Here is a 60,948-nt window from a genome sequence, read left to right on the forward strand (position 1 = left end):
TGGGGTTCAGCGCAGTCCAGAGCTTTTATCTCCTTCCCGCTAGAGAACGCCGGCCAGGCACTCAGCCGCCCTGTCCTCTCCGGCTCCGTCCTCTCCACACGCGCGCCCGTGTCTCCGTACCTCAGGCTTTTACGGCTCCTCTGATTTTCCTTGTGGTTTTCTCTTTCCTTCTAGTTGTAGGGTTTCCAGTCAGCCAGCTTTCCTGTGGTTCTGGATGATGTCCGTTTTGTCTTTCAGTTGTATTTTTGAAATTGTTGTACGAGGCTGCAGTTTAGGTGTTTAACTATGCACCATCATGGTTTCTCTCAATCCTCAGGTTCTTAACTTTCCTGAATCTCACTCCCTCTCTATAGCTAAGATGCCACTGATAAAGAACGTGGAATTCATTGTCCACTAGACCTCCCATCCAACACTGCCCTGCAGCATGCAATTCACTAATAAATGAGTAGCTGTTATCGGTCCACACTCAAACTGCTACTCCATATTTACTTCTTAAATGTATTCTTGACAGCCCACTTCAGCTTTAGAAACTGCAGATATGAATGGGGATGTGGAGAGGTATCAGGCCTTACTGTCAAAGAATGCAAGAGGTTTCTGCCATCTGCAGTTCTCTTGGTGCAACCTTCCACCCACAATCACCCACCAACCTTCCAAGCCAGCTGGTATATGATAAGAATGGCTACTGGGGTTAGCCAACAGTGGACAGGAGTTGCGTGGCCATTCCATTCAAGTTGGCATCCTGATCACCTCCCACCTAACAGCTCAGGGCCTGGGCCCAGCCCTCCTCTTTTGGTGCCCCTGGCTGCCTGATCCATCTGCCCTCTTGTCACCTTGCTTTACCTTCACTGTCCTAAGACACACTCCTTCTCTCTTACCCTTGCAACCTATGCACTTGCTGGTCCCCTGCCTGGATATTTTTTAAGAGCTATCTGTTAGGTCGCTGAAGGAGGAACGCAGGAGGCCAGAGTAGTGAAGGATTACGAATTTATTTGATCATTTGTACACCAGGTGGCTAAGCCCGGGGGGGGGAGGGGGGGCGCGGCTCCAGCACCCAGTGACGGGAGTCAGCGGCTTTTAAAGGACTTTTGGCGGGCTTTTTTCTGGGCAGAGACTTTTTTACGCATACCCGGAGGGGAGATAAGGGAATGTGGTCACCACAAGTGAAATGTGGTCTTCAGCAAAGGGACTGTCCATAGTGAAATGACCTGAAAAGCCATTTCCTGGGGGAGGGGTATCAATTCAATTGCTCGATCAAACCTAACACTATCTAAAGAAATTATATTTCTTTTAACATACTTTATTGTTTCCACCACTAAGTGTTACTTGAATATCAGTTCTATTATCAACTGAGGTTTACTTTTCTTTATGGTGTTAGTTTTTGTCAGTTTGGTGACTCTTGTCTTTATATTTGCAGAAACTGTCAGCCCGTCTGTGGATCCTGCATTCTACTTATAGCCACATTCTTCTTTTGGAGGTTGGGTTGGGGGATGCTGGGAGTATTCTGGGTAGAATAGTCACAAGTTGCACTTGTGGGCAGCAGGCTCTGGGTTCTTCCTGGTATATCCAGCTACCTCCAATGCCTGCCTAGCCCTCAGTCTGGAACTCTCTGCTCCTACCCAGGCATCACATCCTTCTATTCACTGCATGGCACCGGAAAGGAGGAGATGATGGAGGAGGGGCCAAACATCCCAGCTGCTCTTCCCCTAGACACTCCTTCCTATGACCTGGCAGTTGTTCCAAGACTCCCTTCTGCTCTTCTATCTGCTTCCTCTGAAGCCTCCCACCTCCTCTAATCATCCTTGTCTGAGTGTGTTTTGGGCTGTGATTTCTCAATAATTCTTTACAATTTCTGGTCAATTTGTATCATCTTTTCTTGTTTTCCAGACCATTATGAATTTAAAAAAAAAATTTTTTTTTCATTTCTAGGGCCTTAGGGTGAGAAAAGAAGGCTGAAACATGTGTTTAGTGTGTCATTTTCACCCACTCTCTCTTTTTTTTTTCTCCATTTTACAGATGCAGCAAATGAGGTTTAGAGAGACTAAGTAGCTTTTCAAAGTCACACAGCCAGGAAGTGCAGTGGGACTGGTGGGTATCATGATGATAATAACTGTCTGTTGGGACTGGTGTGATAATGGTAGCACAGAGACAGAGAAGCCCTTGTTTTATGGACTTACTCTAGAGGCCTCCCTAACGTCAAAATATTGGGTCTATTCAGATTTTCAGTCCAAAAATATTACATATGGCTTTAATCCTATATAATAAAGAGGTAATATGCAAATTGACCATCATGCCCTCACAAGATGGCTGCCTACGACCAGGCCAGCAGGAGGGTTAATGAGGGATGACCAAACAACTGAACAAGCAGGCTGAATGGGGCAACCAGGCCTGCAGGGGGGTTAGTGAGGGACGACCAAATGACTGAAGAGCAGGCTGCGTGGGGCGATCAGGCTGGGGGGAGGGGGGGGCAGTTAGAGGTGACCAAGCCGGTGGGGGGGTGCAGTTGGGGGCGACATGCCCGGCAGCATGGGCAGTTAGGGGCAACCAGGCCAGCAGGGGGGGCAATTAAGGGGGACCAGGCAGGCAGGCAGGTGAGTGATTAAGGAGCCACTGGGATCAGGCCAAAACCAGCAGTCAGATATCCCCCAAGGGGTCCCAGATTGGAGAGGGTGCAGGCTGGGCTGAGGGGAATTTCATGCACGGCCTCTAGTAGGTATATAAAAAGATTCACGCCTCCAATATTTTTTTTACAGAATACTTAGCTATTTCACTAAAAATGGTGCCCCTAATGAGAATTAGTTTCTTATTTAAAGATCAGCTTTACACACATTGTGTGCTGTATGACGAGGCAGCACTGTTCATATTGTTAAATTCCAAAGGTAACTTACTGTAACTAAACATACCAATCTCTTCCCACCTCCCTGATCTTGGGTTTTGTAAAATGAGGATTCTAATGGCAGTTTTTTATGGTTATAAGTGGTATATGATAGACTGTCATTAATTAGTAGTTACTGTAAGCATTAAAGAGAGGTCTCTCAATAATATAAACAATACAATACACACTTTTAGTTTGAGCAAGATTTCTGATGATCCTCTATTTTATTTTGGAACTTTGATCTAAAAGACCTTTTTGCTTTCTTCATTTTTCCCACAAAACTTCTACTTCAGTTAGCATTGCCCTTGGATCCACGCTCTGCTACTCATAAAACTTTTTTTTCTTAAAAATATTTTTATTGATTTCAGAGAGGAAGGGAGAAGGAGAGAGATAGAAACATCAATGATGAGAGAGAATCACCGATCGGCTGCCACCTGCATGTCCCCCACTGGGGATCGAGCCCGCAACCCGGGCACGTGTCCTTGACTGGAATCAAACCTGGGACCTCTCAGTCCCCAGGCCGATGCTCTATCCACTGAGCCAAACCAGCTAGGGCTACCCTTAAAACTTGTATCTCTTGCTCCTGGAAAGCTGAGGACCCTATCCATGTAAACGAGATGAGAACAGTTGGTTTCCAAAATCAGTTAATTAGTTTAATTCTTGCTTATTCTAAGGAGACAAGAAAAAAAATATTTCCCCAAACAAAACCCACCATAAACAAGGCTTGCTTACATTCCAAACAGCAATGCATTAGGAGGAATTGAATACATGGGAGGTGCTGAAGAAAAGGAAGCTACGGAAATGTTTTCATGAGAAGAAATGGCAAAACTTATGGGGGATGTTGAGAATGTAAGTCCTTGAACTGAGACTGATTGGGAAAAAAATTTATGAAAAGATTGTCTGCCTGAATAATAGAGTAACTAGCGACCTTGAACACAGAGTAGTGTAGAATAGGAGTGAAACAATGAAATCTTTTTAGAACAGAGAATAATACTCATAAGAGGCAATTCTTAAATGAAAGACAGAATGTTCTATAATAGAAATATTGGGGGCCTGAACCACCTTGCAATTCATAGAGCAGGGAGCACCAGTGGCCTTGCCTACAAGCACATGACTAAGAGAAGGGAGAGCAGCTTGAAATAAGATTATTAATTTCTTTGGAATGAGGCCAGTATAACATCCCCTTGCAAAGCTTAGCCAGATTCTTAAGATCACTGTGAACAATGAAATCTAATGAATATGCAAAAACAAAAGCCAAGACACATCTGGTTACACCAACAAGATGTTGAGTTGTTTGCTCTTTGAAATAAAAACACCTTGTTTTCCTGCCTTCCAGAGACTTTGTAATATTTGCCCTGATTAATAAAGTAGTTTTCATCCAATTTCAGGCAAGAGCAATTGAACAGGAGATATTATAGGGCTTTGATGGTAAAAAAAAAAAAAAAAAAAAAGATAAACATTAAGTGATATCGGAAAAATTTTGTAGGCCTTTATTCAAGTACAGCTTGGAAAACTCTAGTAGACTTTCTTGTTACTGTCTACCCAGGATCCTACCCCTCCTTTGGGGTACTGTATCCTTTTTCTGGGTACCCATTTCTCCTTTTGGGGAACTGTTCCTGCCCCTTTTCACTGGTGCTGGTGGGAATGCCAGGCAAAGATCCCGTGCTGTGGTTCGTTACTCTCCTCACATTTCTGACTTGAAGGTGATGGGAATTTGTCTTTTTCTATTGGTACAGGCTTTAAGAAAGTGACTGCTAGTGGAAATTTTCAGTTTTTGTTGTCATTGTTGTTGAAAAATATTATTGGCAATTTTGCCTAATTAGTTTTCTAAAAAAAAAAAAAGGAGCCTAATAAGTTTTTAAAAAGGAAACAAATGCATGATTGAGTATTCATGTATGAATGACATGAAATTCAGAGGGATGATGAAAACATATAGCAAACAGGATTTTTAAAAGATTTCTTGGAAAACCCAAGAGAAGGAATACTGCTAACAAGATAAAATGAAATAGATTGTTCCTTCAAAAGAAGGGACTGGAGTTGTATTTCAAGAGGGAGATTATAATTCTTAGCTTCCAGTGTATAAAGGGTGACCTTGTGGATTAGGTGCACCCCATGTTCCAGATGACTTTTAGGAGCAAACCTGTTATTGCATAAGTTAGTTCTCAGTAATTGTATCTACAGCCATTATCAGTGGCTGTTCTGGTTTTCAGTTGCTTTATAACAAACTATGCCAAATTCCATAATTTAAAACAACAACCGTTTTATAGTTTCGTGGGTCAGGAATTCAAGCTGGTCTTCGTTGGATCATTCTTATGCTGCACATGATGTTAGCTTAACTCACATGCCTGGTGCCTTAGTTGGTATGACTTGAAGGCTAGGCTCAGCTGGGTGCCTCTCACTCTCCATGTAGCACCAGAAATACTAAAATTTATCGATATGTAAATCATCTGGATTTTAAAGTTTTAGTTTAAACCTAGCTAATAATAAATCTGGTATAAGTCTATAATAGAGATATAACTTTTATTCCCTCTTTAGTTTCTTTTGTTTGTTTTCTGTCAGGATATTTTATGTTTTATTAGGTAAACTTTGGTGATTTACATTTTTCTAAAATAGCATTTATATTATCCAATATGATATTCTATATTTATGAATTATTTGTTTATCTATATATATAAAAGCCTACGCGACCATTCAACCGTTCAACTGGTGGCTATGATGCGCACTGACCACCAGGGGGCAGGCGCTCAATGCACAGGCATGGAAACATGGAATAGACTGATGGATCTCAGAGGGAAGGGGGGAGGGGGGAGGGCAGGAAGAGATTAACCAAAGATCTTATATGCATACTAGAGGCCCAGTGCACAGATTCGTGCACCAGTGGGTTCCCTCAGCCTGGCCTGCAGGGATCAGGCTGAAACCACAAGTTCAGGCTTTGATGCAGTTCCCAAAGTCATTTCCTGGGTCCCCTTCTTGAAAATACCTCTAACTTTTTGCTGGGCATCTAAAACATGCCTGAGTCTTATTAAAGACCCATTGACAATAGATAGTTTACTTAGCAACAGCCTTCAAACAATGCTCCTCTTGCAAGCTTTCTGGAACTCAGGGAAATTCATTGACTACTTTATTTGTGTTGATTTACAGACTTTGTAAGCATGGACTTTTCTGTTACTTTTGTACAATCTGTTTTCTAGTTTTCAGAATTTCTTCATGGTTTTTTAGTCTATATATGGTATCCTGCATCTTCCTGCCACAGCATTTTTTTGTTTGTTTTGTTCTGTTTGTTCTTATACTTTAATATACTTAGGATTTTGATAGGAATGTGAGTTAACTGTAGTGATTCAATTTACCACCTTGAACCAGGAAGTTTGATATGAATATATTTCAAAACTAATCTAATTGGGCCCCAAAAACCAAATGCTCCATTAGGAGCAATTAGTTTAATATATTCAGACCTTTTCAGAAAATGCTTGGCTCTTGGTCCTTTTGAAGTAGGAAAAAGAATGAAATTGGATCTCATCTGATCAAAGTAGTTAACCAATTCTTAGAAAAAATATACTCCAAGAAATTTATCAATATTTCCCATACTTTGAAAATCTTTCAGAGCTCTCCAAAGGAAGGAGAGCTGGTTCAAACCTACATTTTCACCTCCGAAAACTCACCAAAGTAAGCAGTCTCTCACCTTGTATCAAGTTTCATGTTGTCCTTGATTTTCATACCACAAAAGATTAAAGATAATACCACTAATTATGATACTTAAAAAGAGCCCTTCCTGAGAATGATCTGCCACTGGTATTGTACTATATAAAGACTTTGAGAAATAGCTTTGATAATTTATACTCATTAACAGGAGAATGCAGGAGATTAAAGGTAGCAAGGGTGAATAGCCTCTCATTTTTGCAAAACTTGTGAAACCTTTTATTCACCTACTAAAGCCATTATTATGTAATAATAAAATAAGGAGGTGTGCTTCATCTATGAACTCAGAGAGGGAATAAAGACACAAGGAGCTATTTTCTCTCAAGAGAACTGTAGTGTTGTAGATTAAAGGTGGAAAGACAGCCATCATTTAAAGCAGCTCACATCTCCAAAGGATATTTATTCACAAACTGATTAGAGTTGGAAATGAAAATTATTCAGTTGGTGGGAACATTACAACTGCCCTTTAAAGTGTGATGGGAAAGATGAAAAGGAGGCTCACTTACCCTTTCCTTAGCATGCAGACCGAGATCAAAAAGACCTGTGTCCCATTGGTAGCCCTAATGAGCCTGTGCTTCTATTTAGCTCTTCAGCTATTTCCAGTGACTTGGAGGCATGTTGTCTGACAACCCTGACTCCCCCATTGCTGGAGGCAGCATCACATTTTGTGTATCTTTTTTTTTTTTTTTGAGGGGGGGGAGAAGTGGGAAAGAGGGGAGGAGTGTGATTTGAGTTTTCCAAAATGTTAATGAAAATTAATGAAGCCACTCAACAGAACCCTTTATTTCTCCCCCAAAGACTTGCTTCTTTTCTATTGCTACTCATCCCAAAATCTTTAGTTATCTCCTACATCTTACTTCTCTCTCACCTCCCATCAGACCTACTAGTAAATCCTGTTAGCTCTATTCCAAATCTGATCACTTCTCTCCCCTTCCACTTCTTCAACTCAAGTACAACTGATCTATTTCCATTGCTGTTAGACTTGGTGTCTGGCTCAGAACCCTGCTGCTGTCCAAGTCAAAGGGATAAAGCCAGTTAATGTGCTGGTCAACTGAGAGTCAAAGAGATTTTGGTTTTTGAACGTAATTAAAAGGAGTAATAAATTCAGAAAAGTCAGTTCCAGAAAAAAAAAGTCAAAACTTCTTTAAAAATTGAAACATTATTTCTCCTAAATCAAATTTGTTTCTTGTTATATTTCATCAAGAAAGAGAAAGACCAAACAACTCTTACTTTATTTATTTCAGATGCCAAGTTCATATTCAAGGTATCATGGAGCAAAAACCCCTGTACACAGGATGGCTCCTTAAAATCACTCTTTGAATCATTAAAATTACCTTTCATTAGAAAGACAGAATTAGTTGGTTCATTCTTATGAAAATTCCCACATTTATATCTGTGTCTTCTGTGGGCTCCACAGTTTCCAACACATACACTCTTGTTTTATGTACCATTACAAGAAGAAAAAAACACTAAGATGGTGTAAAAAATTGAGATATGAAAGGCCTATATGTTCCATGCAGGACTAAACAAGAAATACACTTGCATTTTTTAATCTTGGTCCAGAGTGAAGACAGAAAAAAAGAATTCTGGGAATCTGAACCCAAAAACTGCTCAAGCAAATTTGCATTCTAAATTCTCATTATCTATGCGGCCCCAACAATATCAAGCAGAGAATTTAAAGTGATCTCAGTTTGGCAGTGCCCCCAGGTTCTCTCTGGAAGAGTTCTACTTCCTTCTAGACTAAAATGCCATCCTGATCTCAGAGACGTTAACTGTCTAAAGATGTGTATCTAAGACCAATGATTTTCAACCTTTTTCATCTCATGGCACACATAAACTAATTACTAAAATTCTGCAGCACGCCAAAAAAATATTTTTTTTGGTCAATTTGACAAAAAAATAGGTATAATTTGGATTCTTTCACACCAGATGGCTATTGTTGTGTTGATTGAAGTCATTTTTTTTTTAATTTGACAATTTAAGGGAAAAGAGGTCAGTGCCCTGACTAAAAAGTCAGGTATTGCCTATTTTAAAAATTCTTGTTGAAATGAAATCCTTCGCCATCTTATTGATGTCTGGCCCAGCACAGCTTTTGAGTTCAGATCTGCTCCATCTTGTATAACTACACAAATTCAGTTGTGTAGTACCTCAAAGACTGATCAATAAGAGGCATACAGCACACAAATGAATATTGAAATTTTTATAATAAAGAGCAAATTGGGCAGTGCACTCGGACGTCCCGGATCTGTCTCTTGCTTCAACAGTGTTTGGACGGAACAGACCCAGGGACGCCCCTTCTTCCAGCCTCCGGCCTCTCTTCTGCATCTCATCCAGTCACCACCTTCAGAACCACCTTCAGAACCAGCAGCCAACACACCGGGTTTTTTTCCTACCTTAACTCCTTATCGCCGAACAACCATGAGCTCCCACATTAGTCAGAATTATTCCATCGAGGTGGAGGCTGCGGCCAACCGCCTGGCCAGCCTGCATCTGCGGGCCTCCCACACCTACCTCTCTCTGGGCTTCCATTCCAACAGGGACGATGTGGCTCTGGAGGGCGTGGGCCGCTTCTTCCTGAGTTGGCGGAGAAGAAGCACGAGGGCGCTGAGTGTCTCTTAAAGTTGCAAAACCAGCGTGGCGGCCGCATTCTCTTCCAGGACGCACTGAAACTTTCCCAAGATGACTGGGCAAAACTCAGGACGCCATGGAGGCCGCCCTGGCCTTGGAGAGGAACCTGAACCAGGCCCTTTTGGAGCTGCAGGCCCTGGGTTCTACCCGCGCAGACCCCACTCAGCTCTGTGACTTCCTGGAGAACCACTTCCTGGGTGAGGAGGTGAAACTCATCAAGAAGATGGGCGACACCTGACTAACATCCACCCACAGGCTGGCCGGCCCCAGGCTGGGCGGGGCGAGTATCTCTTCGAGAGGCTCACACTCAAGCAGGACTAGGAGCCTTTGGAGCCCAGAGGCCTTTGAGAGACCCCTCTGCATCCCCCTGGTGTCTGGCTTTTACCTGAGCCTCTTCCCAAAACTACTAGCCAGTCTTTTAACCACCCTGGAGCCCTCTCCCATGCATTAGACCAAATGAAACAATAAAGCTTTTGCAGCAAAATAAAATAAAATAAAATAAAGAGCAAATTGAGCAAAAATTTCATCAGGACTTAACCTTCCTAAGTTCTCACTTCTCCTAGAGACCAAAAAGAGCAACAAGAAAAGTGGGGGAGAAAAACCTCACAAAACACATTTTTAGAGAAACTAAGAGACAGACGAATCCTGAAAATTCCTCTTGACATGTAAGTGGTATCAAAGGCAGAGTGAACTTGCACAAGCCTGTGCTGGAAGTTTCAGAGGTGTCACAAGGAAAAACAGAAGTATGGAGCCGGTAGGGGGGCTCATTGACCTTGGAAATCTCCTTCCAGAAGGAGAGGCTCCCTCTAGAATAAACTCAAATGGACCAACGATTTGAATATGAAAAATGAGACTATACAAGCTCAGATAATAACATGAATTCCTTTATAAACCTGGGATACAGAAGATCTTTTAACTATGACGCGAAATTCAGAAGCCATTTAAAATTTTAGTAATTTGATTACATACAATAAAACAGTCTTTCATTAGATAAGTAAAAAGATCTCTGACACAGTAGAAGAAATAGTTGTGATTCATATTTCAGACCAAGAGTTAATTTCCCAAATACATAAAGAAGTTCTAGAAAAATTAGGATAAATGATAATCCAGAAGAAAAGTAAGCATAGAAATTATAGAGATTTTCCCTCATGCTCTAATTATCTGGATTTTATGTCCTGTTAATTTTTGGTTCTGGTTAATATCTCAAGGTCAATATATGACATGGGTAAAGAGTTTCGTTCATGATAGTAGATATAATTCATATTTCTAATAGTCTTTAGAATTTGAAACCTGTGCTTCTCTTCCTTTTATACTTGATGAGATTTTCATTCTTTTTACCTCACATGGTGACTGTTGAATCACTCATTCGAGGAAGCAGGAGAAGGGTCAGCTCAGCCATTTTTGTGGGTGTTTTTTTTTTCACTTGCAATAACATCTTCAACCAATATTTCTTATTTAATTAAAATCATATAGTATTATCTTTACATTACTTAACTGGGCACTCTTACACTGTAGTGTGTTGCAATAGCTTGAAAGTGAAGTAATGAGTGAGAGTTCATGCTCTAATTCCCACATTTTTCCCTCAACCCAGGCAGATTAAGGCATCAGGGTATCCCTAAGGCAGAGAGGACAGCCTGGCTTCATTGGAAACAAAACTAGAAACCAGAAAGCATCAGGATCTCAAGCCCGTTCTCTCTCTCTCTCTCTCTCTCTCTCTCTCTCTCTCGCTCTCGCTCTCGCTCTCTCTTCCTCCCTTTCCTCACCCAGTGTCTCTATTTCTCATTCCATGCCTTTTTCTCATCTTTAACTTTTATTCTGCTGATTTGTTTTTACTGCTCATGAGCAAATATGGTGACCTCAAGGCTAGTGAATTTTAGTAATTTCATGTCCTCAATATAAGGGGTCAGCTAAAACTATCTAAAATCACCATCCAAATTAGCAAGAGCCAAATTCCAAATAGCTGAACTTGGGTCAGTGGCCCTGTTCTGGTGCAGTCAACCCTGGCCAAGCCCATGCTCATAGGTGGGTGAGATAGATTCTCAGAGAAGGAGATCTGGACATGGGAAGACTTTCTAAAAAGCAGCTTTCACAAATGGCCCTAGCTCATGTATCCTGGTGTCACCATCTCGCTGTAGGAATTGTCTCTTCCATCCTTTGGCTACATGATTTCTTCTCACATGGATGGGGCTGTGAATGGAAATGTGAACATTTGTTTCTGTGGTTTGCCTTTTTTCTCCGTTCCTGTATCTGGCCGCCTAATTGACACATTTGTTCATCATTAATTGGTGAATACACTAAAACAGGTTGTAATTAATTCTGCTAGCCTCAGAGCCTTCTCCTTTTTATGGTTACCTTGTATATCTTCGTTCTTGTTCATCATGTGTTGACTTTACAATTTAATCTTCAAAAGGTAATATTATTCCCACACTTTCAAATTGACTGTGCACATAAATCCTCAAGAGGGGTCAGTGATATTGAAGTAAGAAAATGTCACAAAATGGTTAAGAAACAAATACAGTTAACCTGGAGGAAAAACACCAGGTCATCTCTTGAGGGTATAAAACTAAGCAAAAAAAAAAAAAGGGAAATGGAAAACTCACTTTAAATAATTATGATAACCCATATGCTATCTATACTCAATATTCAGGTATGTGATATATAGAACTAGATATGGAAATCACATTGGAGTTGGAGGTAGAACTGGACATAGGCATACAGCGCAAGCTCAGAAAGAGTAGGAGCCACTGTAGGCCAGTTCCCTTTATAGTGTCTAGACCACTCCACTCAGGATAACTTAACCACCACGAAAGCTAGATTTTGACCACGGCAGAGGCACTTGACAATCTAGAAAGAGCTAAAACCCACCAAAACTCCTGCTTTGGTTTTCTGTCTTGTATCAGAGCCAACAGACTCATGACCTTGTTCAAATAAAAGAGAAAGAAAGTGTTGTTGTTTTTTCCCTCCTTGTCAGGGAATTAAATGGTAAATAAAAGTATTTAACTCTACTTAAAGCCTAAAACAGGGGAGCGGGGGGAGGGGGGGGAAGAGGGACAGAAAAACTATTTTGTCTGCAGACAAACAGGGAAGATGGGGAGAGACTTCAAGATTTTGGAGCATTAAAAGTGATGCAAAGCCCATTTAATGGGCACCCCCAGAGCTTTTTTTTCCATGCACCGCAATTGATTGCCATGAGATTATGATGCCATTAAAATTCACTCTGCCCATAAACTAATGCCGTAGAAAATGCTGACGTTTATAGCAGTTCCTACAAGGGACATATTTCAGTGTGAAAGTAAGTCCTAATGTAAGAACTTTATCTCAGTAAAGCAACATCTAGGAAGGGGGAGAGAAGGAGGAGGAAGAGAGGCCGTCCAAGAGTGCTGGGAGTTTTATTTCTCTCAATAATGGGTGTATGGATGCTAAATTTCAAAGACTTTTAAAAATAAATCTATTGGCCTTTGACAAAATCAATCCAAACCCCATAAACCAAGAAGTCATCCACTTGATATTAATGAGCCCACATTTGCATTTATTTGTCTCTTACACTAGACAAACCATTAATTTCGTGTTTATGCTTCCTTTGAAGTCTGAATGCTCATAGATAGATGGCCTCATCGAATCTCCTGCTGCTACATTAATATTTCGCTATAAATGATAAATTTTATCATTTTCCACAACACCCCTTTTTACTTTAAGAAAACTGTGAAAATACAGGCAATAAGTCTTAAGGCCTGAAAGCACAGCTTTTTTTATTTTTAATACTCTTCAGCAGGGATCATTAAAATAGTGATATCTTTAACATCAGGATACCTTTGATGGCCTCTAGAACTTAGAAGCCAAGATGATGTATATCATCAACGAATCAAGCTTTCTTGAGTAAAAGGTGGTTCAGTTGGCTAGAATTGACACACAGGTCCATTTTTGACCAACACTTGTGCCTAAAGTTTTTTCAGAATTTATCTGACAATAGATTCATTTCAAATATGAGCCTAATTCATTTGTTTTAAAAAGAAAAGTATTTTTGAAAGGTTTGAGGTGGAAATATTTACCTCCAGGAGCTGGTTCTTGCTTGGCAGGGCATAGGAATGGCAAAGTACCGGGTAAGAGGCAAGGAGTTCTACATTGAATAGATTGATGCTAAATGATATGCATTGTGTTATGTTATGGAGATGGTCACAATCAATTCAGTTATTCTATTAAATAATAATTGTGATGATGAAGATTGTGAAGATGATGATGATGACTACTTATTGGGCCCTTCTTACACATCAACAACCTGAAAGGTAGTTACTACTGTTATTCTTAGCGTATAGATAAAGGAACTGAAGGGAGCAAAGAGGCAAATAGTTGGCAAAATGTTTAACCGCTGCATAGGATGATAGGTCTATTTGCCTCTTTGTCACTGTGCTCTTCCAGTCAGATCCCCAAGGATCCCCCAAGAATGGTTGTATAAATGACTCAAACCTTTTATTTAGATCTATAAGACCCTCTTCTGCATCTGTAGTAGAGATAAGAAGGATTTCATAGCCAGGAATTTCCAAGGGATTAACTTTGGTGACATCACCTACAGTCACAGCCTGAATCGGGTGCATGGAAGAACTGGAACAGCTCTAAACCTTTGGTCCAGGTGTTTTCTTGGAACATTCTGTCCTTCAAGCAGCCTCTTTTTCCATGCTGACAGATTCACAAATTCAGTGTCCCCCACAGAAACTCACCACCTCTCTCAGATTCGTTCTATCGCTCTTTCTTACCTCCATCGCCTAAATCCGTGGTCGTCAAACTGCGGCACGCGAGCCACATGCAGCTCTTTGGCCCCTTGAGTGTGGCTCTTCCACAAAATACCACGGCCTGGACGAGTCTATTTTGAAGAAGTGGCATTAGAAGAAGTTTAAGTTTAAAAAATTTGGCTCTCAAAAGAAATTTCAATCGTTGTACTGTAGGTATTTGGCTCTGTTGACTAATGAGTTTGCCAACCACTGGCCTAAATGTACTTGCCCTTTGCTTATATATAAAGTCTTTGCTACAATTCATGTTTTGCTTTGATGTTTCATTAAAATTAATGTTCATCTTTTTATATTTCTTATAAATATGTAATTATATCCAGTGTTTTGTTGTTGTTTTTTAGGTTAATGTTACACATTCCCTTTGGGGGGAGAATGGGCAAGAATTCTATCTTTGACCAGAATCCTCATGTTCAAATTGAGTCGATTAAAGAAACTATTCACAATAGCCAAAATACCATAATAAAAATGTTTGTAAATAATTATGGTGCCAGATATTTGTTTTTTTGTTTTTTTTGTTTTTTTTTAATTTCTTTATTGATTAAGGTGTCACATATTTGTCCTCATCCCCCCATTCCCATCCCACACCCCTCCCCTTGGATGCCCCAACCCTCTGTTGAACTTAAGCATTGGTTAGGCTCATATGCATGCACACAAGACCTTTGGTTGATCTCTCCCCCCTCCCCCCACCCTCCCCTATCCTCCCTCTGAGGCCCGATAGTCCGATCGATGCCTCCTTGTTTCTGGTTCTGTTCTTGTTCATCAGTCTATGTTGTTCATCATTTCCCCTAGATGAGCGAAATCATGTGTCACTATAGATATAAGAATTGAATGTGCGACGAGCAATAATAGTTATGCTGACAGGCAAATGAATCAGTCTGTAGTGAGTTTCTTTCTGGACCAACAGTTCTTTTGAGACCCAATATCAATGTCCACCGGTACCCTATGAGTACATGTCGGCACTGACCCCTCAGCTCTGGATGGTGGACAAATGGTGGTAATGCAGGTCCGACTCCCTCTGGTTTGGTCTCGGCTGGACCCAGGGGCACTGCTTCACCCGGATCCAGGGGCCCACGGCCTCGCCCGGACCCGGGGCCAGGCTCACCCGGATCCAGGGGCCCGCGGCCTCGCCCGGACCCGGGCCCAGGCTCACCCAGCTCCAGGGGCCCGCGGCCTCGCCCGGACCCGGGGCCCAGGGCTCACCCGGCTCCAGGGGCCCGCGGCCTCGCCCGGACCCGGGGCCCAGGGCTCACCCGGCTCCAGGGGCCCGCGGCCTCGCCCGGACCCGGGGCCCAGGGCTCACCCGGCTCCAGGGGCCCGCGGCCTCGCCCGGACCCGGGGCCCAGGGCTCACCCGGCTCCAGGGGCCCGCGGCCTCGCCCCGACCCGGGGCCCAGGGCTCACCCCCGTTTGCCAGATATTTGATTTGACTTTTTTAAAAACTTCTGAGCCAAATCTGTGTTTAAGGACTGCAGTCAAATGTTTCACATGCAATGTTTGTTATTGAAGTCATGTATTGACCAGGAATGAGAAAGGCAACTCATTAGAAAAGTGACCCAGAAATTCTCCTCTGTTTGGAAAAATGTGGTCATGGAAATAAGTAGTTTGGGCACTGGTGGATTAGACTGATCCACATGGAATGCAAAGCAAGAACATAAAAAGGTAGAGCCAGCCTTCCTGGCCAAAGGGTGGCTACAAGAGCAACTACATTGATTCTTTATGTAGTTAGCTGGTGATTGGTGATTAGGGTGAAGGAAGCCATCAACCGCAATAAGAAATACTTGAAAAACTCAGTTAGGGTCTTTGATGTCTAGCTAATCTGCATAGTAGCAGTTAGAGTGTATTGAGGCTTATTGGTGCAGGGCACTCCTTAAGTGCTTCACATTTGATACCACAACTACTCCTTAAATGGACATTATCATTATCCCCATTTCACAAACAGGGGAAAAGATAACTGCCTGGGATAACTGCCTTGCCTGAGGTCACACAGCTACTAAGAGAGGGAACTGGGGTTAAAACCCAGATAGTCTGACTCCAGAAGTCTCCTCTTCGCTGCAACACTGATTTCTTTTTTAATGGTCACAGAATAACCCAGAAAGGAAGCCTGTTTTAATATACTACATATAGTTGCTATGATTACCTATTTTAATAAATTATATATTTTTTCCAGGTCTTTAATTAGATTAATTTATTTTAAAAAATAGCCTTCCTTGCCCTGGCTGCATGGCTCAGTTGGTTGGAGCGTGGTCCCATACACTGTAAGATTGCAGGTTTGATTCCCAGTCAGGACACATGCCTGAGTTGTGGGTTAGATCCCCAATAAGGGTTTGTGCAGAAAGCAATTGGTTGATGTTTCTCACATCAATGTTTCTCTCTCTCTCTCTCTCTCTCTCTCTCTCTCTCGCTCACTCTCCCTTCCTCTTTCTCTAAAATTAATAAATATGTTCTCATAAAAATATATGTTTTAAAAAGGTAGGATAGGAGCTTGAAAGATGGGGAGACCCACCAATTGAGCCAGTAATTGAAGAACAATAATGTTCACTAGACTAGTTCCTAAGGTCTTGTTGCAATGCTTAGCTCCAGACATTGTTTTCTTGATGTTAGTTACATGGCCATAAATCAATTGTGCCCAATAAACCAAAAACTACCCCAAATGATTCAACTTTCAGAAAGAAAAAAAAAATCTAGTTTCAAAGCATAGCAGCAGGTTTTGTACAGCTACCTGACTAAATACATCAGAGGTGAGACCATAATTTAAAATAAATGATTAAGGTTTGAAATAATAAATTTAATTAGGCACGAAGGCATTAAAATTTCCACAAATGCTGATACTTACACAGATTTGCCTTTGTCTCCACAGCAATGAATTATGAGAATTTGGGGGTTTAGATACTGAATTAAGAGAGGAGCAATTCTTCTGGCGAGGGGCTGCCTTGAGCCATTGACAATTCATTAGTGTTGATCTAGAAGCACAAGCTCTTCTTGGTCATCGCTCTTCATGGGATCCAAGCTTGAGACAGCACTCTGCCTACATTTCCCCCTCCCTTAGTAATAAGATGATGAAGGAGATACAGTAACGGAGAGCTTCTTTATTTTGCTACCTCCATCCACTCTCTGCTTTTCCTACCAACCATTTCAAGTTCTCCATTGGACGTCCTGATCCTGGCACCAAAGCTGACATCCACTTCAGCCCATTCACTTTGGAGAGAGGAATAAAGAAAAAAAGGGGGAAACAAAACTTAATTTTTTTTTAAGAAAGAAATGTTAACACGCAAGGCTCAGTGGATGCACAGGAGACAAAGTTCTTTCTGCTCAGTAACCATCACCTGGAGAAGAGAGTGCCATCATGTTGGGCAAGGTTACAGCGCAGGGCCCATTGTGCGGGGTTGTGTGAATGTGTGTGTCAGCCCCTCCACTGCCAGAGCCTGTTCTGTACTCAGAATGGTGCCCATTGTGCCTGTGCTGCTGGGAGGACTCAGGCTCAGCAATGGAAAACGCTCCCTCTCACCTTCCCCCAATCTCTGCTTTGCTGTCCAAATCTACCATTATGGATATGATGTGGACCTCTGGCATCCGGGGCTGCTCTTGGCCTGTACTTCTGAAACAAAAGCTATTATACTGCACTATGAAAGCATGGACACAGAAATAAAACAGCCTGAAAGGCTAGACTGAGAGAGGGAGTGTGAGCTCCATTTAAAGTTAAAAACCCGTGGAAAACAAAACACTTCCGATTAAAAATGGGCTTTCATGTCTTTGTGTGCACACACATGTGAGTGTTCGTCAGAACATTTCATCCAAATGCTCATGACAAAAGCGAGTGACCTGTCCTTGCTTTCAGAAGCCAAAGAGAAGTGTCGCTGGAGAAGAGGCCGGAAAAGAAGGAATTCTAAGCTTGCTAGATAAAGCTTGTTCTAATTAATGGGCTCCAGTACAGAGCGGGGATGGAGGCAAGGTGTGTTTTCACTGAGAAATGGCAGGCAGGGAATACAATGTGTATGATGTTCTGTACAAATGAAGGATGCAATCAAAGCATTTATGTACAGCCCGCCCCCGCCCTCCGCCCCCCAGCCCCCACCCTTTTAGGAGAGAAGTAACAGAAAGCAGATGGAGTTTTTCTTTCATTGAGGGAAATTCGGTGTGCACCAAAGACGCTGAAGGCACTACCAAGTGGCTGATGTGTCTGTATATATCATTTAACTCTCTGAGAAGCCCAAGGTGCTTTGAAAATTTATGTGTCGGGGGAAGGCGGGGGGGGGGGGGGGGGGGGGGCGGGGCGGGGGGAATGCTCCACATGCTTCTTGGGTCTGGGGTAACCTTGTGCAATTATCTGAGGCTTACCCGGACTTCAGACATCACCCATTCTACACACACATCTCAGGCATTTTAGATGTGGCTGTCTTAAAGCTGTCCAGGGCAAACGACTCATGACTTTCCCCAATTATAACCATTTTGGTCCCAAACTCACCTCTATTGCTTCGCTCCTAGCTGTCCCCTCTGACTGCTATCCCTTGTTTCCTCTCTTCACTGATATAGCTCATGTCTTAATCTAGCTTCATACCTCAGTTTTAACCAACACTGCGCCCTCCAACTCCAAGGCTGAGTGAGGGGCCGCCTCTCCCGCAGGCCTCTGCCTTAGTCCTATTACAGAGCCTCCCAGGCTGTACTGAAAGTCTTCCCTCCTCCTTTGGGAGTTGCTGGCCTCGTTTCACCGCTGTAGGCCTAACAACATACATAACACCTGACAAAAGCCCATGCTTAGCAAGCATTTTTATGAGTGAACAACTGATGACCAAAAATTCTTCGTTATCTCAGTTCTAAATCTGTTTATGCTATCACTTAAAGTCAAGAAAATCTATTCAATGTCTCTTTTTCATTAGGACCGTAGAGTCCCCTTCCACAGAATGGAGAAGACTGAGGTCACCCTTTTGTAGCCACAAGCTAGGCATAGCTGTCATAAACAGGACCCAAATGCAGAGTCTATGAAGATGCCCAGGGAAGAGGGTGGGGAGAGATCCACTTTCTAATCACAAGAGCAAATCCAGAGGTCATTCACCCTGCTGGATTCATGTATGAATCAAAAAGAATCACTGAAACTATGGTTAATCCAGAGGAGTGAGTGCTGTAAACTGGATCCCTTATGCATCGATGTTTCATTTTGTTCATTCCTAATCCTCAAAGCAACCACATATGATAATCTGAGTTATAAACTGAAGCAGAGATGCAATCTACTGGGGGTTAGCAGCATTATCTCCAAAGCAGTATTCAAGAAACTGGGCCTATATCACAGCCATTCTCTTTTCCTTCTTGGATTTGGCACTCCACCAAAATCCTGCCCCTGAAGCTTCCTCACATGTGTACATGCGATGGCAAAGCACCAAATGAAAACACAAATAATTCAATCTAAAGCCAAAGCCAATTCTGAATTACTTGTCTCAGCAGAATTAACTGAATTTGCCAAATGCTCTGATGTTCTGTAACTATAATTACACTTCATAATTTGTTGCAATACAGTCACTTGGAGACAGGAGTGCTGAATTAATTGTACCATTTTTGTGACCTCTGGACTTTCTCCATTAAGACCAAGTTAATTTCTCAACATGGAAAGATTCATTTTTTTGTACAGAATAATATCAGTAATAAAGCCAGAGCATAAGTGAGCAGTGTGCACAAATGACTGCTATCAAACAGCTATGTGATCACACCCCTGTTCCGCTTAAACGCAATTTATGTCAAATACATTAAGGGAGTATGTGATGAGTATTTGATTTGTTTTGGCTTTGTGGGCAAATAGCATAATTTCTCAAGGATTTGGATATGTGTTTGCGACTAGGCAAAACTAATAAGTAGGAGCATGACTAGGAGGGTCGTTGATGGGGTCTTAAGGCATTTCTGGAAGATAGGCTTCTCCAGGGAGACGCCTGAGGGCATCTTTCGTCAGAAGCACTCCAGATCATCAAGAAGCCATTGGGCATGTGCTGTTTTGGAGGAGATCTCTTTATCTCTCAGGCTTTCCCTGAATATGTGGATAGCAGTAGGACAATCCTGATATAGTCCAAGCCAACCCTTTAGGCCAATGCTTTGACTCCAGTGTGTCTGTGAGGCAGGCAGGACAGTGGCCTGGTGCTTTTCTCTGGAGAGTACTTTAGCTGAGAGTTTGAGCAAAAAGGTTATTTCAGAGCATCATTCTATTGCAGACTGAGAAATGGCCCATGTCCTGGCCAGGTGCTAACTGAGCTGCCTTCATTTCCTTGTATAAGATTCAGGCTGACAAAGATACTCATTTATGGGCAATGCCAATAATCAACAGAATGGACAGAACTAATCAAGATAAATATTCATGGTTCAATGATATCTGAGGGACTTACTGTACTTTAAATGATGTGTTACTTTTCAAAAGCTAACATTAACCTGATTTGGTTTTAATGTAAGTGAGGAGTAGAGGATGTAAAACTTTGAACACAACTAAATTATTCATGGCATCTTCTAAGTCTCTTAGCACTAGTTTTTCAGATGCTGATTACTGTTTAGATATTTTTCCATTGATGATCTTGAGTATGAAAGCTACTTGATTCTAGCACATTACACTGTGATAGAAGCTGTTATTCCTACTTATAAATTCTACTTAGCTCTAACAGTAAAGAGTTAGTTTGCATTAACAAAATTATTGATGAAAATGATAAATAATGATATGGCTTTAAAAGTGATTTAAACATACATTATAAAGGACTCAGTCATTCAAGTATTACCCTATCAGTCATTTATTTAAAAGAACTTAGAACTGGTTTGTAATCAGTATAGTGTTCTGTCTTTATTTCTCCTGAAAAAAAAATGGGGAAATTAAGCTAAATGTCTGATACATGGCAAAGGTCTGTCATTACCATAACCCAGAGGTTTCTGGGCAGCATCCAGCACTAAAGATGAAAAATAAAGGAATCAAAAAAGATATGGCATATAAATATTACCAAACAGAAAAGTAGGCAAGCAATATTAGTTGCATCAAAAATATTAACATTCAAACAAAAAATATGTCATAATAAAGGCTGCAAATATGCACTTAACAACATGGACTCTGAGCAGATTGTATTTTCCAAAGCTGATTGTAAAAATATTGCCCATCCCACATACTCTTCCTAAATGTGACCCTGCCACTCCCCATCCAGAGACTGAGTCTGATTTTCCTGCCCTTGAATCTGAGTTGGCCTTAGCTACTGGGTTGAAACCAATGAAATACAACAGAAGTGAAGTTAAAAGACTTTTGAGGGGAAAGGTCAGCAGAAGCCTTGCAGCTTCCACCTTGGCCTCTTGGGATGATTGCTCTCCAGACACTCCCAGCTGAATGCCATGTTCTGAGAAGGCCAAGCCCACGGAGGGGCCATGGGTAGGTGTCCCGGACATTAGCCCCAGCCTTTGAGTCACCCCCGCTCACGTCCTTAACATTTGAGTGAAGAAGTCTCCAGGTGAGTCCAGCACCCAGCCATTAGGGTCATTCCCACCTATTTGTGTCTTCACTACTGAGGTCCCACACATTGTGGAACACAAACAAGCCTTCCTAGATGTTCCCTGCAAGATTACTTACTCAGAATCCATGAGCATAATAAAAATGGTGCTGTGTTATGACAGTAAGCTTGCTCTGTTTTACAGTGACCGATGACCAGAATAGGCTCAAAAATAAATCAAGTAGAAATAAACTACATAGGCTCAATACATAAAGTAAAAAGTTATAAAGTTTCAAAGAAAATTAAATAATTTATAATCACAGTGGGAAATGTTACCATGTCTCTATAAAAAGAATAGATGAAGCAAATAAAAAGTTGTAAGAACAAAGAATAACACAATTATCAAGTTGATATAATACATATAAGGAGGATTCTGAACCCACAAAATAAGTAATGTAGGTTCTTTACAAATTCAAAGGCAACACTTATTTTAAAGTTAATTTTTTAAAATTTACCTTGACCTTGTATTATGTCACAAGAGAAGTCTCAAATAATTTCAAAGAATAAAATTAATACAATACATACAACATTTGTTGATATAACAGAATTAAATTAGAAATGAACAATCACAAGTTGATAGTATATAAAACATAATATTAAAATATATAAAGCAAGCATAAATGAGTGTATATGTATATATGCATATGTATGTATATATGTATATAAATGCACCCATACATAATTCATTATTTAAAGAGAAAATCACAATGGAAACTGAAAAATGTTTAGAACTGAAAATTAATAAAAGCACTACCTAGGAGACTTATAGGATGAAGCTGAAGTACTACTTAGAAGCAAATTTCAACCTTTAGATGCATTATTTTTAATCCTGAAAAAATTCAAACAAAAGTAAAGAGGAGTGTAATGACCCTCTCTGTACCCATCTATCCAGCTTCAACCTTTATTAAACATTTGGCCATTTGGGATTATTTGGGAGCAAAATATGTCATATAATTCCATCAATAAATCCTTTAATATGTATCTCTAAAAGGTAAGCATCTTTATCATCATACCCAAAACAACTAATAATAATTCCTTAATAATACTTTAGCTAGCTAGTTAGTTAGTCAGAATCAGGACTCTAAACAATATATGGTCATTATTTGATTTATATATCTATAAGTTCCCCTCTCTCTCTCCTATTACTAATTGTTTGTTGAAGAAGCCTATTGTTTTTCTTGAAGAATTTCCCAGTCTAGATTTTATTGATTCCATCCCCATGAGGTCATTTAACATGTTCTTTGGTTCCCAGTAGTTAGATGTTGACAGCTAATTCAATCAAGATTTGGATTTTTAGCAAAAATACATAATAGGACCAGCACATCAGATTAGAAATAAATTAGTACTGTGGTCATTTCAAGAAGCTAGATGCAAACATTTATTTAAAAAGAAGTAGGATAAAATATTGAAGCTAAGGGCAGAAATTAGAAACTAAAAGTTGGTTCCTTGCAAAAACTAATACAATTAGTTTCATAATAATAAAATAGACAAACTTTTAACCAGACATTTAACCAAACTAAGCAAGAATAAAAAGGCAGGAATAAACAATATTTCTGGAAGGGGTGGGGGAGAGACAAATTTACATCTAAAATGATACTAAGAACATTATTTAATTAATACTATAAATAATTTTATCCAAATATATTGGTAACTGGGTATATTAGAAAAGTTTCTAAGAAAAATTTAAAAAGCAAATTGAAGAAGAATAGGAAACCTGAATAAACCAAAAACTACCAAAGAAATTGAATAGAAAATTGAAAGACTTCCTCACTCTCAAAGACCTAGAGCCAGGGCAGTTTGGTGAAAATGTTAAGAAGTATGTAAGGTGAGACTTCTACTTATCCATTACCATATCCCCAGGGACTAGAAGAGGAACTGGCACATAGTGAATATGCAATAAATATGTGCTAATTAAACAATCTCAATAACACACAAACTTTTTCAAAGAATGGAAAAACACAGAATGATGGAAATTAATTCATGGAGGAGGGTAAGTATACTCTCAGTACTAAAACAAGACAAGGAAGGAAAAGGGAAGAAAGGAAGGAAATTATAGATTAATCTTATTTATAAAACTAAACAGAAAAATATTAGGTAAAATATCACTTACTTGAATACAACAATACATTAGAAGACAGGACTGCAAGGAAATGTCTTAATATAATAAGTGACAATATCAGATTAAATGAGAAAAACTATGTGATCATTTCAACAAATACAGAAAAATCTTTAATGAAATTCAATACACTCAGGTTTTAAATAACTTCTAATAAATAGAAACAGAAAATATTTTTTTAAATCTGGACAGAACATTTGTTAAAACCTAAAACAAATAATACACTTAATGATGAAACATTAGAGGTGTCCCTTTAAAATCAAGATCAAGGCAAAAATGCCTACATCATTGCTTCTAACCACCATTGTACTGCATACAAGCAATTCAATTCTGAAACAAACATGAGAATTGAGAAGAGGAAACAGCACTGTTTTTATTTGCAAATGAAAGAATTCAGCAAGCTTGCTAGAGACAAGATTTATATACAAAAATCAATTGAAATTCTGTATAATAGTAATAATCAAATAGGACAAATAATAGAAAAAGATCCATTCACAATACCAAAACATTAAAATCTACAAAGAGTCTTGTAATACACATGCTTTACGGAAAAAAATTATAAAACATTATTAAAGTACATGAAAGGAGACCTGAATAAATAGAGATAGATACTCCACGTTCATAGATAGGAAGACTTCATCTTATAAAGATGTCAAGTCTTCCCCAAAGTAACCTATAAATTTAATGTAATTCCAATCAATATCCCAACAGGGGTTTTATTTATGGAATGTGACAAGCTCATCCTTAAATTCACATGGAGGAGTAAAGGGCCAAGAATATCAATGACTCTTTTGAAGAAGAGGAACAAGGTGGGTGGGCGGGTGGGTGGGTGGGGACAGTGTGGGACCATGGGATGGCAGGAAGGCAGGGGAGGAGGTCTGTGCCCCACCACCTGTTGGACTGTCTCTACAGCCATTGTAATGAAGGAAGAGTGGTACTGGTGCCAAGATGGACAAGTAAATCCAACTCTGCCACTTATTAGCTATGTGACCTGGGGCAAGATTCTTAGCCTCTCTCAACATCTTCTTTAATCCTATCTGGAAATTTAGCTTTATAGCATCTATGTGTGTTATGCAAAATATATAAAATAACTGATGTAAATAGTAGGGACATGACATAGGGTATTTAGATACATATCTGAAAACCAAAAAGAGTAATTCAGCTGTAACAAGCTTTATTAAAATATTAATTTGGAAATTGCACTTCCAAATGTTTTGGTTTCTTCTGGTCTTCAGGGGTCCTCTTCACGTTACTGCCAGGACTGTGTGTCCTGTGTTTAAAAAGAAAATCCAGAGTCTCTTGGCCAAGCTCCTTACTTGTTACTGGGTCTTGACTGTCTTTTTATTTCTGATGCTCACTTACCAAGCACAATTCCTCACTCTCTTCTGAACCTAGAAGTCCTCATAGGTTTATTTGCCCTGGACACAAACAGGTAGCCCTCAGTAAATTCCTTGGTCCTTTCTGTAACCCGGACACAGCCCTCACAGGAGGGAGAGCACACAGCATATCTTCCCTGTGTCTATGAGCCAATAAGATGCTCAAGGTAACAGGGATATTGCTATCTAACTTTAATTAGCACTAACTTTTTTAGAAGGTATTACCTGAAACCTTTAACAGTAGTTGTAGGTAATTTTATTTTATTTTATTTTATTTTATTTGGCCTAGATTTGTTTCCCAAATTATCTCTTCTTAACATTATGTAATAAGCATAACTAACCTTGGAGGTATAAACAATATCAGATAATATACTTTATTTAATTTTTAAGGGGGAAAAATGTATTGCATTAGTACATCTCTTCCTTGCAGGAAGGGGCCTTCAGTTTTGTCTGAGTTTCTTGAGCAGGGTCCGGTTCATGGTGCAGGCTCCAGGTTTCATTACTGACAATGCTTTCTATTGCTGTCGACATAATTTTCCTCACCAGAGCCAGAACTAGGTCAGAGAAACCAGGACTTACTAAGGAATAAGAATTATAAATAATTCCTTTTAATTGTGTGAGTTTAAAACTTATTATATGCGGCATGTGGGCCTTCCACAGCACAGAATAAACTGAGGTTATTAACTCAGCACACCCAGTTAAAACAGGAAGCCAAGGTTAGCCGGTATCAGGATAACAACGAACACCTTACACTGCTCCTCTGAGGCCAAGAACGGCTTTGCACAGCTCTGGTCTTTACTAACGTTGGTGAGAAGGGGTCTGTGAAACAGTCCTGGTTGGAACCTCTAGACCCCAGACGTTCTTGACCCCTTTTTCTATCATGGCACACATGACCCATGATGTCCCCATGAGGATCATACTCCGTGTATGTGCTGTGATTATAGGCAGCAGCAAAATAAAACAGGCTACAGTTTATGCGTACTAGTAAGTCCTAGCAATTTCTTTCTCTCCTTAACAAAGCACATTAAAGGCAAATACGAGGGATTGTAAGGGGAGAACCCCAAAACTGCTCTAATTTTTAATGAATTACATTGCTCACAACTTCACATCTTTCTTACAACTGAGAGTACTGCTCTAAAAACTTAATCTTGGGTATCAGCTCTCATAGAGACACTATGTTCCAATGACAAGAACGCCCTTCTCTCTTCCGTAGTCACCCATTTCCAGAAAGAGCCTGGAACTGTCTCTCCCCCCCTGTGGTGGTGGTGGTGGTGGTGGTAGTGGTGGTCACCTCCAGCAGGCACTGCAAAATTTGTGTATCGCTCGGTAACGCTCATCACGATGTCTACACTTAATCAAACTAATTCTGAAGGTTGGAAATCAAAATCCTATCTGGGTTGAGTTTAGGGTTTCCTGGCAAAAGAGGAAACAGGAATCTTTTGGTTCAGTGGCACTTTTAAAAGGAAGTTTAATTGAAGTCTGAAATGTTGCATAAATGGAAGATATAAGTTTTAATTGAAAAATAATTATAACCACTTAATCATTTTTAAATGAGGGCTGTAATTGCAGTCAGTGCACAATAGCCACATACAGACACTGAGATTTCCGCAATAAAGCAGGGATGGTACAGCTTGATTTGCTAATAGCACTTCCACTTCTCCTCCCTTTTGTCTCAAAGATTAATTCAGGCAAGGGCTATTAGTGCTGTTAATTGGTTCTGCAATTTAGACCTTGTGCCTGTGAATGAATGACTGATGCAGTCGCTCAGCCAATAAATGGGAGCACTTCGTCAATGCTCCCCATTGTCCGGCAGGGCATCCTCCCTCCCGCCAGCCCTTGGGGACAAAAGGCTCAGCGCCTCTTCTAGGTAACAGCTTCAGTAGGACCTGAGATAGGTCGACCAGATGCCTTTGAAACGAGGCTGACTTATTGAATCTAATGATATTCAACTAGCGCTCTTCCCCTGTCGCCAGAAGGAGGGTTTCTTTTTGTTTTGAACAGTCCCCTCACTCTGTTATGAGGTTATGAAGGAATAGGAGATCTGGTTGTTATGACGCTTGGCAAAAGAAAGCACCAACTGTAACATTAGCTTGAAGATAAATATACCCCAGAGCTCAGGGAGAAAGCCTTCTTTAATTGCTGCAGAGCCTTCCTGGCATGGGCACCGCACCCCCAGGGACGCCTCGGAGAGTTATCAGGCCCGATGGGGAACCATACCGAATGTGCCTCCCCCAGAGGACTCTGGAGATAATTGCAAGCTGAAACACCAGCGAAGAGACGTCCTGATTGAAGACTCACTCACCAGTGGTCATTTGCAAAGCCACATCGGATTTCATTATTCAGACAAATTTCCATTGCTCCAAGAAAGAGCCCCTCCTCCATGACTGCAGGCCTATCTATCCCTCTCCGCCATGGAAATGTAGACCAATACTTTTCAGAAGGAAGACATTAGGAATCAATGGCCTACCTGCCATTTTAGCTCCCTAGAACAGCCGCAGGCCAAGAAGATGAGGGCATGAAATGCCCTTAAGGAGGGGAGGGAAGTGAAGATGGAAGGGTGCTCTGTGGCTGACTTGATGTTGAGCATGGACATCCCTTGAATTCTGTGCAGATTGTGTACTGAGGTTACATATTCATGCTTCTGCCCCGGGGCCATCCGTGTTCAATTTGGATCTCATTTGAGAAGTAATTCTTCTCTCTAAAATAAAAGTTTAAATCTCTTCTACTCATGCAATAGAAACTGTACCACATGGAAGGAGATCCAGAGTTCAGATGAGAGAGAGAGGGAAATGCCACAACACCAGGAAGCAATTTCTGGAATAACAAATTTCTAGTACAAATTTCCAGCCACAAACTCAAATATTTAAGAAAATAACTTTGTCCATTCTTTAATAACAGCATAATTTTTACTTTCAGTCCAATTTCACCCAATGACCGAAACTCAGATCACCTTCCTATGTTTTCCTAAAGGTTGAATCCAAATCTAGGTAGTAAGGCATCAGGGAGGCATCATCTGTAGAGAATTTTATTTTATTTTTTAAAATATATTTTTATTTATTTCAGAGAGGAAGGGAGAGGAAGAGAGAGAGCAACATCAATGATGAGAGAGAATCATTGATCAGCTGTCTCCTGCACAGCCTCTACTGGGAATCAAGCCCACAACCCGGGCATGTCCCCTGACCAGGAATTGAATCATGACCTCCTGATTCACAGGTCAACACTCAAGCACTGAGCCACACAGGCTGGGCTATAAAGAATTTTAAAACAATAATAAAATGTGTTCAAAGTCCATCTGCTTTTTAGTATCATCATGTGGCAATTCCATATACTCTATCTATAATAATGAAAGTGTAATATGCTAATTAAACCGGACGGCTGAACAGCAGAACGACCTTCCGGATGACCATCCAGGCAACCATCCAGAACCACACTATGACACCCACTGGCACCAGGCCAGCCAAGGCGGGTGCGATGTGATTGGTCAGGGGCCCGGCCATCGTCTCATGATCACCCCACAGAGGGAGGCCCAGGCCACCAGCTGGCAGGCTGCAGTGGGTGGGCAGAGCCTCCCTCTGCAAGGGAAGGGTACCTGCCAGCTGCCAGAGGGAAGCCCGAGTCCCAGGTACCAGAGGGAAGCCAGTGCCAGCAGCCAGGGGAAGGAAGGCCTATTCTTGCACGAATTTCGTGCATTGGGCCTCTAATATATATATAAAAGCCTAAGTGACCAAACGACCGAACTACTGTCACTATGATTCACACTGACCACCAGATGCTCAACACAGGAGCTGCCCCCTGGTGGTCAGTGCGCTCCCACAGCCAACCTCCTGTGGCCCCTCCCTCAGTCAACCTCCTGAGGCTCCCATCAGCCTCCATCACTGGCCAGGCCGAGGGACCCCACCAGTGCATGATTCGTGCCCGGGCCTCTAGTGTTAATAATAAAATTCTCCTCCTCCAAAATATCTTTTGTTGGTCTAAAAATCTAAACAGTTACTGTGGTTACTCTTGATTATTAATACTAATACATATGTAGTCTTCAAATTAGCACATTTTATTACTTCTTTTTTAATAAACATTTTCTGCATAGAAGTTAATTTAGAAAGTTCCCTGCAATCTACTTAGCCTGACACACTTGAACTTAGCTACACACATTTGTTTCAAGAGTAAGCTCTTAAGGGTTCAGAATCATTGTGTTTGCTTCTGGCACAATTTAATGTCTCCGACTCCTATGCTACAACATATTCCTTCATTTAATGAGTAGATTTAAAATAAGCCAGAATAGCTTATTTATTTCAAAGACAAAGAATATGTGTTATTTCAATTCTGTCATTCTATGAGTGCACTTGGAGTTTTCCTTGTATTTAAAATGTAAAAGAATACAAATTACAGTGTAATTTTTTTTCTTCTTAAAAAAAAAACAACTAACCCTGGCCAGGTGGCTCAGTTAGTTGGAGCACCATCTCATGTACCAAAAGGCTGCAAGTTCAATTCCCAGTCAGGGCACATATCTGCATACCTAGGTTTCTGGTTCAATCTTGGGGAGTCTGATGGGGGACGGGCGGGGGGGGGAGGGAGGGAGAAGGAGGGAGGGCAGGTATGGGAGTCAGCTGATCAATGTTTCTCCTTCACATTGATGTTTCTCTCTCTCTCTCTCTCTCTCTCTCTCTCTCTCTCTCTCTCTCCCCCCCCCCCCTTCCTCTCTCTCTAGAAATCAATGAAAAACATCCTCAGGTGAAGTTTTTTTAAAAATCCTAATGTCAGTAGAAAGTATTAATTCATGACTTTCCCCCTTTTCTGTATTATAATATTTTCATTTTTATTTATTTTTTTGCTCATATATGGAAATTTTATTTTTAAAATGTCACAATCCATGTTCTTCTTTGGACATTGTTATTGTTTCCTTTCATGATTATTGCTGAAAGAAATTTGGTCATTTAGATGGAGAAAATGCTAACGAATGATCTTCTGTGAATATCAAATGTACTGGACACACAATTGTGAGTGGACATACTGATTACTGAAATGTGACTATGTTTTGGTCACTCTGATTTGTGGATCTTTCGCAATCTGTGAGTAATCAGGAAAGCTATGGGACCTGCTTGGGAAGTCATCCATGATCAGGGAAAGAACTATTCCAAGCGTGGGTTTGAGAGGACACTGGGAAAGAAAGTGGTGTTGTGCTTGCAACATATGGATTCTGTTTCTTCGCTGTTTTTTGCGAAGCATACTGGAGGGAAGCTTCCCTCTCATGATCACACTGGACCCCTACACTGAACTGAAACGCGATGGGAAGAGCAGAAAATGTCTGAGAACACCAAGTGCCGCCATTACACTCCGTGTAAGGCTGTGCCTGAGCACAGCCAGAGCTGCTGAGACACGCAGAGGGTGTCCCCAGAAACCTGGTCACTGCCAATGGGCCACAAATGGCCATTCTATTTATCATCCCAGGTGAAGACTTTCAACAAGCTCCTTGGTGAAGAATGCATTGAAATTGGTCACAGAATCCATCTGTATATGCTTTATATTTAATTGCCTGGTGTGTTTATTTTTTTTAATGAGTTCGGTCTCATGAACAAACCCACTTTTAGATTTTATAAACATCCCCCAAAGATTGTTTCAAATAGATCTGGACAGCTGCAACTTTAGAACCAATGAGTGGATCCCACAAAGAGGTAAACTAGGAAAGCAGCTCCCTCCCCCACCAAAGGCCATGTTAACAACCTTATTTCTGTCTGAGTGAGTTTCATGCTACACTCACATTCTTCGGGGGAAAAATAGAAACACCATAAAACCTTGAGTTATACAGAAGATAAGAATCTGCAAAGTACTCTAATCTAAAACTGTAATTGGAGGCATTAATTTATATATAATTGGAGAGTAGAGACCTCTGCCCATCAATTTGACATTAATTTCACTAAAAGAAGATATTAAAACACAGCCTTGTAATGGAATTATTAATCTGATTAAAACTTTATTCACCAACATGAACAAGCAAATCAAAAGAGAAGAAATTAAAATGCCCACGAATACAGGAGAATGTACTTACTGGTGGATAATAATCAAAGAATTGCAGGTTAACCTAGACATCACTTCAATGTTTTCTTTCTTGGAAATAGTAAAAATATTGATAATCCTCAGTTTTTAAAGATGTGGGAAATTGTCATTTAAACATACTTTTTTTAGAAGGAGTATAAGCTGACCTACTTTTTATATATATATATATTTTTTTATTGATGTCAGAGAGGAAGGGAGAGGGAGAGAAAGATAGAAACATCAATGATGAGAGAGAAACATTGATTGGCTGCCTCATGCATGCCCCAAACTGGGGGTCAAGGCCACAACCCGGGCATTGCCCCTACTGGAAATCAAACCATGACCTCCTGGCTTATAGGTTGACGCTCAACCACTGAGCCACACTGGCTGGGCTGATCTACTTTTTGAGAGAACAATATGATCAAAATTTTAAATATGAATCTTTTTAGGTTCATACTAGATATTTCACTTTAGTTGGCTTATCCTAAGGAAATAATAAAACAAATGGGGAAAGATTAAGGTTCTAAGATACCAATATCATTGTTCTTTATAATAAAAAATTAGAAACATCTAAATATACACTCATAGGGAATTGACTAAATGAATTATAATATAGTCACATGATGGAATACTATGCAGCTTTGTAAAAGATTGAGGTAAATTTTGATGTAATGGCATAAAAATTATTCCATGATATATTAAATTAAAAATAAAGAAGTTACAGAATACTGAGTGTGATCAGTACATTTAATATATACCGCTGTTGATATAATAATAATGCAACTTTATTTTGGGGGTTTTAATGACACTTTAGAAATTTGGCCAGTGGGTATACATTTACTCTGCAATGAGATAAAATTCCAGCAGGCCCATGGTTTTTCTGCTCACTCTTGGTTAGACAATTCCACAGTCACTTTAAGTTACAATTACTGTCTCAGCTAAACCAACAGCCCAGCCTCTTCAAAAATCAGAATGGTTGGTCCGTGATACCAATCAAAACTCCAAACTTGATTTAATATCATTTACATATGAAACCTGTTAAGATGTTAACCCTTTGTCATTTGTCTTTTAACTTTGTGCTATGTTTTGCTATAGAGCAAACCTGTTTGGGGCCAGAAGGCTATAATTAAAAAGGAGAGTGGAGGTGTCTTCTCCATATAGAATGTCTCCTCCCCTCTCCTAATACACCCTTCCTCTCCCAGGAAGACCTGTCACTAAGTTTCCTTGAGGTGGGGTGGGGTGGGGTGGGGTGGATGTGGGATGGAAGGGTCAGTCAGAGGATAGGAAAGGTCTTACTTGAACTGGTCCAACAGTAAACTCATTACTTGGTCAAACAAATTGAACCAGAAACCAGTGTGGAACAATAAGACACCAAAGACAGAATCTAATCTGAAGTCCAAGGGAAGTGGCTGGGGCTGTTTGCTGAGCGGGCTTATCTCTGACAGAGAAGGTACAGAGGAGGGGAGGCCATCCCAAGTGGCAGGAAAGGAATGGGCAGTGGTTGGGAGAAGAGAAAGAATGGCCTGTGCAAGTAACAATAGGGATTCCATGGAATTAGAAAAGAGGGAGCAAAGGGGAAGGAAGGAGTCATGGATACCCAGCACTTACCTGTCTTGTATGTATTACTACCTCCTGAGCAGGGTGTCTCATGAGTCTCCGTTAACTAAAGGCGTAGCTGAGGCTCAGAGAAGCTGAACAAGCAGCAAAGCAAAACACTAAACCCAGGACCCCTGTTCCTTCCACAAGTGGTGATTCCCAAACAACCCACAAAACCAGCATCTGAGTGGCTGCTCGCATCACCTGAAGAACTTCTTTTTAAAAAATATATATATATTTTTTATTGATTTTTTACAGAGAGGAAGAGAGAGTTAGAAACATCGATGAGAAAGAAACATCAATCAGCTGCCTCCTGAACCCCCAGCACTGGGATGTACCCACAACCAAGGTACATGCCCTTGACCGGAATCGAACCTGGGACCCCTGAGTCTGCAGGCCAACGCTCCATCCACTGAGCCAAACCGGTCAGGGCCTGAAGAACTTCTTTTAAATTCATCATCCACAATCCCTGGCCTTGTCCCAGACCCACTGAATCAGAATGGCTGGGAGAGGGCAAAATAAGACTTGTTCATAAGCTTTTTAGGTGCTCCAGTTGTGCAGCGAGTTTGGAGCTAATATGTTAGGTGTATCCCATTTACCTCTAACATATCTGTAGGGCAGGAGGCAGATGAACTGTTATTTCCTGGGCACCTACTTTGCTTTACTTTATTAGAGCATCTCCCGGGGACTGCTCTGAGTATATCCCTACACATCGTCCTTCCTCAACATGCGGGTGAGACTGGTATTATCGCCACACCAGTGAGGAAGCTGAGAGCGGTTATGTGATGCACTGAAGGGGCCCTCAGCCAGTAGCAGAGCTGTGGTTCAGACCCCAATCTGTAGGAGCCTGCTGCCTGGTCTTTGTCCCTTTCCACACTGCGCAGGAGAAAGACCTTATGCTGGGAGGAGGGGGGAGAGTTCAAGATACTGCAGACGAAAGGGATAATTATGGAGCAACTTAACAGAGGGATCTGTGGTGGTGGCCAGACTGTGGGAAACCTCGGCTGGGGAAAACCAGTGGGAGAACATCTAAAGAACGGGTTTGCGTTTGTGGACTCTCCCCATTATTTCCTGAGTCCTGAGCCTAGTGAGGACCAGGGGTCTTGAGAAGCCTTTATCCTGAGCAGCTGGCTCCCTCTTGTGGCAGCTGCGGCTCATCCCTGAATGATCTGGGACGTGGCAACCTGGCTGCACATTGTAATCACCTGGGTGGGAGCTATTAAAACGTACTCATTTCCCAGACCAGGGAAATAAGAATATTTAGGGAGATTGAGACCTTCGCTGTCCAATACAATAGCCACTAGCTACATGCGGCTATTGAGCACTTGCGATGTGGCTAGCTCAAATTGAGATGTAAGTGTAAAATACACACTGGATTTCAAAGACTTAGTACAAAAAAGAGACTGTGAAATATCTCATTAATAATTTTTTTATTAATTATGTGTTGAAGTGGTATTTTGGACATATAGGGCTAAATAACGTATATTGTTTAAATAAATCCACCTGCTTATCTTTTTACTTTTAAAAATGTAGCTACTAGAAAATTTAAAATTACATATGTGGCCCTCAGCTCATATGTATGATTGCCAGATTTAGCAAATAAAAATACTGAATGCCCAGTTAAATTTGTATTTCAGATAAACACAAGTAAATTTGTATATATATATATATATATATATATATACACATACTAGAGGCCCAGTGCACTGGTAGGGTCCCTAGTAGCTGCCAGCTGGGTACTCCCTCCCTGGCCCCGCCCCCTGGTCGAACTCCTGGACAACTCCCGGTCCAGGGGACAATTTGCATACTATGCTTTTATTATATAGGATATATATTGTTGTTGTTAATCCTTGCCCTAGGATATTTTTCCATTGATTTTTAGGGAGAGTGGACGAGAGCTGGCAAGACAAAGAGAAACATCGATGTAAGAGAAACAAATGATTGGTTGCCTCCTGCACAAGCCCTGACCAGAGCCCGGGCTGGGGAGGAGCCTGCAACCCAAATCAAACCCAGAACCCTTTGGTCCACAGGCTGACGCTCTACCCAATGAGCCAAACCAGCTAGGGCTATTTATTATATTTCTAGTATAAATATGTCCCGAGTAATATTTGGAACATACTAATGCTAAAAATAAAATTCATTGTTTATCTGAAATTACTTCATTCACTTCACCTTACCAAAGAAGGGGAGAAAATTCTGCAGAGACTCAATTCTGACTCAAGCATACACAACCCCTGCCTCCTCCTGCCCCCAAATAATGCACCTTAGCCATTAGTATTCTTGGATTCTCAGTCTACAAACATTTATATTTTGGTTGGTGGCAACACCACACTTTCCCTAAGAATAGTAAGTAATTTATATTTGTGCAATTATAGTGTTAATTCCTTTGGTGCCCAGAACAACATGCAGTCTATCATGAAGGAGTATTACAACCTCTGTTTCTAGTGAAATAGAACATTATTTACAGTTTAAATGCTAGTGTTTTCAAGTTCTAACCATCAAGATTTCAAAAATCAGATGGTCTGTTTTATAAAAAATCATATTACCCATAAAAAGTAAACAGTAAAATAACCTAAACACTCAACAATAGGGGAATGGTTAAACAAATATGGTACCCCAAATAATAGAATATTAAAAATTATGCTCGCAATGAATTTTTAATAAAGAAAATATTTTTATAAATATAAATGAAAAAGTATGATAAAAAGTATATGTGTAGTATGATACTATGTTAAAAATATTGTATTCAAGGAAAGAAAACTAGAAAGAAATAAAGCCAAAATATTACCAATGGCACCTCTTAAAGGTAGAATCACAGTTTATTGTTTTATTATCTACTACAGGCCCAGTACACAAATTCGTGCTTGGGTGGAGTCCAGCCAGCCCACCCCAATTGGGGCCGATCAGGCCAGGCCAGCCATGGGGGGGCGGGGCCATGGGCAGTTGGCCAGCCAGCCCCGCCCCCTGGTCAAACTCCTGGTTGAACTCCTGGTCAAACTCCTGGTTGAGGGAACAATTTGCAGATTGGCTTTTTATTATATAGGATGCTTTTCTTTTCTTTTTCTTTTATTCTTTTTTTTTTTGTAATTTTCTCCTTTGTTTTAAATTTTTATTAGACTTTATTTTTAGATGAATTTTAGATTCACAGCAAAACTGAGTAGAAGATACAGAGATTTCCCATATATCCACTGCTCTCCCCCACCCCATGCACACACACACAGAGCCTCTGTTATTATCAACATCTTCCAGCCCAATGGTACATTTGTTATAATTGATGAACTACATTAACACATCATTATCACCCAAAATCTACAGTTCACATTATGCGTCACTCTTAGCATTGTACATTCTACAGGTTTCGAGAAATATATCATGACATGTATCCACCATCATAGTATCATACAGTAGTTTCACTGCCCTAGAAATCCTATGCTCCACCTAGTCATCCCTGTTTTGGATTTTTAAATCTGTTTATCCTTTAACATCTTCTACCGTTTTACAGCACTTTTACAATAAGAAAAAAATACTGTCATTTAAAGAAACCCTTTTGTGAAGGGAAATGCAGGTTGGAGCTTTCATTTTCCCCGGGACTGAGAAACTCTTCGAGTATATATTCAGCCCCCCATGAATAAAAGCACCCAAAGGTGAATGTGCAGTCTGTGTGTGGAGAATCAGGAGGAGGCAGGAGCCTCCTGCACCTACAGCTAGTCAAACAGAAACCAGCCCTCCCACTTGTTTGCTCTCTCGTCTCCTTCTCTTCCTGAGAGCGGGAAACGCAGAGAACCACTTCCTGATCCTGAGTGTCAGCTCAGATAAGGTGTGTGCTGGTGGGTCAGTGAAAACCTCAGTGACCATCACCCCAACCACTGCCCATCCAATGGGCTTCTTCTAGTCTTGTTGCATAAATTAATTAACTAGAGGCGATTTGATCTTACATTTTACTTTTTTTATGTCAACTAATTAGAGGTCAGAAGGAAAACATCCTCCTCAGCTCGTGTACATGAACTCTTTAGTTTGTAAAACACAGTCAGAGCACGGGACCTTTCCGGAGTGTTCTGAAGCATCATCACACTCCCTTTTACCCGCCCAACATACAGAAATCTTTCACCAAGGATAGCAGTATATTTTCCTTTAGCATACCTCCATTCTTCCAAGTGAAATTTTGATTTCAAATTCTTAAGTAAGATGATTTCTCACAGCACCCCATTCTGCTGCTTGTCCTTTTACTTTTTTGATGGTGTCTTTTGGCACACAAAGCTTGGGCCACCTCTCTTTGAGCCCAAGTCTATTCCTCAGTATTCTAGTAATACTCGCTCTCCAAAGCCATCATCATTCCTACTTGCCAGTCTCCTTCAACGTGCTCACAGCTGTTTTGGCTAATAATTTCCAAATAGGAAATACACACAGCCCAGGTACAGACAAATAATCCACTGGTATATAGGAAGATAATTTCAGAACTTCTATTTACAATTATTTTTTTATTATCTTCTTTTAATTTCCAAGATAAGTTATGTTTTACAATGTAATACATAAATATAGTAGCACACATGGTATCATGTATAAACAACTATGCATATCTGGGGACAAGGACTGTATCTTATTCATTTCCAAATTCCCAGTGTTTAGTGTACTGCCTGGCTCAACAGTTGCTTTTTAAATAAATGCATCTATGAAATGAGTCAAATCAATTACATGAAATCAGTCAACCAATCAATCAATGATGATTCTTAGTCCCTGTCCACAAAACATTCTAGAGTCCCTTGTAAAGTCATAGTCTCTGACCTTAGGGATGGTTCATTGCTTCCTTTCTTTTCCATGCCTGATGTGAAAGATTTTTCACCAGGTACACCATGTCCATCCACTTCCACCCACCTCATTCCCTGCCCCCTCAACCAGATCATCCTGAGTCCTCAAGATCTCCTATCTTTGTTCATCTACATCCTCTCTCAAAGTCATCACCTCCCCTCAGGATCACCAAAATGTTCACTCTTACCTTCAGCTCAAGAGTCATGTTTCTGGTGCCTGTATCCTGGCATTGCTCCCCCTCAATGCACCTTAACGGTGAAGATCTCACTGGATAAAGGCAGCTCCTAGTCCTCCAGCTCCAGGCTTCTGCACTCATGCTGGTCCATCATAACAGTTTTCTTATTTGAAAAGAAATGAGGAAAAAATGGAGGACAATGTAGAACATAAATACAAATATGTATGTCCTATCCGTCCATGACTGTTCTTTACTGAGATTGTACTTTTCTATATTAAAATATTCTTTCTCTTATGAATGATGGTGATTATGCTAATTAGTTATTGTTCTTACTGGACAAAATGAAAAGTTGGCAGTCCTCTTTAGGTCCTGAAATCTTTTGTATACAAATGTACTCATTCATACAATCCAAAAGTCTGGGATCACCAAACCATCAGCAAACAGAAATTGTTCTGTTTGATTTGTTTTTAAGGTGGAGCCAGGAGACAATTCATGGAGTAAAATACAAATAGTCCACAAGAGATTACAAACTAAAGCCTGCCATTTAATCATCATGCCTTAGGACATCTCTTTCCTAATAACAATAGCAGAGTTTAGATCTGAGAGGGACTGTGAGGGGCCTGGGGCACTGAACATCAGTGAGGAAGGCAATCTCCGAGAAACATACACAGGTGAGGTCAGAGGAGTAAGAGGATCATCTGAGATGTCATCACACCCATGCCAAGGTCTGATTCTGTCCCAGAAGTTTTGTCTCAAAGGGCCGTCTATATTTCAGGGTATACCTTGATATTGGCATATGTTGGAGAAACATGGACAAAGTGGATCGTGTCCATATTTCTGCTGCATCTTGCTCTATCACCAAAGGGAACAAGGTTTGGGTTTTCCAACTAAATTCTGTTTGGCAAACAAATAGGGACCTAATTTTTGTCCTGCCTGAGAGGATGTGTAATGTTCAATTATTTCCCAAATATACGAGGCATATTTTTTATTAAAAGTTTATACACTCAAACTGAGACTCAAAAACACATCCAGATCTAAAAAGCCAATGGATGCTGGGTGGTATTTTGGTTGGCCATGCTTATTGGCTTTCGAATGAACTCCTGAGACTGAAATGGGGTGGGTACTTGAATCGTTTCTACCCCTGGTCCACAGTCAAGGGAGCATTATCTTGTTCCTCCCACAAGCCAAACCAAATGGAAATGAGTCACTACATGGCTGAATCCTGTTCCTGGAACACCCACATTAGGCTGAAAATCAGGTTTCAGTGGTCATTTTTCTGAGTCATCTCTGACTTGGCAACATGAGCTCATGTCAAGAACATGCTGAGTTTCTCCTACAGAATCTGGAATGGACATTTCACCTGGAAGGAACAGGTTGGCTCTCTCACTTCCGGAAATCTGACTTTGTTTTTTCAGAGCCCACATTCAGTGCTTGGAGACCTCTAGACATAGTGGTATTCAGTTTGTTGTTTCTCAAAATATTTTCTATACTGTAAATGAGAAATAGTCTTTATTTCTCTCGGAGACAGAGGGCCAATTTTGATTGAATGGCATAAGTAAAATCTTACAACAATGCCAGAGTTAGGACATGAACACCTTCACGTGTTATCGTACATATATAAAATGCTGTTCCTCTGATTCCCAGATGGGTAAAAAATAAAATAAAATAAAAATTTCTACAAGTTTCCCAATAATGCTTGAACACTGACCATCTGGACAGAAGGTTAGACATGAGGAGTATTCCCCTGGCCACAGGGCTAAGGTGGACTTCTGGCAGCCAGAGGAGCAGAGGTACCAGGAGCAAGTCTCACAGTCACTGAAGGGCATTTTATGTCAGAATTCTCTCTTCTCATCTCAGGCTTCACAATTACCCCATTACTGGGGGTTTGAATGTGTGTTCTGACTTTAGACCGCCCCGTGACTGAGCACATCACCAAGATACGACCTCTGCTCTTGCTTTGTGTTTTCTATAATTGTCTGAGTATATTGCTCCACATGCAATGCTTAGCATTTCGCATGCATAATCACATTTGACCTACAAAACAATCCAGGAAGATTAAAAATGGGTATCCTCTCTTTACAGATGAAGACAATGAGGCTCAGAGAGGTTAAGTGACTTAGCTGTTGTCCCACGCAGCCCGTCAGCAATGGAGTGAGGATTGAACCCGGGCTGCCTAGCCCCAGAGCCCAGGCCCTTCCTGCTGCTTGCCTTTGCTGCCTTCCTCCTCCATGGTCTCTCTGCTGGAGGCCGAGTCAACGCCACAGAAGCTGCAGACAGCTTGACTACGTTAACTACTCAATCCCATCAAATAACTACAGTTGATTATTTGAAGATTCACATTTGCAAATTTACCTACGCACTACAATTTATACCCCAAAATCAATACTCCAAACAATTCCTCGGTCGTTATTGGACACGTGCATTGAGCTGCTGGAAGTGCATGCGCTCAGCTGACCTGGAACAAGGCGAAGGTCTGCCCCCTCGTTTCAGCTTTCCTACTGTAATCAGGTGTCCTTCTCACATTTAGTGCCATGTTTCCACATTTCTGTGAAATAAATTTCTCTATTTAAAACGGCCCCCAACCCTAGTGCTGAAGTTGCTGTCTAGTGTTTCCCAGTGCAAAAAGGCTATTTTGCGCCTTTCAGGGAAAAGCATGTGTTGTATAAGCTTCGATCAGGCGTGAGTTACAGTGCTGTTGGTCAACGTTAATGAATCAACAATAAATATTAAATTGGGTATCTTTAAACAGAAACACACACAAAAGAAGATTATTTATGGATCAGTTGATGACACGGTGACCCTCAGAGGCTCGCAGGAACCTAACCCTGTATTTCTCAAGGGGCAATGGTTCAGTGTTTGCTAATTTAGTGTTCCTGGTGACTCTAGAACTTAACTACCGTGATTAACGAGTACTTCATCTTGCCTCATAACCAGTGTTACCTATGTTTTTAAATTAAAGTGGCAATGGCACTTTGGGAGGGTCATAGGGTGAAGCCCGTTTATCTCCAAGTATTTCGTGGCTTTAGCTCCTAGAGGCCCTGCCTGGCCAACCTGCCGGGCCTTCTTAAGAGTGCCCTCTGCACTTGCTTTACCCTCTACAGAAGGAAACCTGGCTAATCAGGAAAGAAACTCCCTCAAAAGGTAAACAGTGAGGAGAGTGTACATATGGTGGAAAACAAATGGGTCTTGGTACCATGTTGTGGAAATTATCTCACCGAGGTAGATAAAGGAGCAGGGTGAGCCCAGGTGGCACTGTTGAGTCCCCTCCTCCATTTCATGGCCCATTTGTGACGTATGCACTAGCCTGTCCCAGAAAACTCTATCCCTACACTCAACACTCTCAGAACTGTGTTGTCCCTCTGGCGTGTGGTGCCCTGTGTCTACGCTGCACCCCACCATGGCCGTGACCGCCTGCCAGGGCTTGGGGTTTGTGGTTTCACTGATTGGGGTTGGGGGCATCATTGCTGCCACCTGCATGGACCAGTGGAGCACCCAGGATTTGTACAACAACCCGGTGACAGCTGTATTCAACTACCAAGGGCTGTGGCGATCCTGTGTCCGAGAGAGCTCTGGCTTCACTGAGTGCCGGGCCTACTTCACCATGCTGGGGCTGCCAGGTAAGGGCTGGTGGCTGGGAGGCTGGGAGGGGCTGCTGGGCCTCTGCCTGAGGGACCATGGAGGGACTGCTGGGGAGGGAGGAGCAACAGCCCCCACCACCAGGGTAAGAACAGGACCGCAGACACCTTAGGGAGGGGAGCTTTCTGGAGCTGTCAGGGCTCCTGTTCCCCTCACTGGATGATGCCCAATCCTCCCCAAGGGGCACATTTTAAAAATAACTTCTATGTGAGCAATGGCACTGGGTCTCAATCACCCACAGTAACAGGACTCAGGAGGCCCAGACTTCAGCCCCAAGATTCTCCTTCCTAAATTGGGGGCTGTGAATCTCTCTCCAGGCCCCCTTGTGCCTGGTCCCAGCTTCTAGGGAGATCACTTCATAAGTTACGTAAATGTCTAACCACTATGCTGTATTCCTGGAACTAATATAATATTGAAGGTTGACTATAATTGAAAAAAAAAATTTAAAACAAAATAAATTTTAAAAGGAATAGACGATGTTTAGATAAATAATAGCACTTCTGTGTCATGGAATACTAATAGGCTCCTTTTAAAATACTATTTTACTCATGTCAAACTAAACATTTTATATTAAATATATTAAATGGTGTTTATAAAGCTTTGATTGTACATATATGCAATTAAGTGAAAAGAGAAAAACATCAAATGGTATAATTTTTTAATCCGGTAAAAAATTATATACAGAGAATGGATAAAAAGGAAGTATTACAAATTTTGTCTAGGATTTAAAATTATGAGTGATTTGTTAAAATTATCACTACTTACACATTTTCTATTATGAGCACCAAAAGGTGGAATCAGAAATTAGAGATATTCAGGGTGCTACAAAAGTAGGTATACAGTTGTGAGTTTGTGCAACACAGAGTTTATACTAATAGTATTATTATGTGTTAACTAATTATTGCATTATTTAATGAAGAACTATAAGTCTAACTTTGCCCCACCCTGTACAATGTGATAATATATTTTTAAATTAATAGATGTATCAATTATTTTTATTAGTAGCTTACTAATTTTACTCCTCCCATATTTTATTTTATATTGCCATTAGACCACCATTTTTGCTTAACTACCACGCATAATTTATATTTATATTCCTAAAAAATGGTAAAGCAAAGGTGAGGGAAGTTTATTCTCCATTATCAGTAAAATAATATAAGCTCCTGGAAATTTATAACTTGAAATGGCACTGCCAGAACCATATTTAACCCTGAATATAGGGATGGTGTTATCCTAAGACGTCAGCAAAACATTTGCTCCATTTTAAAAATGATTAAACAAAGTAGTACCAACATTATTACATTATTGTTAGACAGAATCAGAACATGAATTATCATTATTATTACATATTATTATAATCAAGCCATGAATTATCAGTATGGTTAGGTCTACATTTAATTAAAAACACACACACACACACACACACACACAAAAGAACACCTATTGCCATGAATGGGGAAGCCAGCTTTTCCCCTGCGGACCTTATTCACTCTTTGGAAATGGCAGCTCAGACAGTGGTCATCTCACTTCAAAACACAGAAACTCCAGGAAATGGAAAATCCCATCTTCCAGATGTTTTAAAACATAGTCAATGTTTATTTCACATAAAAAAGCATGTAGACTTACAATTTTTCTCTACTCATTCAGTATTCTGCCTAGGTAGGGGTGGCTTTAGTTTATTCTTTAAAATTAACCTTTCCTTTGTCCAAAAAATAAAGTTACTGTCACCATCTCAAACAAGAAAGAAAGCTTGATTCATTATACCTGCATAATATTTCCCTGTCTTGAAATTTTGCATAAAAACATTTGCATAGGGAAATGGGAGTGAGAATAGATAACTTATAATAACCTATTTTTTAATTTTTCCATTATCAGGTTATTATCCTAGTGATATTATAGTCAGTGTGTTGGGGGTTGTTTGACAAAAGTCATAAAATGGACAACTTAAAACCAAACTCTTATAGTTCTCTTTAGGAATAAAACCCTGTGTCTTGGTTGAAATAAGTAAAATGAACTTTGCCCACAGAAACAATGACAGAATCATTCCTGAATTACTCCAACATTTTCCAAAATAATTGGTCAATCCCTGCCCACCAGCAGAGACCATAGTCACTTTTGCTAGTTGTCCCCTCCCTACCTTTTAGACTTGGCCTTGTAGCTCAATTCAGGGGGTACAGAGACAACAACACTATTTATCACCTTAAGTCATATATGACTCTTGCTTACTCTCTTTTGGGGGGATTTCTGGCTCATACATCATTCTCTACTAAGCCTGATCACAGAACCTAAAAGCAAGGTGTGTGGTTGAGGGAAGTGTTGCCTCCATTGAAATTAGGAAGGAGACTTTCATATTTGCTTTCTGTGTTTGCTGGGAATAAAGTCCTGAGAGTGGTGGTTGGGTGCACCCAAGATAACATTGAAATGTCCAGTTGCTCAGGCTTATTTCCTGGAGAGCCTGTCCAGGTTAGAGATGTGTGTGTGTGTGTGTGTGTGTGTGTGTGTGTGTGTGTGTGTGTGTTTCAGGACCTTGAAATATAGATTTAGAGAAATTCTAATTAAAATGTGTCTAAATTCAGAGGCAAAATGCACAGCTCAATTAATTCTAAAAAAATGGGTAGACAAAATGCAATGGCTGATCTCAATGCCAAGTCTCTCTTTTGCATGATTATACTGTACTAGAGGCCTGGTGCTCAAAATTCATGCATGGGGTGTTGTCCCTCAGCCCAGCCTGCACCCTCTCCAATCTGGGACCCCACGAGGGATGCCCGACTGCCCATTTAGGTCCGATCCTACCAGGACATCCCTCTCACAATCCAGGACTGCTGGCTCCCAACTGCTCGCCTGCCTGCCTTCCTGATTGCGCCTAACCACTTCTGCCTGCCAGCCTGATCACCCCCTCCCTGCCAGCCTGATGGATGCCTAACTGCTCCCTGCCAGCCTGATTGGCCCTAACTGCCCTCCCCTGCAGGCCTGGTCACCCCCAACTTCCCTCCTCTGCATGCCTGGTCACCCCTATCTGCCCTCCCCTGCTGGCCTGATTGCCCACAACTGCCCTCCCTTGCAGACCTGGTCCCTCCCAACTACCCTCCCCTGCTGGCCATCTTGTGGCAGCCATCTTGTGTCCACATGGGGCAGCCATCTTGTGTATTGGAGTGACGGTCAATTTGCATATTACTCTTTTATTAGCTAAGATAGAGGCCTGGTGCACAGGTGGGAGCCGGCTGGTTTGCCCTGAAGGGTGTCCCGGATCAGGGTGGGGGTTCCCTTGGGGCATGGGGTGGCCTGGGCGAGGGGCCTGTGGTGGTTTGCAGGCCAGCCATGCCCCCCGGCAACCCAAGCGAAGGCCCTGGTATCTGGGATTTATTTATCTTCTATAATTGAAACTTTGTAGCCTTGAACGGAGGCCAGGGCAGGCCAGGGCGGGCAGAAAGCTTGGCTTCCTCCATTGCCGGGGAAACCCAAGCCTCCTGCTCTCTCCAGCTCCATGGCTCCCGCCATTTTTGTTGGGATTTATTTATCTTCTATAATTGAAACTTTGTAGCCTTGAGTGGAGTCCAGGGCTGGCCAAGGTGTGCGGGAAGCTTGGCTTCCTCCATTGCCGGGGAAACCCAATCCTCCTGCTCGCTCCATGGCCGGAACCATCTTGGTTGGTTTAATTTGCATACTCGCTCCTGATTGGCTTGTGGGTGTGGCTTGTGGGTGTAGCAGAGGTATGGTCCATTTGCATGTTACTCTTTTATTAGATAGGCTAATTCCTGATACTTTTATCAATTGCAGTGAAAATTTTTCAGCAAAATGTAGAAGACTGTATGTAAAATGTGAAAGGGCTTTGGAGTGTCCTAGTTTAGTTCCCATGTTACAAATGAAGACACTGTGACTTGCAGAAGCTCGGCAGTTTGCCCCAAATCACCCAGCACAGCATGTGTTAGTGATAGTGTCAGAAGCAGATCCTCAGCCTCTCAGTAACCCATCAGGGTCCAGCCAGCCAGAGTCCCTCCTCTGGCCTTTGTGGAACCTTCTGTGACTGCCACGTGGTCTTCATGTGCTTCTTGTGGCATGAGTGAAAGGGTGAGGTGGAGGTCAATAGGATTCTCATGTCTTTTCATCCCAATTCCAATACCTCTAGGATTCGGCTTCCTGTTCTCAAAAGTGGGGACAACTTAGTCTGACCCTCGCTCTCTATATGGAAATAGAGAGAGCACCAGAGAGGAAGTTGAGCAGGGCGCTCCACCTTTGCAGACTTAAAGCATCTGTGGTTCACTAGGACAAGAACTTGACTCACCCCTCCAAAAATATGTGGGGGGAATAGTAACACTGCCCTGCCCATTTCTGTAAGATTAAAATGAAAAGCTATAAAGGAAAAGTGGCTTATGAGTTGTGAGGAGAAAATATGAAAGTCTGGTTTAAGATGGAGATTCCTGGGCCATTTTTCAAAAGTGAGGTCAGCCAGGTGGTTTCCTGAGATGAGCAGAGCCTAAAGGAAGGGCTTGTGGGGGTTCCCAGCGGTGGACATATCAGCTTTTCTCCCAGAGGGTGGCGTGCTGGGGGCAGAGCCAGAATCAGGAATGGGGCACGGCCTTGGGGGAGGGTGTCCACTCAGCCCGCCCTGCTCTCAAACCAGCTGGGCCTGCGCAGATCGGCAGGACAAGTGCCTCTTGGGGCTGCTTCCCTAACAAATGAGAAAATAATGCCCTTGAACCAAGAGTGAAACTGAACTATCTAAGGAAAACACTGTGAGCAAACACCAAGAGCTGAGGGAAACCATCTGATTAGAGCGGCTCCCCTCCGGAGCACGGTAGGCCCACACCTTCCACCGGAGGAAGGTGGCAGCTGGTCCTAAGGCGAAGGCCAGAGTGCCAGAGGCCCAAAGCCATGTCCACCACCACATGCCAAGTGGTGGGCTTCCTCCTGTCCATCCTGGGCCTGGCGGGCTGCATCACCGCCACGGGGATGGACATGTGGAGCACCCAGGACCTGTACGACAACCCGGTCACATCCGTGTTCCAGTACGAAGGGCTCTGGCGGAGCTGTGTGAGGCAGAGCTCAGGGTTCACCGAATGCCGGCCCTTCTTCACCATCTTGGGCCTTCCAGGTAGGCACTGGGCAGGACCCGGGGGGCCCCACCAGGTGAGGGCAGGAAGGGGCTGTGAGCTTCCACTGCGGCCGGGAGAAATCTTGGAACAGGTTTGGCTAAGAATAGAATGTGTGATTAGGAGGCATTGGCTCCAAGTCAAAGAGGGCAATAGCATAGGGGAGAAAATCAGAGAATTCACACTCGTCAAAGGAACTGGTAATGAGGAAGCAGGTCATGAAAAGGATGGGTCTGATGTAAGGGCATGCTCATGATACCAGAACAGACTAGAGTTCCTCAAGGTGGAAATTAACTGTGTGCATGTATGTGCGTGTGACTTGCTCCTGCCTGTACATACATAGGAATAAGGAAGTAGGATGGTGACTATTTTCTTACAGCCAAAAAGTTGAGTTTACTTTCTTTCATTTTTGATTCAATTAAATTTTTCTTTGAAAAGTTGGGTCTCTGTAGGTGCTAAATATATATATATATATATATTGCCATTAAATTATAGTCTTTTTCTGCATTTATGGTGAGAAGTTCTAGTATGCACTCCTAAAAAACAATGTCTGTCAGAATATAACTATATAACTGTGTACTATAGCTTTGCCAAGTTGACACATTAAAAATAACTATCACAGGCATCAGGCATGCATATGTGTTAGGACAGTGAACAATGGATGGACGCATACCTCACTGAATGAAACCCAGAAGGGCTCAATGTCCTGAGTTTCCCTCCTAACCCCATTCTGATCTCAACTCTCCTTCTGTTTTGATGGCCTGGCCCACTTAGTTTGGTTCTTATTTGTTCTACCTTCTCCTTATCCTTCTGGATCAGGAGTAAGTGACAAGTATGTTGAACTGGAGGACAGACTTCACCATTCCTTGAATGCCTGCAGCATTCAAAGTCTATGTCCCGTAATTTTTCACTTGATTCTCATTTTTATGGCTTGGTTTCTATGGTTTAACTTGCCTCCCCATTTGGAGTATAGATTTCTTGTAAGGTAGATAATATTTCAAATTTTCTCAGTCAGGGTTCAGGTTTAAATTCAGAAAATACATTCAGAACTTTAGAGATATACAGGATGAAGAAACTGGCAAAAATTATTCACTCATTCTTCAATGATTTGAAATTAATCAGTTATTCTAAATGATTAACTCATTCATTCATCTATTTTAGTCCACCCATCCATCCATCCATAAAAAATATATAATTATAGAACTATAATTATATTATAATAATGTCAGAATTTAAATATAATTATAAAAGTGACATTCTTTCACCCCTGAAGATGAACTAAATACACATCACAGGGTATTATGGGAGCTCTACTTGTGTTAAAAAAAAAAAAGAAAGAAAGAAAAAGAAGAAGAAGAAAGAAAGAAGAGAGAAAATAAAAGGTCAGGCTAAACAGTGGCTCTGAGGAGTGTCCAGGATATGAGTTTGGTGAGGAAAGGAAAATGATATTGGGTTCTGCCTCTCTGAAACAAACTTTGTGAATAGAGAGATGGAAATCAATGTGCCTGAAACTGTTAAATACCTGTGAAGCCCTTGAAACTGAATTGAGAAAAGCAATTTAACTAATTTGTCTTTATTTTTGGAAAGAAATAGAAGATGTGTGGCAGAGTAGAAGAATTGGGTTATTTATTCCATTTTTGGAAGCTATGTGTATTGCAGGATCAACAGGACCACATAGTACATGGAAGACCTGCTTAGGGAGCAGGGGAGGTCGAACCTGGCCAGAGGGAAGAAAGGAACCCTATGAAGGAGGGATATGCTGTAGTGTGAGGAGAGAGGTCAGAAGGGACTTGCAAGGCCATGGATTGTTGAACTGTTAAATGAAGAAAAATGACTGACCTCATATTCAAAACTAAGGCATGACATCCCATGACTTTATACTCCATAACCTCTTCACAGAAACTCATCACATGTTATCCACCTTTTGCTCTTTCTTTATCTTTCCATGTGTGGAAATCCCAAATATTTCCACTCTTCTAATTGGCCAAACCCATTTGTCTTTCCGGTTTTACTGAGAGAAACTCTCCCTCTTGGCATTTCTACCTTCTGTGAAACAAGATCCCCTCTCTCTCCTGTGCAAGGCCGGCCTCTCCACCAAAGCTCTGTAGGCCCCACACCATCCTGACTGGTCATCCAGCTGATCAGTCCCTCTTCTTCTTGCCTCTTTCATCTCTCCTCCTGACTTATGCTTATATCCTCCTTCCCTGGAAATCTTCTCTTAATTCTGGTCATTGTCAAGTTCTGTCTCTCCCTGTCCATTAATGATGCTTTGGGCTTGGTCCTGGATACCCATTGTTCCCACCACCACCACCACCTCAAATGCCATCTCCACAAATCTTCCCATATGCAACGTCCAGCTCAAATACCACCTCTGCCCTGAAGCCTCTTCACATCCTCATATTGACTAGGATCCCACAAACCTTTGTACCTAACCCAGAGCACTCTGATACCAATGAGCATATTCCCGCCCCGCACCCCGCCCCATGACTCTGCTCACAAATCTGAAAGCTGAGAAACCCAGGCAGCCATCAAAAAGGTGTACCACAACCCTGCCCATCTGGGTCAGGGGAACAGGATTCCACCAAAAGCCAGGAAAGACATTTCGTGGGATTGAATTGGCAGAAAAGGAGATGGTTTAAATCTTTGATAAAATCTAAAGCAAAAATCCTTAAGGTGAAAAACTATGAAACTGCTCGTAGTATCCTTTCTAAAGGAGCTGCCTTGTTTGCCTCTTCTTACAATTGGCTGTTTCACATAAAGTCTAATGCTCATCATCACGTAAAACCAGCTTGTCTTTCCCCAATGTATGGTAGAAGAAACTGGCCCTAGGAGGTGAACTGATTATAAGTTAGTTATAAAGTTGAAATGAGATTAGTAGGAGCCTCCTAGGTTTTGGTCAAGCTGCATTTCCTTTCTTAAAGAAAAAGAGATGTTTTAGCCTTTTTAAATATGTGGGCAAACATCTAAATGTGTACACACTATTGTACATGGAAGGAAATCCCACAGAGAACTGGGAACACATCTACAAAGTCCAAGAGAACCTGTATTTTGGGTATAAAAATGAGGCTGCTTGCCCTGATTTCTCATAATCAAAGTTATATAAGAATCTGAATGCCTCCTCAGCTTGTGGTTGTGGAAGTAGCTGCTTGTTGATAGTAGGGCAGTCGCCCACAAAGCTTCAAGCCCTAGCATGGGCTAGTCACTGGAGGGGCATCATTTTGTGGTGGGGCCACCCATTGTGAGAGTTATATAGTTGGACCCCATCTTAGAGGTAAAAAGAAAGGTCAGGGAGGATATTAGCCACTTACACTGACTCATCCATCACCCACCTCCCCTGTTCATTGCCAGCTGATCCTGAGCCCATTTTCCCTGATCTTCCCTCATTCCTTGGTCCAGACCTTTCTCTTCCTTTTTTTTTTTTCCCTCAAATCTTCTTCCCCTATTGCCCTTTATACTCCCTCACCCATGGCTTTTTCAAATCCTCAACCATATTTTGTCACCAGGAGAGAGGATTCAGGTTTGTACATAGTTAGTACAAGCCAAAGCCATGAGGAGTTGGAGAGAGGTAACTTCTTTTTAAAGAAGGGAAGGGAACTGATATTCACTGAGCCTGGCTTAGTTCTATGCTGGTGCCAAGTAGCATCTGATCCTCACAATATCTCCGTGCAGAAGACATTTCTATCCCACTCCAAGTTGAGGAAATTAGGTTTCAGTGAGGTTAAATTACTTGCCTAACAACAACTTACCTGGCATCACACATTCTGTAGTATTTCTCAAGATACAAAAAAACCTCCCTATTGATCCCCTGGGATCTATGGAAAATCTAGGCCTTTCACCTTGTTCTGAAGGGCCTTGCCTCTGAGGTCTGACCTCAGACTTCCCTCCTCCAGGCTCCCCTCCTCCACCAGCCCTATCAAGGGCCCCAGGCCCAGGCCTTTGGATCCTGGTGACTTGCTGTGTCATCAGCCCCACCCTCACCCCTAGCCAGCTCAGTGATGTCAGCCACTCAGTTCCTCTCAACTCCCCACTCTGAGCACCTCCTCCTGAGCTCTCTTGAGATCAGTTTTCCCAAGTTAAACAATTGAAATTTTGTTAATAAACAACTAAATGAAAATCTCTAGGGGTAGGGCAAAAACATTAATATTTCTTTAAAAGTTTCCCCAGAAGATGTTAAGGTGCAGCCCAGGTTGGGAACCACACTTGAAGGCACCTGGCCTATCAGTTCATTTTAGGGGAATAAGAAATTTTGCCACAGGGAGATAGCACTGAGTTTCCATTTTTCTGTTTGCTTCTATCAGCCCTGAATTCTGCCCACCCTTCATGTTTGATAATGCCTCATTGTTCATTGGAAAGAATTCTATAATCACACCTTTGGTGCAGGGAATCAATCTATAGAAGCCGTTGACTCACCTGTTATCAGCTGATAAGCCTATGCCTCTTGCTCAGAATATCAAATAAGAGGCAGAGTGGCTAAAAGAGAAACCTACCTCCTTCAAGAGCAGTTCCTCTTATCTGTCTGTGGAAAAGGGTTAGAATCCCAGTTGGTAGAATCTTCAAGTTTGGGTCACAACTATGTATCACCATGGTCATTACTAGACATAGGGGGATTCTAGCAGAGAGTGATGGAGAACATTTCCTCCTACTTCCTGGCATCTGCCTCCATCACTCTCAGAAGGACCGCCCAAGGGGTCTCCAAAGCATGGAAGACTTTGGTCCATCCATCCAGGCTGAATTCTGGTTCTGACAAGATATAAAACAAAGTTGTGTCTTTTCCAACTGCAGGCCAAAAGAAAGGGGTAGGAGTAAGCTAGAAGGAGATTCCAGATATGAAAAGGAGCTCATGGTCTGGATGGACCCCTGGTTCAAAGCAGGTTCCCGTGTTCATCAGAAATCCAAAGGTCAAGAAAGAGCAGGAAAGAAATGAGAACTTGTCATGCAAACTGACCCCAGTAGAGGCAAGAGGGCATCTGAAAGCCTAAGGCAAAGGTTGACTGGGACAAGCTGGCCAGGGCTCCAGTACCTAGGGACTCCTATGGCACACCAGCAGCAACTCTTCACATCACCCAAGCCCTCAGTGCTTCCACCTCCCACCTGCCAGCATTGCCCTCCCTTCTCATCCAACAGTGTCAGGGAAGGTCACATACCTCAGCCATAACCACAGCACGCACACTATATGTTTTCAGGAACAAATATTAGAATCACTCAATCAAAAGAGATTTGATGACCCTATCCTTGCCAACATTCTATGTGTAAGTTTTCATAGAATGAGAAAAAGACATCCTTTATCCTACTTAGTTAATTATTTTTTGGTGGGTTAGCTAGTTGGATGGTTGATTGGTTGAGCATATGAATGTGTTGTTTCACTATGGGAGTACACCAACATGTGCTGGAAATATGTAAATGAATATACTAATAGGTGACACATGCTTGCATTTGCCAATGAGGAGATGAACAGGATGTTTGTTACCACAATCCTTTGGGGCCAGCAAAGCATCAGGCAAGGCTTGGGAGGTCACAGGTGACACCCTAGAGCCCTCCTGTTTTAGGAATGGATTCAAGGGCCACTCTCATGAGTTCTCTTTGCCTCAGTGGTGTTACCATGGCTCTAGCATCAGAATTCAGCTGCAAGTCCAAGATGACACTGTGATCAATTCTCCCAGGAATGAATGGTCAGATCACAGAGGATTGATCCACACCATAAACCAACACATCTACTTTGAAACTATAGTTGCTAATAGGACCAAGACTGATAATGGCTGCTTGTAGAATCCTCTTCCCAGGAGAGAAGCAAAGTTAAAATCAGAAGTTTCTTTATAGAGAAGAGAGTCAGAACCTAATAAATGGAGGTCAGCCCAGCCTGGTGTGGTTCAAGGTTGAGCATCCACCCAGGAACCAAGAGATCACCAGGTCCATTCCCAGTCAGGTCATATGCCCAGGTTGCGGGTGCGATCCCCAGTAGGGGGCATGCAGGAGGCAGCAGATCGATGATTCTCTCTCATCATTGATGTTTCTATCTCTCCATCTCCCTTCCTCTCTGAAATAAATAAAAATATATTTTAAAACATAATAATAATAATAATAAACAGAGGTCAGTGGCACAGAACTAGAGTAGCTGGATACCATTGTTTCTACACATGGAGTTAACTGATGAAAAAGGGCCTCCATTCCTCTGACACTGCGGAAGGCTCTTTAATGAATTCCACATGATCTACCTGTCCTTTTTCATTATATTTCATTGATTGCTATAACAGCTAGAATAGGATGGAGCTTTCTGCTTTGCTCCACACAGTTCTCCAGTCCTGTTCTAAGAACTCTCCAAGCTAGGGGCCTTTCCCTCTGGAAGACATCAAGCCTTCCTTTTGTAAGATTCATTATGCTTGCAGTGGACATGTTTACTGACTGTCTTTCCCCCCTTTGGTAGAACCTCCATGAACTAACATGGTCTGCCCCGTTAATTGCTGCCATCTTGTGCCTACTCATGGGGCTCAGTAGAAAACTGTTGAGATTAATCACTGCACTTTAAGGACACCCTAGAAATTATTGAAGGTTTCTAGGGTGTCCTTAAAGTGGAGGTCACTGCAGGAGAGTCCCTGCAGGACTTACAGCTTCCACTCATCCTGAAAAGGAAGCTGCTGGTAAAGTGTGGTCATGTTGAAAGGCCTGAGATTGAAATAGTATCTTTTTAGAAGTACCCAAAACTTACAGTTCACCATGACCTTAGTTGCCCCCTTGGAAGGAGGCAAAAAATACAGTGCCCTTGTTATATCACTTAGTGACCTTACTTCATTATATACTACAAATTAATACTGGGTTTTGCTAAAGTGGACACAACTATATGAAACATTGAGCCCACATGGAAAGACTAGAGAAGACAGATGTTTGGGTTAGAAGTCAAAGCAACCCAGTTTTACTTTAAGCTCTATCAATAATTTTTAATGCCACCTTAGTCACACCACTTCACTTTCCTGGTCCCCAGAATATCAAGCTTTAAAATAAGGACATGAAATAGATAAATTCCATGGGCCCTCCCAGCTCCAACTGTCCATAATTTTCTCATTCTACAGGTATTTGCATGCATGTCCTTCATCAATCAGAGGATTGTAAGTGATGGTTTTGCATTTCCCACACTTCCACATCCCTTGACAATAACAAGGTTCACATCATGGTTTATGGACTTGCTGTTCCCCAGAAACTCAGTGCTGGTTGGTTGTGGTTGCTGGGTTTTATTCAACCAGAGCCTGATCAATCATGTTGCGATGATCTTGTCTGTCTGCTTGTGTCTTGCCCCTTGACCCACAGCCATGCTGCAGGCAGTGCGAGCCCTGATGATTGTGGGCATCGTCCTGGGTGCCATCGGCCTCCTGGTGTCCATCTTTGCCCTGAAGTGCATCCGCATTGGCAGCATGGAGGACTCTGCCAAAGCCAACATGACACTGACCTCTGGAATCATGTTCATTATCTCAGGTGAACTAGGAGCCTGGGGTTCCTGCTGTCAGACATGCTTCTGGGAATGTTAAAATCATTCTGGCAGAGGAAACTCTGCTTCTTCCTGTTGAGCAGAGCTTGAGCACAATTCAGAGCTTTGCACACTAGGATTACAGCAAGGGTGAGGAACCTTTTTTCTGCCAAGGGCCATTTGGATGTTTATAATGTCATTCATGGGCCATACAAAATTATCAACTTAAAAATTGTTATTATGAATAAAGCTCCTAGATTTATTGAATTTCGAGTCCTGTCTGCTGTTGTCTTGGCAGGGCCAGACCAAATTATATAGCCCTTGGGCCGAAAGTTCCCCACCTCTGTTCTGCAAAATTATCATGAGTGCTAATGTCCCTCTTAGCTGCCACCCCAGTCCCATTGTAAGAGACTAGAGGCCTAATGCACGAAAATCATGCACTGTGGCGGGCGGGGCGGGGGGGGGGGAGGTCCCTCATCCCGGCCTATGCCCTCTTGCAGTCCGGGAGCCCTTGGGGGATGTCCAACTGAAGGCTTAGGCATGCTCCCCATAGGAAGCGGGCCTAAGCCCTCAGTTAGACATCCTTGTCGCTGCCATGGAGGCGGGAGAGGTTCCCACCATCCCTGCTGCACTCGCCAGCCATGAGCCCGGCTTCTGGCTGAGCAGCGCTCCCCTGTGGGAGTGCACTGACCACCAGGGAGAAGCTCCTGCATTGAGCATCTGCCCCTGGTGGTCAGTACCATTATAGCAACCGGTCATTCTGCCATTCAGTCAATTTGCATATTAGCCTTTTATTATATAGGATTCCCAACCCTAAGGTAGTCATGTGACTCAACCCCTAAAGGCATTATTTTGATAAGATTCTAGAAAATGATTTTAAGAGAAGAGTTCTTGACATTGTCAAAGAACCAGGCCCCAAATGTTTGTACTATTAACCATTGGTTCTAAAATGCATGCAAAATCTCTTTCTGCACATATTCAAATCCTTCCATAATTAGAGAGATAAGAGAGTCCAAGCACCTAGCACAATGTCTAGGACATAGTGAGAATTCAATAATCAATGCTTGGATTAACTGTCTGTTATAAGAATGGAATGTTCTGAAGCCTATTCCTCTACACTCATTTAAGTATACATTGCCTCAGAAACATTGTGATCACTTTAAAGCTAACTCCAGAGCTTTCTTGTTCTTTATCTACAGGTCTTTGTGCAATCGCTGGAGTGTCCGTGTTTGCCAACATGCTGGTTACCAACTTCTGGATGTCTACAGCTAACATGTACTCTGGCATGGGTGGGATGGTGCAGACTGTTCAAACCAGGTAACCTCCTAATCTAGGTCTCAGGATTCCATGGTGAATATTGTTGTAGAAATCCAATTAAACACATACCTAATGTGACTGTCAGTGCCTGAAATAGCAAAAATTTATCAGAGGGAACCAAGCAATATTGTAAATCAACAATGATCTGTAAATTCATAACCTTCATTTCAGTGAAATATCCTTGGTGATATGACTTGAGGCTGATATGACATTTGCATTGAAATAGTGACAGTTCACGATATTTATCTAACACTCTTACACAGACCCCATTGTGGTGGCCATGAAAGTGGCACCATTAACCAAGGCATGTAAATGAGCATCAACCCATATCTCTAGTCCATGATGGGAACCCGGCTAGGGACAGGCAAAAGATTGAATAGAACTGAGCAAGATTAGGTGAGAAAAGTAATGTTTCATCCTCTTTCAGCTTGACTCTTTCTCTTGTTCGTGAATTCATTCATTTTACAAATGCATTGAGCACCTACTGTGGGCCAGCCACTGTTCTGAGTGCTGGGGCAAAGACAAGTTCACAATTCTCATGGAGGTTATGGTGTAGCAAAAGGACGTGAAACCCCACTGTATGTTGGTATCTGAAGAAGGGCAGAACTTTTAAAAGATGAAAAAGCAATTCTAACATGTGTATTCATTTAGCAACTTCAAAGGGCCATTTCTCACAGTAAGAAGCAGCAGCAAATCCCTGAAGGAGAAAGGCCTTGTTCTGAGAGAGCAATGCAAATATTATAGCTAAGTGACCGGTCATCTCTGGAGTAAATACACTTGGTATTTCTTCAGCCACACCATTATGGGATACAGACAGGGTGTAAGGACATGATAAAACCATTTACTCTCTGGCTTCCCTGGAACTCCTATCCCCATCCATGTCCCTGCTTTGCTTCAAGAATGGGAAGGAAGTGTAGCTGCTCTTATCTGCCTCCATGGTCCCCCAGGTTCTCTTGGTTACAAAGCAACTCAGAAGTAAGGTTTGCCTGGGACTTTCCCCGTTTTAGCATAGAAAGTCCCGTGTCCTAGAAAGCTCCTCTGTCACAGGCAAATCAGAAGAGCCCACCTTGTCCACAGTTTCTATGTGCCTGTAGTCACTGTCCCTGCCCAAAGGAGCCACCTACCACCCACCTGAGCCCAGCGCTAATGTGTGCCATCAACCTCTCACACCATCTCCTGGAACCTGACAGGCAACTTCAGCCCTGAAATTGAAATCAGAGGATTCCAGATGGCCTCCTGAACTTTTTCCTCCATGGATGCGCAGCATTTTTCCTCTTTCTGTCTTTTCATCTTCTCTATACAGATAGCACAGCTGCCAAGAAAAATCTTGGTAGTCAATCGATGGGGCTTTGGTTCCTGCCCTGCCCTGCCCACCCCTCCCCCCACCCCCCTGACACTTGCAGAACCTAAACCCTGGATCAGAACTATAAACTGTCTGCCCTTGCCCTGTAGACAGCTTGCAAGGTGTTTTGTATTAGCCTAAACATCTCATTTTATAACCAACTTTTAAAAATTAGAAGTGTCTCAGGTTGGGTTGCTCAGAAACAGATCCTGAGGATCCGTGTGTGAGTGATGTATTAAGGACAGAGAGACAGATTAGGGCGTGGGGCAAGCAGAACAGGGAAGGGGTGATCTCAGGTGAAGTCTTAGACTCAGCCTGATCCTAGGGAGCTGTGGGGTCTTTCATATTTCAGCACCAGCCAGCCCCTTGTGCATGTGGGGGAAGTGACTCCAGTGGCTGAACCAAAGCCAGAACTCAAGGGAGAGCCACAGGGACCAGCAGGTTAAAGGCCAAATAACACATGAGCTGGGGAAGAGGCACAGAAATGGATAAAGGGACAAAGGGGAACTGGGCAGAGCACCATTGTGCCTGCCACACAGAGATTTTCTAATGCAAACACACTTACATCACATACACACACAGGTCTATTTTTTTCACCTTCTTTTAAAAAAACCAGAGCTGGCAGCACTGGGCCCTCCTTCTCAGATGGCAACATCTCTGCACTGAGAGGCAGCTGCCCTTTTAACTGGGGCTCACACGCTCCAGGTTGCCACAGTCCCCACTACTCTCAAATGCCCAACTCTGAAATCATTTATCATCACGTTTATGGTTTTTTCCTCCATAGTTAAGAAAGTGAAATATTTCCTTACACCTAGCCCACTTTGCTCATTTAAGTTTCTTACCTGTCCCAGATAGGTATATAACTTTGCTAACCTTGATCAAGAGTGTCGGTTTGACTCAGTGGATAGAGTGTTGCTGGCTTGATCCCCGGCCCCAGGTCAGGGAGAGTGCAGAGGCAACCAATTGATGTGTCCCTCCCACCTGGATGTTTCTCTTTCTCTGTCTTTCCCCTCCCTTCCACTCTCTCTAAAAAAAAAAAAAAATCAATGGAAAAATATCCTCAGGTGAGGATTAACAAAAAATTAATAAATAAAATGGGCAAATTTAAAAAAATAAAAGAGTGTCTAGGTTGAGGAAGGCGACCTCATTCCTCATGCACAGAGGATGGTGTAGTTTAATGATTAACAGTGAGGGCGAGGGAGGCAGAGTGACCTGCCTTTGAATCCTGGAAATGCCATGTTCTCCCTGGGTCTTTGGAAAAGTTCATTAGCCTCTCAGAGCCTCAATTTCCTCATCTATACGATGGTCACATCAATGTAGTTCTTTATGAAGACGGTACTCCTCCCCACATGGACGGTTGCCAGGGTTGCTTGAGGTAGGTGAGATGGATGCTTCCTGGACCACAGTAAGAACGCAAGGGACCGAAATTCCTTCAGAAATTGAGACTGATTCTCTTGAACTTCTCTGGTTAAACTGTCAAGCCACTCCCCTTTGGGGATGCCTCAGTGACCTAAGAGGTCCAAGAATCCTGCAGCCGTTTTGCCGGCTAGCTTAGTTCCAGTGCTCTGCTCCAGGGCACCTGTTCAGTTGGCTGTGACCCAAAGGCACATGTGTTCAGGGGCATGGGCAAGGATAGGTGTAGAATCCAAAGGGGAGACAGAGAGGACAGGCATGGCCAAACGCGGTGGGTGGAACCTGGAGAGTTGAGTCAATCACGTTCATAGCCATCATCTCCCCGCTCAGGTACACCTTTGGTTCCGCTCTGTTCGTGGGCTGGGTCGCTGGAGGCCTCACGCTGATTGGGGGAGTAATGATGTGCATCGCCTGCCGGGGCCTGGCACCCCAGGAAACCACGTGAGTTTCCCCATCCCAATGTAATCAGAGGTCTGATTGGATTCCATTTTAACATATAATTTCCAGCCAGAATGATCACTCTAGGCATATGGAATAACATTGTTGAGACTGAACCTTCTCTTTTATGGGGAATAGAAAAAAAAAAAACCCGAAAGGAATATTTCTACCTGAGCAAATTTAGGTGTGATCCTATTTGAAGGGGGAAAACCCATCCAGGGGTTCCCTCTGGCTCCAGTATTCTGTAACTCAGTGGCCTCAGCTTGGGGCAATTTTGCCCCCAGGGGATGTTTGGCAACATCTGAAGACACTTTGATTGTTACAACTTTGGTATGGGGGGATGGGTGATACTGGCATCTAGTGGGGGAAGGCCAGGGATGTTGCTAAACATCCCACAATGCACAGGCAAGCCCCACAGCAAAGAAGCATACCGTCCAAATGCCAATAGTACTGCTGTTGAGAAACCTTGCTGTAACTCCATAAATGGGCCCAGAGTTGAAGACCTGGATCACAGTCTGGTCCTGCTGTTAACTAGCCCTGCGACTGCTAGCACATCATTTGCCCTCTCTGGACCTCCGTTACCTCACCCATAAACCGAGCAGAGTAGAGGAGATGGGCTGCATGGAGGTACCTTCCAGCTCACAAATGCTATGATTCTTTGGCACCACCATGTTCCCCTGGACAGTGTTTCTGGTTCAGCTTCACTTTAATTCAGGGGTGGGAATATCCGGCCCTTGGGCTGTGTGAGGTCCACAGAATCATTGGGTCTGGCCCTGCCAAGGCATTAAGGGATGAGTTAATTATATGTTTGACCAAATATAGCAGGCTAATTTTTAAGTTGATTTTTTTGTATGGCCCTCAGATGATGTTATAAATATCCAAATGGCCCTTGGCAGAAAAAAAGGTCCCCCACCCCTGCCTGAATTGATTAACAGAGGGAACTGGTAGTCAGTAACTACCAGCTCTAATACAAAGCGAGAAATTCTGCTCCACTGCGGAGGTCGGAAAACCAGTGTCCCAAAACCTAGAGTGACCAATTCGCTCAGTCTGCCCAGGTCTACGGGTTTCCTGGGACACTGGACTTTCGCTGCTAACACTGAGACATTCCAGCGTAAACGAGGTGCTTTGTCCTCCTCCCAAATACATCTATGATCCTGGAATGTTCCTTTGTCTTTCAGTTACAAAGCTGTGTCTTATCACGCCTCGGGCCACAATGTCGCCTACAAGACCGGAGGTTTCAAGGCCAGCACTGGCTTTGAGCCCACCACCAAAAACAAGAAGATATACGATGGGGGTGCTCGCACAGAGGACGAGGTACAATCTCATCCTTCCAAGTATGACTACGTGTAGCACTCCGAGACACGCGGCATGGGCAGAAGAAAACCCCAATTAGAGCTCACCCCAAAAAAACAAGGACATTTTACCTTGATTCCTGATGGCTTTTGACTCTCTGCTGGAAGTTAGAAAAGCGGTGATTTCACCTGTGGGGAGGCCAGATGGTCTTAGCCACATGTCTCTGTCTCTAAATATTCCATCACTAAACAGCGAGTTATCAGATATGAATTAGAGCCTATAGCTCACATTTTCCAATCCTAAATTTCTTTTTTTAAATATTATCTCCCTAATCTGATTATAGAATATGGTTTGAATTCCTATCTGACACTTGAATGATTTAGACAGACTCTCCCTCCTCCTTCTAGCCAATAGCCCATTGATGATCTATTTCTCAACTCATCCCCCAGAACAATTCTGAAAGGAAAAAAAAAAAGAGATTCTGTCAAAAGACATCATTTCCTGCTAATTTCGCCTCTAATAAACACTGATTGGAGAAGAGGAGAGAGGGGAAATGTATTTGTAATGTCTTTGTAAAACTCATAATCTGAGTTTTCTTACCCTGTGATCTTAAATGGACCAAAGTGATTTCAGTTTTAGGAAAGCAACCAAGCTTTTCCACCTCTTTCAACATCTGCTCATTCCAGCAAGACTCTCCCAAGGGTTTCCGGAGCCCCCCACTGTGGGTCCCCCTCTGTCACAGGCCAGAAAGCATCCCTAAAAAAATGAGAAGAGGATTTTTTTTTTTTGCTTCTCTAAATATATTTGATATTCTACATATAGTTAGAATAAATAATGTATTAGTAAAATTATACAGTCTCTGTGAATTAGCCTCACTGCAATGCATAGATAGAAAAAAAATGAAAAACTAATTTCTTTTATGTTATCTATATTGTACTTTGTGAAAATCACACTTAAGTCCAAATTTCATAAAATGCTCACTGATCCTAATTCCCTTTGAAGTCTCCAGGACTCGGATGAAAATGATAGAATCAGTGTAACCCATGTAAAAACCAAATAATGGAACACAACAGGTCTAGGAAGTGAGTTGAACTAGTTTTGTTGTTGTTGTTGTTGTTGTTTTAAGTGATGAGCCTGAATTTAATGTTATATTTCCAAGTGCTACATGTCCACATTTGCAGGGCTACAGGCCGCTGTTGGCTGACAGTCGACTTACTTGGCACTGTGGTCAGCTTTGTTACCCGGAGAGCAGTTCCCATCACTAAATTCACCTACAGTGTTTAGACCACTGAATGTTTAAGAGCCAAAAGCTCTTTGCAGCCACACACCTTCCCTGTGTTTACATCAGAGCTGCAGAAAGCCTACATTCCTTCCAGGCCACCAAGATTCCAT

General features: G+C 42.1%; 1 protein-coding gene and 1 pseudogene across 3 annotated transcripts; both read left to right on the forward strand.

The window, feature by feature from the left end:
- Positions 1 to 8,986: 8,986 nt before the first annotated feature.
- LOC307113205 (ferritin light chain-like) lies at positions 8,987 to 9,517 on the forward strand (annotated as a pseudogene). The gene has a single exon. The product of its transcript is annotated as a ferritin light chain-like (transcript).
- A 31,451-nt stretch (positions 9,518 to 40,968) lies between these two features.
- On the forward strand, positions 40,969 to 59,613 carry CLDN18 (claudin 18; the record flags this gene model as incomplete). 2 transcript variants are annotated; one of them, XM_079794616.1, is made up of 5 exons in its annotated part: positions 40,969 to 41,188; positions 53,597 to 53,761; positions 54,953 to 55,070; positions 58,156 to 58,266; positions 59,442 to 59,613. In XM_079794616.1, the coding sequence occupies 5 exons, from the start codon at positions 40,969 to 40,971 to the stop codon at positions 59,611 to 59,613; spliced, it is 786 nt and encodes a 261-aa protein (XP_079650742.1). The 2 variants fall into 2 exon arrangements, with proteins under 2 accessions (XP_079650742.1, XP_079650741.1); XM_079794615.1 differs by lacking the exon at positions 40,969 to 41,188 and adding an exon at positions 46,080 to 46,299.
- Positions 59,614 to 60,948: the final 1,335 nt, after the last annotated feature.

Source organism: Cnephaeus nilssonii (genome assembly GCF_951640355.1).
Source record: "Cnephaeus nilssonii genome assembly, chromosome: 17".
Classification (NCBI taxonomy): Eukaryota; Metazoa; Chordata; class Mammalia; order Chiroptera; family Vespertilionidae; genus Cnephaeus; species Cnephaeus nilssonii.